This window comes from Rosa rugosa, chromosome 1, assembly GCF_958449725.1.
Source record: "Rosa rugosa chromosome 1, drRosRugo1.1, whole genome shotgun sequence".
Taxonomy (NCBI): domain Eukaryota; kingdom Viridiplantae; phylum Streptophyta; class Magnoliopsida; order Rosales; family Rosaceae; genus Rosa; species Rosa rugosa.
In genome coordinates, this window is record NC_084820.1 from 55661922 (window position 1) to 55728611 (window position 66690).

Genomic DNA, 66690 nt, shown 5'->3' on the forward strand with positions numbered 1-66690 from the left:
TAGTTACAATCAATCACTATGACAACTAAAGTCAGAATTGTGCAGGTGACTAAAGCCTTTGTAGTATCTAATTTTAAAGGCTACAATGAGGTAGCGAATTATTTCTTTATTGTGTCCAACTCTCCGATGTGCTGCAACGAATTGATTTATACAGAACATGCATGTAGTCCAAAGGATAAGTCGATCGTTGTAGAATTAATGAAATTAGTCAACGTTGAGAAATGGTATACAATAACATTACCAGTCAAATTACATTGGAATCGTAATCCGACAAACCCTTTCATCTGGCTTTTTTTTTGGCAACCCATATCACTGTAATCACATAATTAGGTTTTCAAAAAAGATAAATGGATTCCAACTTTTTAAATATTTCAGAAGTTAACAACCTCATAAAGCGAAAAATACCAATTTCAATCATTCTTTTTTAATTTTGCATTACTTCTGTTTGAGCCCAAAAGTAATTTTGGCAAGATCCCTTTAGGGGATTTAGCATAGCGGGCCGATACCTGCGGCCCAAAATTAAGTCTACTTGGATTTGGGTCATAGCTTCATCCATTCTGAGATCCATAAGGAAAACGAGCCTTTATTGGAATCAAGTAGCAGAGATTGAATAGGAAACTTCAATCAATAATCATTCTATGGCAAGGAACAGTCGAACCCTAGGGTATAAATACCAGGTTTCAAGGACGAAACACACACAACTCTTCAATCAATCAATCGCACAGATTATCAAAGCCTCTTCGAAGCAAACCTACCTGCAACCCAGCGAAGCAAGGGTAACGCCCTCGCAACCCAGCGAAGCTAAAGATACGCTTTAGCAAACCCGTGCTTTCTCCAAACTTCCCGGTGATTGCTCTGCTCAACCTACAACGTTGAGTATCGATTCGGTGACGCGAAGAGATCACAACACAAGTCCTTACCCATAAGGCAAGAAGTCCTTTTCCGAAAGGCAGAGAAAAAAACCTGGTGACGAGGTTGGTGCTCTCCTCGTCCACAACGTTTGAGAAGAAGTCAGGTCAAGGACTCCCCGACGACTGCACCCCACGGTGCTGGCACACTCAAAAGAGACTGTTTGCAACCAGACTGGTTTTGGAGCCAAACAACTTCTTTACTCTTTTTTTCTTCCTTCTCTGGCCAACTTGACCCTAGCCTCATCTAACTCGGACAATTAATAAAGCTCAATGAGGCTTCCAACTTATTGAATATGTATATTTCATGATCAAATCAGCAACTAATATTCAAGAGGACTGGATATCCATCATCTTCAACTGAGGAGAATATTTAAGAGGTTGAAAATTTCAATATTGAACTGATAAAGCTAACTGAAGATTCCATGCAACACGAATTCAATATCATGCATAAGAGAGATTAAGATGAGGAGACGATTAAGGGTAAGCTAGCTAGCTTACGAGTTATGAAAAGTTGACCCATTTATTTCTTTATTATCATCTTTTATGTGTGTAATGAAGTTCTATATATACAAACATTTATGATTTCAAAATTTATATGCAGTATAAATATTTTACTTTTGAAATATATAGGCTAGTATAAATTAAGAATATTCTTTTCTGTGTAAACCTTAATAGTGAATGAATAGATGTCATGGTTTTGTTTCAAATCGATCCATTTCATTGTCCAGACTCCAGAGTTGTTGCAGTATATAGACGAATAAATGTATTTTCGGTAAAAATCTAGAGATTAGCCGTGTATTGTGGACATACCTATACATGAGATACACATAATTAGCAGTAAAACGATACCAGCTAGCAGTACAATACTGTAGGTTCCACACATGGATGGAATTGGTGTGCCTGCAGTATAATGGTGGAAAATGTACGTAGCATAATTGTAGATGACCATGAATCCTCAACGCCACCATTAATCATCTCTTCATCTGTCTCTAACCTAAATTTTCCTTTTAAAAAATAAAAACTGAAGGAAAAGTTTGAAATTCATTATTCATGTAGACTTGTAGGGCAATGTCCGGCTCTAACCTAGCTAGGTTACCATAATCAAAAATGATATTTATGCAACAATCTAGGGTAAAGACTTTAAAACATTATCATGAAAGTTGCAATCTATATACTTGTAGTTTAATAATATCGACTTTATTAGACGAAATGACAAAAGAACACCATGTTAAACCTAGTTAATTAAACCAGATGAACACCTAAATTAAAGGTAGCTCAGGACCTAAAGTGATATGCACACATCCACCGAAGTAGGTGTGACCCAAAAAAAGATAGTACTAGTTCATCAAAGTCTTTGATATATAGAACGAGCTTCATTAATGATTGTTTATATGGACATGTCTGTGGTGTTCATATATATATAGCTAGGCAACATTCTAAAATGCACCAATGAATATTGGCATAACAAATTCAAACCAATGAACCTTTCTGTCTTCGGCATGGAAGTAACTCTATCGCCTCTTGGCTTTTTGTAAACCTTCTCTTATTATGGATTTTTGAGTCAGTGGAGCAGGGCCACCTTAACATTTAGGGTTCGGGTGCACAAAAGTAAATTTATGCAATTATGCCTTAAAGACAGTTGTTGAACCAAATTGTTTTATACAGGTCTAGATCGGATTTCACAGTCTGCATTGTGGGTGTACGAAGCTCTTTCTACTACTTGTAACTCATCTTCTGAATATCTTGAACGGTGAGACCTAATAGTCTAACACTGCAAAGTAAGGTTCTTCTCGACTGGCAATTCTGGTTCCCACTATCACAAAAATAAATAGATAAAAATTAAGCTATATATATTAGCAATATCATTCTCTGTAAGTAACGAGAGGTCAATTCGTTGGCGACTCATTGAGTCATTGACGTCACATCTTGGTCATCATAAGATGCATGGTCGTGTAGCTTGTAAGACTTCCCTACGCCCACTTTTAAACTTGTTTAACAGGGGGAAGGTGCCTTAAAGGGGTTTTATTTGGAGTTTTGTGTTTTCTTCTCTCATGAGGAAAAGAAATAATAATGGTAATTCAATTTTACATCTTTGTTAATTATTTGGAAAGAGCAATACCACGTCCTAATTCTGCTACCAGTTTAAATTTTGATTTTGCGCAATGTGTAATTGTTCAAATGCAAATATATGTATTGAGAAATGATATAGTTCGTACATTATTGTCAGGATATGCCTAATTCTTTAGGAAATTCCTAAACAAAAATTCTCAATTTAAAAACCCAGATTTTATTTGAAAATTGACAATGAAACAGATCAAAGTTTCGAAAAAGCAAAACTAATTAGAGATGGGAAGTGGGAGTTAGCAATGACAAAGGTTTTCCAAAATAGACCGATAATAATAAGAGAGAAAAATTCAGGTACCGTCCCCAAACTATGCTGCCAAAGCCAATTTGATACCCGAACTCTCAAAAGTATCAATGTGATACCCAAAGACCTATATTGGCATCAACGTGATACTTCCGTCAAAAAAATCCAACAGCTCCGTTTGTTTGCTAACTTGGTAAGCATGTGGGCAAAAAAAAAAGGGCAAAATGGACTTTTTACCCTCTCTTTTTTTCTTTTCATTTCTTTTTCTTCTTCTTTCAACCTGACTCTTCTTCTTCTCTCTCCACCTCCTCTCTCTCCTCTCCTTCTCCACCAGACCACCACCCAAAGTCCCAAACCATCACTAACCCCGCCGATATCCTCTCCAATTAGGCTCTGCCATCGTCCGCAAGCTCCAGTCCTTAGGTTTCACCAACCTCGTCCTCCGCACCCACACCGACCTCGACCTCACGCGCTAAAACGACGTCGAGTCCTTCTTCGCCGCCGAAAAGCCCCAATTCGTAATCCTCGCCGCCGCTAAATCGGCGGCATCCGCGCCACCAACAGCACCCGGCTGACTTCATCGCCCTCAACCTCCAAATCCAGACCAACGTCATCGACGCCTCGCACCGATTCGGAGTCAACAAGCTCCTCTTCCGGGGATTGGTGTAAATGCAAGAGGAGCTGATAACCTTGTCGGAATTGCAGTAAACGCCGGCGAAATTACTGGGGTCAGAAGTGAAATCCCAGGAGGCACCCTACTGAGCATCGATCTCTTTTCACTGGGATTGGTCGATCTAGATTTCTTGCTCTGTTTTCTGGGGAAGCACAACTAAGGTTTTGCTCTGACTTGCGTCACTTTTGATTTTAGTTGAATCAATTTGATCAAATTAGTGGAGACCCAGTTCGATTCACTCATTTTTCTTATCTGGGTCTGTCTTAGATATTCAAAATAGTTGCACAAAATGTTGGATCCGTGCGATAAGCTGAGTGATCAGTTACAGAGCTTTCTTTTTGTGATCTCAATCTTTGGTTTTGATATGCTAGTGTAGATATTAGATGATAAGCAAAGAAGAAAAAGATAAAGTGTTAAAGGTCATAATCTGGGTTGGTGGGTGGTGGGTCTTCCTTATTGGTTTTAGCCTACTGCTTGCTTGCTTTCTGATGATGGAGTAATTGATTAGAACAGCAATAGCAAGTAATAGTACCAGTATAAGGGACAGAGAGAGATAATGAGGCGTCAAATTCGGGTCACCAACAAGGCAACAACTACAAATCGAATTTCATGGCCTTCTTTATTTAAATTCACAAATCTGATTATATTGAGTGATGATGATGGAGATAGAACAACATGTTTTATCTGGGTTTATGACATACTGAATTTATCTGGGTTTGATTTTGAGTTTGTGAGGATGATGGAAAAGACAAGAGAAGCTGGCGTAGTAGTAAAGTAGGCTTAAGCATCATCGACTCCTCATGATGATGATGTCAAGTTTTCTGGGAAAGTTCCCAGACCATCAGAGAAGAAGAAGATGAAGAAGAATGAAAAAGAAAAAGAAAAAAAAAGAATTAACAAAAGAAAAGGGTAAATTGGTCTTTTTCTTTGTTTTTGGTCTTCATGTGCTTGCCACGTCATTTTTCTAACGGAACCGTCACGAATTCTGGACGGAGGTATCACATCGATGTCAATATAAACCTTTGGGTATCACATTGATACGTTTGAGAGCTCGGGTATCAAATTGGCCTTGGCACAATAGTTTGGGGAGGTTACCTGAATTTTTCTCTAATAATACCTAGCAATGTGTAATGACCCTTCTTAAGCACATATGCTAATAGAGGAAAATTAAAGGTCAAAGTCTTTGACGAGAGTTGATAGGGCACTGATAGCTGATAAGCTTAAGCAATAACAATGTTCTCATGTCCTCGTGAATCACGCTCGTTAGACGTTAAATCTGCAGGGGATATAGATTGCTCTCTGTAATCTACATTTGTAACTCAACCGGCCATATGGCACCCAACTACCGCATATCCATGCATACATTAACCCAAAACCCCTAAAAGTTGACTTTGGTAAAGAAACAAAACGGATCATAATCCATGCAACATTATGACTGTAACAGCCAAATTCACAATTAAAACATACTTCGAGAGTTTTAGCAAGCGGTTGACTCCATGATAATGCAACTTCTGGGAGGGAAGGTGGGAAGTTCCACGATCTTACACGTACCGTGGTAATCCCCGGAACATAGTTCCCCAACAGCTTTGAGTTGATGGCATGAGGTGTCCCAACGCGCGCAAGACTAGGTTATCAATTAGGTTTTGTGGGAGTCACAAATAATCCGGAGTCTGAACACAAGTCCAGAAGTCCTTATATTTTTTTTTTTTAATTAAAAAAAAAAAACTGAGTTGAACACCTCTTTGCCGCCAAATATGTTAGTCTTCGATCTATCTTTATGTATTCCACAGTTCCCTATTGATAAAATGATTAAAATTCTATTCTAAAAAAAAATGATTAAAATTCAAAACCCTACACATTGTTTTGCCAAAACCCCGAGACACCAAAAGAAAACTTGGTAAATGTCAACATAGCATATGCCAGAAAACTTAGCATATATATAGAGGGTACTGTGCTCTGCTTGATATTGTTTTCACGTCAAGTCATCCCATGATTTAAATGGCTGCTCACTCGTTTGTTATTCATTAGCCATTCGGTTCCGTTTATTGCTCTGGTCCATTACTTCTCGGAGAAGTTAAGATATTCTTCCACTTTTTCATTCGAGTATCAGTATCTATTTGCCTCGCCTAATTGTGTTACGGGTATAGCGTCTATATCATCAGGCATGTATTAGAAATGTGTTTTTGTTTTGCGACTCATATTTAAGTTATAGTTGAGTGAAAATATATAGCTCTTTAAGAAGCAACATATATACTGTTGTGCGGAAGCGTAACAAACACAATATTGATATGGAACTAGATGAGTGACCAAACAACGAAAAAGAAAGCAAACACAAAGAACACAAGAATTTATAGTGGTTCACTCAATCAATGTGATTGAGCTACGTCCACTTCGGAGCCGGCGAGAAATTCCACTATAATCAATTGGAGAGAATACAATTAGAGCTTGAGAATAAACTCTACCCAAACCCCAATACAACCAATTCCCTAGTAAAACTGAGAATAGGCTATTAATCTAGGTTAATTATTTCTCTCCCAAAAAACAATCCCTGCGGCAGCAATACCTTGCTATATATATTCCCTAATTAACTTAGGGATGCATATATAACCTAATTAACCTAGGCAGCCCATGGGCTCTTCACATTTGACTTTGTCCACCAATCAAATTAAAGCCAATATTCAATAATCTCCACCTTGGCTTTACTTGATGTAAATTCTCCAAAGTAGAACTTCAAAACCAATCGCCGCTCCGACATCCCCGTAGGGAATTTCAAATTCTACAAACACCAATCAAGTTCAAGCAATGCTTGAACTTGCTCAATGGAACCGACTTTGTCAACATATCAGCAGGATTATCTGCAGTTCCAATTTTGAGGAGTTGAACATCACCATCTGACGAATCTTGTGAAATTTGACATTGATATGTTTAGTACGAGCATGAGTAACTTGGTTCTCTGCTAAATGAATAGCACTTTGACTGTCACAAAAAATATCCACATATTCTTGAATAATTCTCAAGTCCTCAAGCAAACCACGAAGCCAAACTGCATCTTTTGCACCCTCTGTTACCGCCATATATTCAGCTTCTGTAGTCGACAAAGCAATTGCAGATTGCAAATTCGACTTCCAACTCACCGGTCCACTAGCAAGAGTAAACACATAAGCTGTAGTAGATCGGCACTTATCCAAATCACCTGCAAAATCAGAGTCCACATATCCAACAACACACTGACTCGTCTTATTCTGCTCAAAAACCAATCCAACATCCATAGTACCAAGAATATACCGTAGAATCCACTTTACTGCTTGCCAATGACCTTTACCTGGGTTATGCATATATCTGCTCACCACACTTAAGGCCTGTGAAATATCCGGTCTAGTACACACCATACAATACTTCAAGCTACCAACAGCACTAGCATAAGGAACTTTGGCCATATATTTCATATCATCATCTGTGCTAGGAGACATAGTAGATTTAAGCTTAAAGTGAGAGGCAAGAGGTGTACTTACAAGTTTAGATTTATCATTCATGCCAAACCGATGCAGTACCTTCTTCAAATATTGCTTCTGTGACAAACAAACTTTGCCTCTTGATTTATCTCTTTAGATTTCCATGCCCAAAATCTTTTTTGCTTCTCCCAAGTCCTTCATCTCAAATTCACCACTCAATTGTGATTTCAATTGTAATAACCTAGTTTTTTTTAATCAAACAATTTGGTGGCAAACACCGGTTCCGTGATTTAAGGTTAGTGGACAATTGCATAATTTGAAGGCCGGTGCTTTAACATGATTATGCATGAGTGGAAGAACGAATCAATTAAGCTAAGAAACGAATTCTCTCTCTCTCACGTCCGAAACCACCCAAAACAGAGCAAAACTTCTCCAAACTCTCTCTCACTCCACCGGCCACCAATCAAGACCAGAACACTTCCTATAGCTTCGCCTCGACCTTGCGCAGCTGCAGGTGGCAGCCTTGAACCACGACACGGCCACCAGCGGCGGCGGGAAGCTCCGCCCGGTTTGAGCTCGTTTTGGTTCCAAGCTTGATATCTCAAGCTACCGGCCAACAATCCTCACCAAACTTCACCCACGAGCTCGCCTCAACGTCCTGAAGCTCCCAGAAGTGGCCTTGCACGGCGGCGCTACTCGTGGTGGCGGCTGGAAGCCAGACCCGATCAAATCGAAAACCGAAGCTTCGATCGGTATATCTCGAGCTGTAGTGCATCGTTTTGATTGATTCTTTTTCCAGTGGGTTCCCCTTGATGTTGTTAACAACTCTCTAGAAGGCATCGAGGCCTGAAATTGAAGTTTTTACGTCGATCGGAGCCCTCGCCGGATTCTGCAAAATTCTGCAAATTTTCCGACCACCGAAGCTTTCGATCGGTATATCTCGAGCTACAGACCATATTTTTCTGTGATTCTTGAACCAATGCGTTCGTCTTGAGTTTCTTAACAACTCTCTAGAAGGAATCGAAGCCTGAAATTGAAGTTTTGACGTCGAAATCAAGCCTTGCCGGATTCTGCAAATTTCGCCGGATTCTGGAAATTTTCCGGCCACCTCGACTGTTCTAGGTAATTTCCGACCACTTCCTTTCGTTTTCAGACTTCATGCTAGTTATGAAAGTGGATCAACTCGTCATTTTGAACAAGTTTGTAGTTGACGACTTTTGCATCGGAGGTGGTTGACCGCCGCGTTGACCGCCGTTGACCGCCCACTGACCGCCGCTTGTGGCGGCGTATTCGACCATATTTTGAGTTTTTATTATCTAGGTGATGATCTACGCATCCTTACGAGCGTTTTGATATATAACATGGTCATGTTAGAAAAAGTTGATAAATAGTGGATTTACGTTTTTACGTTACTATTTACGGTTTTTTTTACGTTTTATCTTCGGTTTACGATCTGTGAAGATCAGACCATCGGTTTTACTTCAAATTTTAGTATGTTGATCGTATGACTGTCCCGATGACTTTGTGAGGTCACGGGCGAAGATCCGACCGTTGGATCCTCGTATAATTGAGAAATAGTTATTCGGAAGGCGATTCGTGAGAATCCGACCGTCGGATTTTCATATAATTTTGTGGAGATGTTAGTAAGGGCGATTCAGGAAGATCTGACCGTTGGATCTTCGTGATAATTTTGGAGGATGATCCTAAGGGCGATCCGTGAGGATCCGACCGTTGGATCATCATTATATTCAGATCTGACCGTTGGATCGTCGTTTAATTACATTTATGAGTTGTTGGCTAAGTTAAGATCATTATTGGATTAGGTTATCGACGGATTGATTTGGTGGACGATTCGGATTGATGTATTTGGCTTTTTAGAAGACGCAGCTGGATTAGAGGTGAGTAAACCTCACGTGGTTCATATTACGAACCGAATAAATTTAATTACCTTATTTTGTCGTAATTGCGTGAAAATATTTATGGAATAAATATTTGTTTTAAAATCATATGGACTTGATCAACTACGGTCCATGGGTAAGTAAAATGATTTTTACTATACAAATGAATTTCTCAGTTTTATTGCATGTGAACTATAGTTGGTATTAGTGATTATCCCTGAGCGGATAATTACGTATATATATATTTACGTGATTATATGTGAATGGTGTGACATTGAAGAGTGTGGAATTGGGATGATTAAATTATTATGAATTGACATGTGACTTACCATATTTTTATGTGATGAACATGATTGATGAGTTCTTGTTAATATTCAAGATTTACATTGGAGTATAGAGTTGGAGAAAGTAGGATTCTGAGGACGAGGTGTCCGAAGTTCGACGGTTAAGGATAACCGGAGTGTTTGTGTACTGAGGACGGGGATGTCCAAGGTGCGACGGTTTATTATTAACCGAAGTTGTGTACTGAGGACGGGGATGTCCAAGGTGCGACGGTTTATTATTAACCGAAGTTGTGTGCTGAGGACGGGGATGTCCAAAGCGCGACGGTTTATTATTAACCGAAGTATATGGTGCTGAGGACGGGGATGTCCAAAGCGCGACGGTTATAGTGTTAACCGAAGTATTTTTGCCGTTGCTTGACCCTAGGCCAAGGTGTCAGAGGTAACGAGGCAGTTAGAGCTCTAACGTGTTATGGGATGGGACCAAAGTGGTGATAGTGTTGTGAGATAGGACCAAAGTGGTGATATTGAATTGGTTTGACGTTTGCGTCGTGGATGTTGAGATTGTTGGTTGTGTTGTTGAGTTATAAGAATTGTAATTTAAAATCAACAGTTCTTTCTTGTTTACTCATACGAGCTTTAAAGATTTCTTTAAAGCTTACCGGGTTTTGTGTTGTTGCCAATTCCCGGTGCACTATTAAATTCAAATGGTGTAGCGGGAAATCCTACAGGTCAGGAAGATCAAGGCGGAGATCGTGCGGGTTAGAGTTTTTGTTTCAGTTTACAGCTTTGTAAATTGTGAGATGTATTATTAAGAGGTGTGAAGTGTGGTTGTTGTGAGAAAAAAATTCAGGACGTTTATTCTATTAAGTTGTATAATTCATGTTTCGGATTTTAATTGTATTTAAAATTCGGGGCGTGACAGTTTGGTATCAGAGCGTAAGGTACATATTTGGTGACATGTCAATACCTTCCGAGTGATGGCCCGTCTGCAGCGGATCCCCATCGTGCGCTCTTCGGTATTGGCTAAGTCATTGGGTATGTGTGAGTGTTGGAAGTTGTTTAGGCCGCTAAGTCGTTTTAGGAACGTTAACACCTTCCCTGTAGTATTGACTTGGTTAATATGGACTTGTATTTGACTTATACTGTGTTTTAAGTGTTATACGTGTATTAGCCAAGCATACTATATTTCTTAGGTGTTGAATATTCGAAGGAGTAGTACTTAGAACTACAGAGTTGTCTTGTAGGTTCGTATTTGAATAAGTTCAGTTACCGCGAGTTATAATCTTTAAGGGATGGAAACCTTCGGATTTAACTCTATTGAGTTAGGGTGATTGTTTTATGGAAGTGAGGTTCTTTTGGATGTTGAGGTGTTTGGTTGAAGGCATGATGTTGGCCTATGCACGTACCTAGTGTGGATACGAGTATGAATTGATGGAATTTTTGCCTTATTAGGTTGGATATACAGATGTTTTTGATTTGATTCTTGACTCATGTGGAGTGGTGGGTAGTATTGCGGTTTGGGAATGAATTATTGTGGTTAATTCTTCCATGTGTTTGTAAGTTGATGAGCAGGGTTTAAGTTGTGAGAAAGGAGTTTGATCTCGTGTTTGAGTGATTGAGACGAACGACTATATATTTGAGGTTGTTTTGTGTTTTAAGTTTATGTAGACGGGACACTTAAAGTTTTGAAATAGAGTTTGATTTTTAGTTGATAGATAATGGGGAGAATTAGAATCAACTCTTTGTTAATGATCTTGGACGAGAGTGTGTTTCTATGGTTATGGATTTTAGGTGAAATGGTTAAATACAATTTTGGGTATTGATGATAGTGACATGATTGGGTATCCATAGTGGTTCAAGTGAATTACTATGCGGTATGGAGTTGATTCGATGTATGAATCGTGAAATCTTAGGGTTGAATTATGGTAAGTTTGATGGAGCATGTTTTAGAGGGAATGGTTGAGATTTTATAAGACTAGCACGAGTAACTCTAAGGATGTGAGTTTTCCTAGTTAACTCAGGAAGTGTTTAGCTTTATTAATCCCTAATTCTAGCGACGAAATTATTGTGTTTGGTTTGACTCAGAGGATACTAGCTTGACCTCTGTGCAACTTAATTGATTGTTTGTGATAAATCATTATGATTGATGTGTGCAGCAGAGTTGTCAATGGTTTTGAAAATAGTATTGGGTGACCAAGGTTGATCCTTGGTGTTGTTGTTGGTTTAACAAAAAGAAGAAACGACATACATGCAATCTTATTGATTTAATATTACAAAAAGGAAATTGGAACTACGCTATACTAAGCCTAATTGGTAGCTCCGGATGGGTTGAGGCTGAGCTCAAGAGAAACGTTAGAGCCACTGTTGTAACCGCCTGAGCCACCAGAATAGTAACCAAATGCGCTACCTTCCTCAGAAGTAGTCTTCGGGTTACCAAAGACGTCCTCGCCGTGCACGGGGAACAGAGGAAGAGTTTCAACCTCCTGGTGATCTCCTCCTCGTTGTTGCAGGGATGTTTGTCCTCCTGTTGTGCCAAAAGAGTTGTACTGGTATTAGTGTTGAAGTGTGAGGAAGAATATGAAACAAAATTTAAATCAAGAAATCCTTCATTACCAGTAGAATAGGTGGAACCAAAGTTGAGATCAATGGATCTACCATCATCAGTAGAACTAGTGGACCCAAAATTGATGTCAATGGATCCACCAGCTGGCCCAAAATTGATGTCGATGGATCCACCAGCACCAGTAGAACCAGTGGACCCAAAATTGAGATCAATGGATCCACCAGTACCAGGAGAACTAGATCCCATGGGCACTTGAGCAGCCTGATTGCACCTCTTCATCTGCTTCTCTCGAGCCCTGACATTCTGGAACCAAAAATAAATGTTCTTGCCCTCAACCTGTCCATACTGTTGCAGCTGGAGACAGATCTCGTGAATCTGCTCTGTAGTTGGGGTCTTAACTCCCTTGTCGTAGTAAAGATCCCTGAGGATCCTTATTTGATCTGGAGTAGGAACCCACCTGGCACGGCTTCGCCAGAAATCTGTGTTGGCACTACTCCCGGCTGCTTGGTTGTTTCCTCCATCCTCGATTTGTTGCTGGGTTTGTAGCTCCATTAGTTGCAGAGTTCGTGGTTCCATGGTGATGAGTTGAGAGGAAGTGTAAATTGAAGAACGAAGTTGTTGAGTGTTTGTGGGAGATTGACCTTAGAAGGATTAAGGTCGATGAAGGGGTATTGGAGATCTGAAAGTTCAGAGGAAAGAAGAGATCGAATCTTCAAATGGAAGAAAAGATCTGAGAGAGAAGGATTGAAGATTTGAGAGTGAAAAAAACCTGGGGATTTGAGAAGAGAAAGGCTGAAGAGTTGAGAGAGAAAGGCTTGAGCTCGGAAGAAAATTTCTTTTCCTTTGGAGTGAACAGTCGCGTCTCCAGAATGCACCTATTTATAGAACAAGGTGAGCAGATCTCCACCGTTGGATGAACGATCTCAGAATTTGAATCCACGCGTTGGATTAAAGTCGCCCCGAAACCCGGAAAAGCTGTTGGCGCGTGTTGAGCGTGTAAGGGGACCGAGGGAATCTCGAGGCGCTGTGGCAGACAGCTGTAGCCGAAAGCAGATTTGACTGCCGTAAATCACGGAAGGGATAAGCCGTGACACAAGTGGGCCGTACTTGGGCCTGTCTCGGATCAAGGCATCACTGTAGCTGTGGGTGGAGGCCTGATGGGCCGAGTTTCAGAAACAGTTTTGGATGAGTTGGGCCGGAATTCTGAAACAGTTTTGGATGAGTTGGGCCGGATTTCTGTAACAGTTTTGGATACGTTGGGCTGGGTTTCTGCAACAGTCTTGGATGTTTTGGGCCGAATTGTTGAAACAGTTGAAACAGTTGGTTTAAATAAAAGGATTGGTATGAATAATAACGTGAGCAGCCGTGCTCGAGTGGTTGAGTGTAAAGTTCGTGTACAAGAGGTCTGAGGTTCGAACCTCGCCTCTCGTTTATTTTTATTATGTTCGTTTATGACATAATAAGTATAAAATTTGTACACATTTTATTAAGCACAACTTGTGCTCCAGTGGTTGGGAGCGAGGCATTGGTTTAAAGGGTCGGGAGTTCGAGACTTGCCTCCTGATATATTTTATTTATGTTCGCTTAGGACATAATAAATATAACGCGTGTGCTTCTATTAATGAAAGCAGCTCTTGCTTCAGTGGTTGGGAGAGAAGCATTGGTTTAGGGGGTCTGGAGTTCGAACCTTACCTCTTACAAATATTTTTGGATCTCGTATATGCTTGATATACGGACGTATATACGGTATGTACGGTATACATACGTATATACGGTCTGTACGGTATGTATACTTATATACAGTTGTACAGTATGCATACGTATATACGGTCTGTACGGTATGCATACGTATATACGGTCTGTACGGTATGCATACGTATATACGGTCTGTACGGTATGCATACGTATATACGGTATGTACAATTTCATACCGTAGCCGAGCTGGAAGTTGGTAGGCCCAAATAGTAAGCCCAATTGTTCGGCCCGATTGGTAGGCCCAATTGTTCGGCCCAAATGGTAGGCCCAAATGTTAAACCCAAATTGGTTCGAGCCGGTTCTAAATGTGGATGGTTCGGTTTCTTCGGCCCAATTGGCCAGCCCTAATGCTTAGCCCAAGGATTGAGCAAGCCCAAGTCATCATCACTGGGTGACATGTTTTATTGGCGTGCTTTTGAGAATGATTTGTTTTGAGTGATGCTAATTGAGAAGCGAAACGCTTTGTGGGAGTGTTTACTGTGCTTGTATGCCAGTACAGGATGACGATCTGTGTGAAAACAGCTATATGTGCAATGCCACGTGGTGATTTGAGTGTGGGTTGCTTGAGGCAATTGTTGTGTTGTAATTTTGAGAAATGATGCGGTGAAGGAATGTCATGTTGATGACTTAAGTGGGGATGAGGATTTCATTTGTGAATTCTCGTTGTGTGAGTTTACGTTTGTGATGAAAGGATTTAGTGGCCATAGGAATGTATTTTTATACAAAGGGCTGTGGTTTTGTAGATTACTACAGTTTTGGGAAAGATGGAGATTCGATGGTTAGGTTAACTGTAATCGAGAGTAATTAACTTGCGCTTAAATTTCGGGACGAAATTTCTTTAAGGAGGGTAGATTGTAATAACCTAGTTTTTTTTAATCAAACAATTTGGTGGCAAACACCGGTTCCGTGATTTAAGGTTAGTGGACAATTGCATAATTTGAAGGCCGGTGCTTTAACATGATTATGCATGAGTGGAAGAACGAATCAATTAAGCTAAGAAACGAATTCTCTCTCTCTCACGTCCGAAACCACCCAAAACAGAGCAAAACTTCTCCAAACTCTCTCTCACTCCACCGGCCACCAATCAAGACCAGAACACTTCCTATAGCTTCGCCTCGACCTTGCGCAGCTGCAGGTGGCAGCCTTGAACCACGACACGGCCACCAGCGGCGGCGGGAAGCTCCGCCCGGTTTGAGCTCGTTTTGGTTCCAAGCTTGATATCTCAAGCTACCGGCCAACAATCCTCACCAAACTTCACCCACGAGCTCGCCTCAACGTCCTGAAGCTCCCAGAAGTGGCCTTGCACGGCGGCGCTACTCGTGGTGGCGGCTGGAAGCCAGACCCGATCAAATCGAAAACCGAAGCTTCGATCGGTATATCTCGAGCTGTAGTGCATCGTTTTGATTGATTCTTTTTCCAGTGGGTTCCCCTTGATGTTGTTAACAACTCTCTAGAAGGCATCGAGGCCTGAAATTGAAGTTTTTACGTCGATCGGAGCCCTCGCCGGATTCTGCAAAATTCTGCAAATTTTCCGACCACCGAAGCTTTCGATCGGTATATCTCGAGCTACAGACCATATTTTTCTGTGATTCTTGAACCAATGCGTTCGTCTTGAGTTTCTTAACAACTCTCTAGAAGGAATCGAAGCCTGAAATTGAAGTTTTGACGTCGAAATCAAGCCTTGCCGGATTCTGCAAATTTCGCCGGATTCTGGAAATTTTCCGGCCACCTCGACTGTTCTAGGTAATTTCCGACCACTTCCTTTCGTTTTCAGACTTCATGCTAGTTATGAAAGTGGATCAACTCGTCATTTTGAACAAGTTTGTAGTTGACGACTTTTGCATCGGAGGTGGTTGACCGCCGCGTTGACCGCCGTTGACCGCCCACTGACCGCCGCTTGTGGCGGCGTATTCGACCATATTTTGAGTTTTTATTATCTAGGTGATGATCTACGCATCCTTACGAGCGTTTTGATATATAACATGGTCATGTTAGAAAAAGTTGATAAATAGTGGATTTACGTTTTTACGTTACTATTTACGGTTTTTTTTACGTTTTATCTTCGGTTTACGATCTGTGAAGATCAGACCATCGGTTTTACTTCAAATTTTAGTATGTTGATCGTATGACTGTCCCGATGACTTTGTGAGGTCACGGGCGAAGATCCGACCGTTGGATCCTCGTATAATTGAGAAATAGTTATTCGGAAGGCGATTCGTGAGAATCCGACCGTCGGATTTTCATATAATTTTGTGGAGATGTTAGTAAGGGCGATTCAGGAAGATCTGACCGTTGGATCTTCGTGATAATTTTGGAGGATGATCCTAAGGGCGATCCGTGAGGATCCGACCGTTGGATCATCATTAAATTCAGATCCGACCGTTGGATCATCGTTTAATTTGAATCCGACCGTTGGATCATCATTATATTCAGATCTGACCGTTGGATCGTCGTTTAATTACATTTATGAGTTGTTGGCTAAGTTAAGATCATTATTGGATTAGGTTATCGACGGATTGATTTGGTGGACGATTCGGATTGATGTATTTGGCTTTTTAGAAGACGCAGCTGGATTAGAGGTGAGTAAACCTCACGTGGTTCATATTACGAACCGAATAAATTTAATTACCTTATTTTGTCGTAATTGCGTGAAAATATTTATGGAATAAATATTTGTTTTAAAATCATATGGACTTGATCAACTACGGTCCATGGGTAAGTAAAATGATTTTTACTATACAAATGAATTTCTCAGTTTTATTGCATGTGAACTATAGTTGGTATTAGTGATTATCCCTGAGCGGATAATTACGTATATATATATTTACGTGATTATATGTGAATGGTGTGACATTGAAGAGTGTGGAATTGGGATGATTAAATTATTATGAATTGACATGTGACTTACCATATTTTTATGTGATGAACATGATTGATGAGTTCTTGTTAATATTCAAGATTTACATTGGAGTATAGAGTTGGAGAAAGTAGGATTCTGAGGACGAGGTGTCCGAAGTTCGACGGTTAAGGATAACCGGAGTGTTTGTGTACTGAGGACGGGGATGTCCAAGGTGCGACGGTTTATTATTAACCGAAGTTGTGTACTGAGGACGGGGATGTCCAAGGTGCGACGGTTTATTATTAACCGAAGTTGTGTGCTGAGGACGGGGATGTCCAAAGCGCGACGGTTTATTATTAACCGAAGTATATGGTGCTGAGGACGGGGATGTCCAAAGCGCGACGGTTATAGTGTTAACCGAAGTATTTTTGCCGTTGCTTGACCCTAGGCCAAGGTGTCAGAGGTAACGAGGCAGTTAGAGCTCTAACGTGTTATGGGATGGGACCAAAGTGGTGATAGTGTTGTGAGATAGGACCAAAGTGGTGATATTGAATTGGTTTGACGTTTGCGTCGTGGATGTTGAGATTGTTGGTTGTGTTGTTGAGTTATAAGAATTGTAATTTAAAATCAACAGTTCTTTCTTGTTTACTCATACGAGCTTTAAAGATTTCTTTAAAGCTTACCGGGTTTTGTGTTGTTGCCAATTCCCGGTGCACTATTAAATTCAAATGGTGTAGCGGGAAATCCTACAGGTCAGGAAGATCAAGGCGGAGATCGTGCGGGTTAGAGTTTTTGTTTCAGTTTACAGCTTTGTAAATTGTGAGATGTATTATTAAGAGGTGTGAAGTGTGGTTGTTGTGAGAAAAAAATTCAGGACGTTTATTCTATTAAGTTGTATAATTCATGTTTCGGATTTTAATTGTATTTAAAATTCGGGGCGTGACATCAATTTATTTATCTCCACCTTGCTCTTAGATGCAATTAACATATCATCAACATATAAGAGCAAATAAATGAAAGTCCCATCCTGTGGCTTGCGAAAATAAACACATGGATCATAAAGGATCCGAGTGTACTTCTGACCGAACATAAATTTATCAAACCGCTTGTACCACTGCCTTGGAGATTGTTTCAAACCATACAATGATTTATGCAGTTTGCAGACCCAATTTTTTGTACCAGCAATTTTAAATCCTTCTGGCTGAGTCATATATATCTCTTCTTTTAATTCACCATGTAAGAAAGCAGTTTTTTCATCAAGTTGTGCTAACTCTAGATCAAACTGTGCAACTAAGGCCAATAAAATACGAATAGAAGAATGCTTAACAACAGGAGAAAATACCTCATTGTACTCAATTCCTTCTTTTTGTGCGTAGCCTTTAGCTACCAATCTAGCCTTATACCGTGATCCTTCCTTTTTAGCAAACACCCACTTGCAACCAATTGCTCTCTTCCCATGCGGTAACTGAACCAACTCCCATGTTTTATTCTTGTGAAGAGACTTCATCTCCTCACCCATAGCTTTTTCCCATTCTACACAATCTGCATGTATGACAGCTTCTTCATAAGTAGTATATAGGAATTTCTTCTTCAGTAACTGGAAGTGCATAAGTCACCATATCATTAAGCCAAGCTGGCTTTTGAGCATTCCTTTTTCCCTTTGTAGTTGCAATTGGTCCATCTTGCTGTGCAGGCTCTTGGGTTGGAGCCTCTACTTCAATACTCATGTCCTCAATATTTGAATCATCTGAATCAACAAAAGGACTCACTGGATCAATTGGAGTTTCAACAATTTTTTTCTTTAACTCCACCTGCTGCAAACTCTCTACGGTCATTCTCTGCTCTTCAGAATTTTTCTGCTTGTTCTGATCAACCATAATAGCCTCATCAAAAGTCACATCTCTGCTTACAACAACTTTCTTCACATCTGGACACCAAAGCCTAAATCCCTTAACACCCTCATTAAATCCCAAGAATATAGCTTTCTTGGCCCTTGGATCTAGCTTGCTTTCCTTGACATGAAAATAAGCAGGACAACCAAAAATATGTAAATAATGATAATCAGTAGCAGGTTTACTAGATCATACCTCCATGGGAGTTTTTCCATCAAGTGCAGCAGTAGGTAACCTATTAATGAGATGGCTTGCATACACAACTGCCTCAGCCCAAAATTCTTTGCCTAATCCAGCATTAGACAACATACACCGAATTTTCTCCAATAAAGTCTGATTCATGCGCTCTGCCACCCCATTCTGTTGTGGTCTCTCTCTAACTGTGAAGTGTCTCACAATGCCCTCATCTTGACATAGTTTCAAGAACGGATCAGATTTGTATTCACCACCATTATCTGACCTGAGCCTCTTAATTTTTCGACCGGTCTGAGTCTCAATCATCTTCTTCCACTTCACAAATATATCTAAGACTTCATCTTTATGCTTCATGGTGTACACCCATACTCTTCTAGAGAAGTCATCAACAAAAGAGACATAATAATGCTTACCTCCCAAAGATGTAATTTTGGTAGGTCCCCATACATCAGTGTGAACATAATCTAGAGTACTTTTAGTCTGATGAACTGCGGTGCCAAATTTAACTCTAGTCTGTTTTCCTAAGACACAATGTTCACAAAATTCTAATTTTCCGGTCTTTGCACCTTTCAATAGACCTTGCTTCACTAATCCCTGCATTGCTTTCTCACCAGCATGTCCAAGACGCATATGCCATAATTTTGTATTGTCTGCATCATCATCATCTGTAGTCTCAGATAGTGCTGTTTCACCTGTCACTGTGCTCCCTTGTAGAAAATACAAATTTCTGAATCTTTCACCTCTCATCATCACAAGTGAACCAGAGACAACTTTAGCAACTCCACTTTTCAATGTAATTATGTGCCCTTTTGATTCTAAAGTTCCCAAAGAGATAAGATTTTTCTTCAAATTTGGAACATACCTAACATTAGTTAACTCTCTGACTACTCCATCATGCATCTTGAGACGAATTGTACTAATCTCTCTTGTTCTGCAAGGACTGTTGTCTCCCATCAAAACTACTCCACCATTCAACTCCTTGAAAGTAGAGAACCATTCCCTATTAGGACACATATGATGTGAACAACCTGAATCCATAATCCACTTGTCAGAATAACCAACTGCAGATGAATTAGCCAAAGCAAACTCAATCTCATCTTCTTCAAAATCTTCAAAAGCTGATGAACAACTCAAAGCAAAATCAAAGTCGTCATCTTCATCATCTCTTACAACATTCACTTCAGAACCCTTCTTGTCTCTGTTCTTCAACTTAGGACAATCTTTCTTCCAATGACCTTTGTTGCGACAAAAAGCACACTCATCTTTTGCAGGAAATTTACTTCTTGACTTGGAACGAGATTTACCTCTTTTTCTAGTAGGTTTTCTCTCATCAGATCTGCCCCTTACTACAAGTGCTTCACCTGACACATTCTGAAGTTGCTTCTCTTTCTTTCGGCACTCATTATTTATCAATGAATTACACACATCATCAAATTTCACATCATTCTTTCCATGCAACAAAGTTGTAATTAAATGCACATACTCGTTAGGAAGAGTATTTAGCAAACACAAAGCTTTATCCTCATCACTAATTTGCACATCCAAATTAGCCAAATCTGCAAGTATCTTATTGAAATCACTGATGTGTTCAGAAACAGAAACATCCGGTCTATAATTAAATCGGAAAAGCCGCCTCTTCAGGTGAAATCTATTTTCAGCACTCTTGATCATATATTGGTCTTCTAATTTCACTATGTCAATAAACTCATCAGACGACAGAGCTCAGACGACAGAATGGTTGTTTTCTGTTGTCTGAATAATTTTAACGACAGAATGAAAAAATTATGTTGTCTGAATATAGTGATATACCATGGTAAATCAGTTTTCTGATAAAGGTTATATTTCAGACAACAGATTTCTGTTGTGCATTAAACTGAGATTGATTTAGTTTTGGTTGTTTGAGTTTTTTTTTTTTGGAGAGAAACTGTTTGAAAAATGCTGTGTTTCAGACGACAGTTTTCTGTTGTGCAATAGATGGAGATTGTTGACGTTTTGATTGTGCCTCTCTCTCTCTCTCTCTCTTTTGGCACAACTAAAACGGAAAGGGTCGAGTGTTTTCCTCTTAGCATTTTCTATCAGACCAAAAAAAAAAAACCTCCCTCTTTTCAAAAAAAAAAAAAAAAAAAATCCCTTTCTCAAACAAACAACAACTATGCCTTTAAATAAAAAAAAACAAACAGCAACTATGAAGAAGAAAACTCTCGCCTTCTCCCTCGAGCACCAGAACAAAACTCTCGAGCAAATTTCTTGCCGGATCTCCCATCTCTCTAATCAAAAGCCAATCTCCATCTCTCATCTCTCATCTCTCTTCGACAAACGCAGAACCACCTATCCCCATCTCTATCTCTTCAATAAATACAGCCAAACCATCCAAACTAGCCAAACCATCTCAGTCTCTCCAAACCAGTCAAACGTATTGGTTCCCTATTGTTGGTAAGTTTTTTGATTCACTGTTTTTCGATTTAGGGTTTCTATTGGGTTTTGTTTTGAGTTTTGAGGTTTTATCTGGAATTCAATTTGGGGTTTTGGAAATTTTCCTTTGAAACTCGATTTGGGTTTGCTAGGTTTTGTTTGAATTGGGGATGCGTATGTGTAATTACAAGTGCAAGGATCTGACTCAATTCCTTGTTTTTATTTGTAGACTCATCTCGGAGCCCCTTTTACTTGATCGACTCGAGTTCTCTCTGGTCCTTCTAGATGAAGAACACACCCAAAATACCAAATCCCCAAATCCATCTGTGATTAGCGAATCTGGAATTCAGGAACATCGCACTCAAACTCAACCCCAAAAGTCAACAACGCAAGGTTATCCATCTCTCCTCTCGCCATCGCCACCCATTTCTCTTTTGTCGCTCGCACACGCTTAATTAGTTTGGGTCTACTTCTTGCTCGCAATCGCTCTCAAGGTTCTCCATCTCTGCTTTACATTCTGCTTCATTTATAGATCTGGTTTGTTTTCCCTTGATTTCTGGATATAGTTTGGTTTGTTTTCAATTCAGTTTGCCTAGGGTTTATATGATTGCATTTGGGTTACAAGATTGGGCTTTTTATTTAGTCATTTCCCTCTCTCTCGACCCCTCAAGCTTGTTAAAGCTTCAATTTTTGTGGATTGTATGTTTCATTGCTATCATATCTATTTGGATTTTTCTCTCTCTTCTTTTTTGCCTGGTTGTAGGTTGAATTGTTCTGGTGATGCTGATTGAAATTACTCGTGAATATGTATTTGAGGTATTGTAACATTTCTACATTCCCCCATGTTATTAGTTATCAGATTAGGTAGTTCTGATGTTGACTGATCGAGCATCGCCGTAGCCATTTGTCATTCAGAATACAAACAAGTAGTAACTCCGATCCAGCAGGTGTGCTCATTTTTATCTACCACCCTATTTTTATTTTGACATAGCAAAGTCTTTTACTCTTCTTATGGTGGTTTAAGGCTGCAGATTGTTTTTGCATATTAGTAAGTTTGCATCCTATAGATGCAGACTGTTTTTGCAAGGCGGATTGATATCTAGTGATGTCAAGTGAAGGTCCTCTTGGTGCTTATGTGAACCCCAGTGGTTATTAACACGAGATAGTGGCTCTCTACGCAACTGGCTTAGCACTCATAGGTTCAGCAGTGAAAGAATACAGCTGATTTCCTGGGTAGGACCTTACCTTTGAAACCATATAGTGTGATTCCAAGTTATTCAGGTAATTACCAAACTTTGGGGAGTTTGTAATACTAGGATGGAACAAATGCAAAAATGCAGTTTATGATTATTGGAAATTGGAACTTATGTCTTAATCATAATGTTACGTGGAATGACTGAAGGATTCAGGTATAATAGAAAATGGTATCTTGCTGCAAGGATTATGAATCTAAGGCAATTGATTATGTTATTCCTTTTCAAATCCCTAGGAATTCTGTCACTTTATAGTACTTCATGGTTTTTTGTTACCTAATAATCAATGTTTTTATGCTGCTAGTTTCTATATACTTAATTCACTGAACTCTTAGTTCAAACACGCAATGAGCTTGTCACCTTATTATCAACTTTAAATATCTTCTCTTCCTGCTTGTTCATTTTCAGGGCTCAGACCTTTGCATGATGGATGTGTTGGACTATATCGTTTGATGCATTTAGGTGAACAATCAAACTTAAATCATTTGTATATTTATGTGCATTTCTTTGTGAAGCACCGGATATGGGGTTTCCTTGACATTGCATATGCATTTTTCTATTACTTGCTTTTAGTTGAATTCATGGCTGCCAAGCCGTTGCTTTCAAAGAATGAACACGTACCAGTCAAGCAAATACATAGTGTAAAGTGTTGGATTAATATTTTGGAAGTAATCAACACACTTTCAGCAAATTGTCTACAGAGTAATTTGCTGGATTTTGATATTTGGAGCAATGATTGAAGATTAAGTTTATTTTATGGGGTTTGAGTTAGTTTTTGGTTCATGACACATACCAAACATGTGGTAGAAATTTTGGGTTGCAAATCGATCTCAATCTGAGATTGACTCTTAAACATCTGATTCTTGCTATCCTACTTTGCCTCGTTTTGGAAATGTATCATCTTTTTTAGGATTTAGTTTGTTTTTGACACTAAATTTGGTTCTTAATCTATTTTGAATTGTGTCTTTGTTAAATATTTTAATGAGTTGCAGGTACATAGAAAACTTCCAGGTTGCAGGGGTTTTGGTTTGGAGTACATTTGGTTGATTGGTATCTGATATTCTTTTCTTCCTTTTTTGCAGGTTGCTGGTGTTTCTGTTTTGTGTTGGGACTGGGTATATTTGTTTCTTCTTTTGCTTAAGATTACATCATAAAAACATACACAATATTTTGCATCTTATATTAGTAGATTACTCTTAGTCCAGGCTTTGCTCATGGATTGCTACTTTTCCTATACCATGTTTGCTTAAAGCATGTTCAATTTATGTGTCTGCTGTGTGTCTCTTGTATTAATTAACATAACATTTTGTGTACATTGGGATTTCTCCATTTTGTTATTGCATGCTCATTGGATAATTATCTGCAGGTAGCTCAAGACTACATAATGAAGGTTCGATGTTGGATAAGGAGTCCAGAAGTTCAAAGCGGGCGACAAAGTTGTAGCATTTCACCATGTGAGAAGAGCCTCTGCTTCAGAATTGGAATGAACAGAAGTAGTAGAAGAAAATGCTAATTAACAACTGAAGCTGCTCAAGGGACAAGGTTGTGTTAACTACTTGTTTCTATGTACTTATTATGTTAAGATAATGTATTGATGACTTGTACATTTGGAGTTGTTAATATGAAAAGATCAATATATATATATATACATATGAAACTGTTTCTTTGCCAATGGCACTTGTGTCTCTATCTTATTATGTCAAGATTGGAGTGTTAGTTGATAGGCATAAGAACAAAAACAAGCTGAAATCCGAGTCAACATCAAACAACAAAATTCAAGCAAATGTCTGTTGTCTGAAGTCACCATAAACCACATATGAAGCAGGCTAACTGTAGTCCTTATGCTAATCAGACAACAGAAAGACCCAAGAAAGTTCACGCCTCTACATATTCAAATGACATATTTCTGTCATTTTAGTCAACAAGAAACAACAGAACTTTATAAATATATGTTGTTCATAATTGACTCACACAACAGAAAGACCCAAGAAAGTTCACACCTCTACATATTCAAACGACATATTTATGTCATTTTAGTAAAAAAGAAACAACAGACCATAACAAATATATGTTGTCTACAATTGATTCACACAACAGAAAAAATCCAAGATAGTTCAAATATCTATATATTCACACAACAGATTTCTGTCGTCTTAATGAAATACATACGATAGAGTTTTATGAAAAGATGTTGTGCAGAAACCTTTATAACAACATATAACTGTCGTCTTGTTACATCTGCAACCACAGAAATTCATAATTCGGCATATCTCGACATAATCAGACAACAGATTATTGGCCGGCCTATGTTGTTTGAGTGAAATATAGATCACGGGTAATATCTGTCATCTGAAGGCCTAAGAGATATCAGGCTACTAGACAACAGAAATTTTCTGAATCAGACAACAGCTCGGCTGTTGTCTGATGGGTTGATTGACATAGTGTTTCTTCCACAACTCTTTTGCAGATGTTTCTTTCATGACAAAGAATTTCTGATCTTTAGCAAGGCACATTCTGATAGAACCACAAGCCCACTTGTTAATTCTCGCCCACTCCACATCATCTATATCTGCAGGTTTATCTTCCAGAGCTATATCCAATTCTTGTTGACACAAGACATCCATCATCTCACACTGCCACATGCCAAAATTGTTAGTGCCATTAAACTTTTCAACTTCAAATTTGGCATTACCAATTGATGGCCTGGAAGTCGACCAATGCGAAGAACCTGAAGACTCAGCCCCTTTCTTTTTCTCATCAACCATGATTTCCAATCAATGAATTCCCAATTCAGAACCAGAGATCTGATGCCAGTTTGTTGTGCGGAAGCGTAACAAACACAATATTGATATGGAACTAGATGAGCGACCAAACAACGAAAAAGAAAGCAAACACAAAGAACACAATAATTTATAGTGGTTCACTCAATTAATGTGATTGAGCTACGTCCACTTCGGAGCCGGCCAGAAATTCCACTATAATCAATTGGAGAGAATACAATTAGAGCTTGAGAATAAACTCTACCCAAACCCCAATACAACCAATTCCCTAGTAAAAATGAGAATAGGCTATTACTCTAGGTTAATTATTTTTCTCTCCAAAAAAACAATCCCTGCGGCAGCAATACCTTGCTATATATATTCCCTAATTAACTTAGGGATGCATATATAACCTAATTAACCTAGGCAGCCCATGGGGTCTTCACATTTGACTTTGTCCACCAATCAAATTAAAGCCAATATTCAATATATACATAATACATGTATATATTTGATCAAAACTGTCGAAAATGATTAAATTGTGTACATAATGGATGATTTCAATATTAGAATCAAATTGTATTGTTGTAGAGAAAGTTTTTAAATTTTTACTTTGAAATCGAGTTATTAATTTAAGGATTAATTCATGTTTATCTATCTGAATTTTTGGTCATTCTTCATGTTAGTCCATAAACTCCTAATTTCATCAACAACACTTCAGAACTCTCATTTTTCATTAGCTGTGTCCAATTCTTCTAACTCCATCCAAAATGTCCGTTAATTAATGACGTGGTATGAATCAAAGTTCAAATTCTTTAGGCGTCGGGTCCACAGGGAGGGGTAAAATGGACAATTCATATTTCATCTGCCATTCTGCCCCACGCCTCACTATTTCTTCCTCCTCCATCTTTGTTTGATCACATTGACCCCCAAATCTCAAATCCCTCAGAGCCTCGATCATCTGGGGGAACGGCTTCAAATCTCTCACAGATGAATGAGCACCACCATGCCGCCAATTGGAAACTCCTCTTACTACTCTTTCTCATCCTCGGCTCCGCAACCCCAAATGCCACCGTTTCAACCTCCGCACTCCAACCATCGTAGCAGAGCCACGTCAATGGCGGATTTGCCTCCTATGTTCTCGGTCAATCGGAGCTCCGCCGACGACACCGACACCGACACCACTATCATGCTCACCGGCCTGCGACAAGTCAAGGCCAGCCACCACGTCTTCCGAAGACGCTTGGAATCGCGCTCATGCACCATCGCCGCCATCGGCTAATCAGCACTCTTTTGGGTTTAGGTTCACGATTCTCCTAATTATCATTTCGCTGAACCACTACTACGATTGAGACCGGGAGACTTCGAGCTACCTTCCCTCGAAATAGGGCATATCAGCTCCACCAAAGTGACTTTCACGCGCCCACGCGCTGTCGCTGCTGTTGTTTGATTACCTGTTCATGTTATCATTTGCTGCAGACCTGCCGATCGGGTTGAACCAAAGCTTTAATCCTATCGCCGAGAAATTGTGAAAATTGTAGATAGATTGATTGATTGTTTTTAGTTGTAGCCCGGAAGAAGATCTTTGTGCTGGAGGTGAGTGATTCAAGTTTGTGCTGAATTTTGGGTTTTTTTTTCTTCTATGTTGTGATGCAATTTGGGTTTGAATTGTTGGGAATTTCGCGTCTTTTCGATCAATGATGGATGGGTTTTAGTTTGTTTTTGATATTTTTTGCAGTTTTGAGTAATTGGATTTTGGATACCTGCATGCAAGTTTGGAATTGTGATTGAGATCAAATCTGATTGTAGAATTTTGGCCATGTTTTGGTTTTGCTGAATTTGGGTTTGATTGCGACTTTTGTGAATGATCAGAATTTGGTTTCGTTTTTGCATGGAGTACATTTCTTTGTTGATTTGAGGTTTATGAGATTTTAGTTGTTAGCTTTGAATTCATCGCAATGTAAAAAGCCATATTGTACAAGGAATGATTGAAATTGGCAGTGAATTGTAACAAGGAACGCATGTGGTTTTTGGGATGGGTGTTAAGTTGAGGGAAAACGTTCACAAAGGGTAATATTGGATTTTAGCATTCTATTTCGTGCCACTTCATCAATTGACTGACATTTTGGATGGAGTGAGAAGAATTAGACACGGCTAATGAAAATTAAAAGTTCAGGGACATTGTTAATGATATTGGAAGTTTAGGGACTAACATGAGGAATGACCGAAAGTTCAGATAGGTAAACATGAATTAATCCTTAATTTAAAATGAACAACCTATCTACGTCTAAATTTTTTTTTTTTTTTTTTTATCAAGAAGAACTTCATTAATAATGAACTGCTTACAATGAGTTTTAGACAACATCTCTTACACAAAAATGGCCAAGCGCCGGAGCATTAACATCTCACCTCTCATCTAGCCAAGAAGAACACTGAAACTAGACAACTCACTTGTGTCGACACTAACTCGCCACCCAGAGTCCACCTGACCAGCTTTGATCGACCAAGCCAACACTCATTGTGACCTAAACCCGACCAAAAGGATTGCCAGACATTCAGACCTGGGACTAAAGTAAACCCAACATCGTCACCACCCTATTGTCAACACCGTCAACCCATAACTGCTCCAAACCGCCATCGCCTCCGACCCAAAACCAGACAGGAACGACCCACTAGAAGGCCAATAATGCTCATCTGTGCACAACCAGACATTTTCGCTGACCCAAAACCAGATAGGAACGTCCCACTAGAAGGTGGAAGAGAAGATTGTGTCTGCCACAACCTGTAGTGTCTTATTACCAACAAAATAAAAACATTAAAATAAAACCAAACCCTAAAGCACTAGTAACAGCCAAGCTCGCCACCATGGCAAACCCGATCCAGTCGCACCGCCACCATCCCACCGCCGCCCTTGACGGACAATCTCTGTCGCCGCACCAGCGACGCCCCACCCACCACGATCTCCACCTATCAACCCCTCTGTTGCCATCCAAGTAAAACCTGAATCCCGTGCTCAACCATCCACCAAACGAAAGGAACCAGGAACACGACCCTTTCGTCGCTGCACCACCACCTCGCGCCTCCCAATCCAACCAGACCCAACCATCATCCATTACCACTCTGATCATTTCAGAATCAGCAACCCCAACGGGATCAACCCGACCCCTCCACCAAACGAACCACCGCCGCTTACCGCTAGTCGCTGTCAACACCCATGCCACTAGACTTCTAATAGCAAACATACTCGCACGACGAAGAGGGACGGCGAGACAAGACCACCCGTCCGACGACAACGCCGCAGAGACGTGCCGTCGGACGAGCACGAGACAAAATGGAGAAAACCCTAGCGCGTCTTTTTGGGGAGAGAGTAGAGCGATATCTACGTCTAAACTTAATTACTTCAAGAAATACGATTTTATCAAACAAGTGAAGAAAAATGGAAAGCGATGTACGATTAGGCAATATATGATTACACCATACCTTACCAAGCCCGGCCCAAATGAATTGGTAGGTAGCTCGACCTAGTAGCAGGAGGGTGCTCCAAAACAGTAGAAACGCCACTAGCCCCGTCAGCACTGCCGAGTAGCATAAATAGTCGTCTTGTTTGATATAATTTACACCTCAATCCATCAACATATATGGCCTCGACCCTCACCTCACTCTTCCTATTCATGATCATCTCTCCCACCACCTTTGGGCAACAATCTCTCAGGTTTCTGACGCGCCGCCTAGTACGTACTAAACATTTCAGTCTCAAAAGGCACTTCTACCGGTCTTATACACCCTGCAGCTGGAGGCCACCATGCAAACTGGTCCTGGTACAACAACTACGGAGGCTCAGGCTCAGGCTCCGGCACAACCAACTCAAGGTGATCTTCAAAACCTCCAGACTAGTTCCCATAATATTCTATCCACCATTTTGGTCATCATTCTTATTCTGTCAGCCTTGATCAGGTTGATTTGCTTGTTTCACACGGGGCCAGGAGATATCTTAGCCACAGGGACAGGGGCACCACTGCAACCAGATCCCATTGTTCTGCTGCAACCAGCTCCCAGTTTCGTCTTGCAGCATGCATGCAGGCTCCTTTGGCTCCTGCACATGGCCATGGGGGCGGAAATCTACTCTTCGATCTCAGTTTCAGAGAACAAGTAATAATGAATATTGATGATGATAGATTTTGGGATTAATATGTAGTAAGTAGTTGTGAAAATAAGTTCCTTCTTTCCTTCTTTTCATTTGAACTAGTTGTTACACCCGCGCATTGCTGCGGGGTTGTTTTTTTTTTCGTCTCTTCCACTGCTTTTGCTTAGAACATTATTTACACTAAGTTTCAAAAAAAAAAAAAAAAAAAAAGGTAAGAAAAGTAAGTACTCCATTTTTTTGTATATAAAAGAAACAAACTACAGTTGAAGAGAGGGACACCCACCTTACTTCTTATGAAAGAAAAATTATAATTAACATGAAACTGAAAATGAAAGAGCACAAAACAAAGTGCAAATACAACCTAGAAAAATGCTCTGGACACCCAAGTAAAAATCCAAAAATGGAAGGAAGCAAATGAAACTGGGAAAAATAAGTAACAACCATAAGCACCTTAAATAACTAAACCAACAGAGGACAAATATACACATAGACAATTAAGAGAAACAATACAAAGTCTTTACATTAGTGAGAGAACTAAGAGATCCGGCTAGAGCGCGTGTGCAGTGCTTGCTTTGTGTATTGAAAGTTAATATCAATCTTTTGTTTATAAAGAAAATTAAAAATAAATCTTGGTCTTTGTTTCACAGCGAATATCCAATTGCTGCACTCGTAGAAAGAAATGACCAGCTGCTGCGCTACCCAAACACCAAGGCAAACAATGACAATCTGGTTCAAGCACATCATCAATAGAATGGTCCTCTAGAAACTTGTAATACCCAGCATTGAGACGTTAATAAAAGAATCTGTGAGCCCGGATATCGAGCTTAAGTGACCTAGTTCGATAATTTACTTATCGATCTCAATAAACGTTAAAGCACTGAGAATATTTTCAAAACTTTTCACAAAGTGAAATCTCTAGTTTAAGAGTTCGATAACTAAGTACACGACACGACGAGTTCGTGGAAATTTTCGGAGAATTTTCCGAGTACCCGAGCTATTTATGGTGATTGTTCGAAGTTGTGGAATTTAAGAAATGAAATCAAGAAACGGAAAGTTGATGGAGCGATGTGAGCCATTGATCCACTCACCGCTTGATCAGGACCGTCCATTGTTAAATGGACCAATCTATTTACAGGTGTTGATCAGATCAATCAAGGAGGTTCTAGAATGGGGAGGGGGAGATAAGATCGATGGGAGGGGGAAGCACGTGGACTCTCGAGAACTCTCTACATCCCTCTCTAAGTCTCTTGATAAAAGGAGAAACTTGGGGAGGACCGCCTCATATCTCTCTCAGGGAGGAAAAAGGGAGAAAGTTCGAGAGAGAGAGAGAGAGAGAGGGAATAGGAGAGCTCGGTGCTCTCAGACCGAAGCACTCGCCGACCGAGGAAACCAACCCACAACGCCGATCTCCGGCCACCGGTCGACGACGCTAGACCCCCTAGTCCCTCCGACTACTCGTCGCCGTCACGCCGATGGCTTGGATCAGATTTCGGAGAGAGATTCGAAGCTTTACCGCGATTTCTGACTTTTCCGGCGTCGCCCCTGTGCACACCGGTCGACTCGCCTCCATGCACACCGGTCGACTCGCCTCCATCTCCGGTCAGGTATGAGATTGATTAAGCTGGGTCGGGGTGTTACAAATGGTATCATAAGGGGGAAATGATTTCTAGGGTTTCAACTTTGGGCTGAAACGAATTTGTGGTATGAGTTTCATAATTTTGAAGGTATGCATAACTGATTGCCTTGAATCATTGTTCGTCAATGTTTTGGTTTGGAGGTTGTTTTACTTTTACTCAGTTTCGACTCAAATCTCCAGGAGAACTATTTGGGCTTAGTTTTGGAATCTCTCTGTGTTAGCTCGACTCAGTTTTTGCTCTCATTATATTGTTTTCCTGGTTTTGTATTTGTTGAAGCTTTATTGTGAGACATTTGGTTCTTGTTGCTTGGTTTGGTTTATGTGGGTGAAGAGAGATCAGGAAAGTTTGAATCTTTGCTTGATTTGGGTGTTGTTTGCATGCTGAACTGGGTTTTTACTTTCCCTTTTCTGTGAACTAAAGAAAGATTTACTTTTTGTGTGCCTAGTGTATTTCAGTTGAAATTGGTGAGCTTGTTCAAGTGTAATTCTGCTTTGTGAAGTTTTAGAGCAAGTTTGAAGAGTTGGAAGAGGCATCTCAGCTCGTTTGTGAAAGATTGCTCTGGGTTTAAATGTTGACACATTTGAGACTTCATTGTGGGTTTTAGAGGAGTTTTTGGGTTGCGTAGCTGCATTTGTTTGTGTAATCTGCTATGGTGATACACCCAAACTGGTATGGGGTTTTACTAAACTGATGAGTCATACACAGATCACTTTAATTTGAGCTATTTTTTTTTTTTTCACACTAGTGTGTTTCTCTGAACTGAAATTTGGATTGTGGGTAATCCAAATTTATGATTGATCTGCTGATCTTTGCTGCGAATAGTAAGAAGCTAAAAGTAGTAGTACTTACAGTGATAGCTCGGTTTGGTGTGCATTTATTTGCTCACATGATCTTCTGGTCATTCAATATGTGCTTAGAGTGAAACTTTCAGAAGATATCAGTTTTGGTTTGGGTCTTAATTGCCTTTAAATCAACTCCATTGATGCACAATTTTAACTTTTGGTCGTGTGTGTTTAGTTTGAAAAGATGTATAAGAATTTCCTACTTTACATGTTACTGCACGTATATCCCATACTTCTTACATTATTCTGTTTTAATCATTTTGATTGGCTTACAGGAAAGTTAAAGGTAAATTGGTAATTTCCGGCCACTAATATTATTATAGAGAAGTTGTGCAGAAGTAACAGCTCACAGGGAACTAAATGAGCCTTCATACGTGATTTTGAGGAGTGTAAATATTTGTCTATATTATTTGTACGAATGTATTCTTTTCGCTGTGCATTTGTGTATGTAATTATATACATATCCCGTCCCATCAACGAAGCCAGGGAAGGACCTATTAATCTCGGCCGCAAGTAACTTATCAGGTAAACTACTTTCACTTGGTCAATTTACTTTTACCATTGTGATATGCCTTGAGATTCTTAAAATGGGATTTACTTGCATAGTTACTTTGTTTGGATGGGGTTGCAACTGATGCACACTTTTCATATATATGCACATTTTGAATGAATGAACAGGATTGCATATTTGTATGTAATCATCAAATCATTATGAATAAAAAGCGATTCATTTTGTGGCACGAATGTAAAAGCAACAAGTAAATGGACTGAATCTGGTTAGGCCCGGGATATAATTAAGGAGGGATCGAGTTCCCTTGGGTGAAAGACCCGAAACCTGATTGGGGCTCGTGGGACGAGCGGATAATTAAGTAGGGATTGTGCTTCCCTAGGGTGAAAGACCCCAAACCCAATCGGGAATCCGCTTAGTACGGGGTGTGCTCGGAGGCCTTAATGCGAGCAATGGGCTCTAACCGGGAAAAAGAGAAAGAAAAGAAAAAAATTAACGATGAAAATAGATCTGTGACTTGAGGAATGGCAATGGTCAGTTTGCATTGAAAAACCAGACATGGTTAGAGGTTTTGCGGTTTATGGACAGCAAGACCGGATTTGGTCAAGTCTGATCTGAATTGCAATCTATGTGGTATTTATTAAATTTGGACTGAACAGAAGACAATACCAGACATGTCATGTAAAGTTGAGAAATATGGGCACGTGAATTTTGATATGATCAAGTGTCTGAAATTATAGACTTATCTCTACTAGTAAGTAGAATAAACCCAAAGTATGTTTAGTAATGGTCCAAAGGTGAAGTACGAGAGGGAATAATATTTCGACTCGGGAGAAGCGATTAGATATATAAACGTGATCGTCCTGACCAAAGTAGCCTAAACGGCAAGTTTGATTACCTTGAAAGAATTAAACATAGTATTTGGTCAGGAATTTAAATGTTTGTAGGGGACAACTTTTCTACCTCATTTAGAGTGAAAATGGATTTTGACTTGTACAAACAAATTTCATCACCTCTACATCTGATAGCGAGGTGATTATCAGTAAGCAGAATGTTAACAAAAGAATGTTAACAAAAGAATGTTATAAAGAATAACTAGATGATATGTTATGTACTTTCGTCGACCTACTTTAAATTTCGAGGACGAAATTTTTTAAGGAGGTGAGTTTGTAATACCCAGCATTGAGACGTTAATAAAAGAATCTGTAAGCCCGGATATCGAGCTTAAGTGACCTAGTTCGATAATTTACTTATCGATCTCAATAAACGTTAAAGCACTGGGAATATTTTCAAAACTTTTCACAAAGTGAAATCTCTAGTTTAAGAGTTGGATAACTAAGTACACGACACGACGAGTTCGTGGAAATTTTCGGAGAATTTTCCGAGTACCCGAGCTATTTATGGTGATTGTTCGAAGTTGTGGAATTTAAGAAATGAAATCAAGAAACGGAAAGTTGATGGAGCGATGTGAGCCATTGATCCACTCACCGCTTGATCAGGACCGTCCATTGTTAAATGGACCAATCTATTTACAGGTGTTGATCAGATCAATCAAGGAGGTTCTAGAATGGGGAGGGGGAGATAAGATCGATGGGAGGGGGAAGCACGTGGACTCTCGAGAACTCTCTACATCCCTCTCTAAGAGCATCTCCAACAGAATACTTATTTAAAAAAAAAATTGAAATTTAACTGATTTTAGGCTAAGTTTGATCTCCAGCAGACTAGCTAAACAAAAGCTAAATTTAGCTTTAGCTAAAAAATCTAGCTATATTTAGCTAGAGAAAAGAGAAATTTAACTAAAAGTTAAATTTAACTTGAGATTTAGGTATTCTGCTGGAGCATAACTCAATATTCAACTAGCTATATTCTAATTTTAGCTACTTTTAGCTATGAAGATAGCTATCACTGTTGGAGATGCTCTAAGTCTCTTGATAAAAGGAGAAACTTGGGGAGGACCGCCTCATATCTCTCTCAGGGAGGAAAAAGGGAGAAAGTTTGAGAGAGAGAGAGAGAGAGGGAATAGGAGAGCTCGGTGCTCTCAGACCGAAGCACTCGCCGACCGAGGAAACCAATCCACAACGCCGATCTCCGGCCACCGGTCGACGACGCTAGACCCCCTAGTCCCTCCGACTACTCGTCGCCGTCACGCCGATGGCTTGGATCAGATTTCGGAGAGAGATTCGAAGCTTTACCGCGATTTCTGACTTTTCCGGCGTCGCCCCTGTGCACACCGGTCGACTCGCCTCCATCTCCGGTCAGGTATGAGATTGATTAAGCTGGGTCGGGGTGTTACAAGAAACAACCAAGGCACTGTCTCATTTTCTAATTCTGCCAAAGACAGTAGAATGGATACCGGCAAGCAGACTAAGATTACATCATGGTCTGTCTGCTTGCTAATTGCAGTCTAGAAAAGCCAATGGTTCTTTCTGGGACTTCTTGTGGAAACATGCATCTGTAAATAGATTAGTAAAAGAATGAGTACTATATCCAGACTGTCGGGCAAAAAAAAAAAAAAAAAATTGTAAATAAGATATTTGAGTAATAGCAGTTTAGTTCATCACCTGCAGTAGCATATAGTGAGTTGTAATGCACTTCGCTCCAAAAGCTCAGCCAAAGCTCTGAAAAACAACACAAAAGGGTGGTCAAGTTTGAAGAAAAAACAAAAGAACCCTCACTGACTTTTACTTGGAAGTTCTACTATAGCAATATAACACAAAGGTTGAACAGAAACTGACATATGTTATGCGTTATGATTCTCTTTCAAGTTTCAATGCAGCTTGATGTTAAGATGCAGTAAGCAGATGAGATATACCTTGTGTAGGATTCCTGTCTTTAGGAAGGATCTCAATGTAGCAAGTATCCCGAAGAGAGGTGATTAAACAAATTTTGGCTCCAAACTACAGATAAAACCATAAGGCGTTAGAAGCCAATCATTCCGGAAATATCATTAGAGCGAGAAATAATAAAACCATCAATGAATAAACAAAAATAATCAACAGATACCAAGACATTATGTTTTATGAATCTGTACTTCATTCTAATTAGAACTACAGATTGACTATTAAATCATAACTATAAACAAATGAAACAAAGATCAACTTGGATCGTGATTTCTGCAGAATGATACTATATTACTCGATGGAAAGCAGACAACAAAGAAGTGCATTTCAGGCCTGTGTATGAGATCAAAACCTGAAACTAAGTGAGGTTTTGCAGTGCAGACCAAGTATTTATGATCAGTGATGCTAATTAATTAATTGTGGTCCACCATTTCCTCGCTTCTTATGATTACAACACAATTCACTTCTCATCTAGATGCAAGGGAGCAATTACATGGAACATGAGATCATCCAAATCATGCCTTCACAAATAAATGGTTCAAGTGACGAAGAAAGTAGGCATCTTCACAAAATGACCACAGAACATATAAAAAATGGAAATTGCTTCTTGGTAGTCCCACACAATACAAACCCTTCTGTCCCTTCGAATGGTTTGGAGAACTTGGTCTTGGAATCCTATCTTCTTTCAAAAGATAATCATCTGCCTAGGAAAAAAAATAAAAATAAATAAATCAATATGAATTGAGGCCAAAAAACAACAGCACTTTGTTTATTGTAATTGATTAGTATAATCACCTTGAGCCACAAACTTGTTGATGTCTTGAATCCGGTGCAGAAAACGATGGACTCAAACTGGTATGACTTCCCCTTTTGAGTTCCACATCGCTTCCTCTTATGCTGCCTATTTCTGCAGGTAAAACCTGCATGGATAAAAAAAAAGCATTGCAAGTTGTTGTTTTAGACTTCTATTTAGTTATCTTGTTAATACAAACTCAAAACAAAAACCAAAAAATGACAATAAAACCGAAAAATTGACATATGAGGCAGAGGATCATGTTTTGTTGACCTGAATCTCGTCGGACTTGATCTTACTACAGGCGCCGACATCAATGGCCGGATACTTGTCGTTCTTGATCTTCATAAAGAAAGGGCCCTCTTTTGGCCTGGGTATCCCGTACTTGGGTCAGGTCTCCATAAACCAGATTGCTAAGCAAAACCATCAAAGAATCCACTTTGCTAAATGAAAGATATCTTAACAAAACCAAGGCCAAGTAAACCATCCTTCTTGACAAAAAATGAACCTGCATATCACATCATTTCATATAATGTTAAGCTAAATCTTATATTTAACCACAAAATATCATACATAATAAATAAAGGTAAGTCAGATTTTGACTACCTTACCGGGCTTTGAACAATGATTGAAGTCTTTGCACTATCGTTTGCCAGATCCAAAGCAATTTCCATGCCGGAATTCCCAGAGCCAACCTCGATTTAATGCACCCTTCGATCCTCAGATAGATAAACCTAATTCAATCTCACAGATAGGAATCACAGAGTGTTCAGTTTACACTGATATTCAATTGCTGAAGCATAGAATCATCTAAATGTTCATAAGGAGTGTACTGAGTCCTAACATTAACAACACCAATGGCATTCACAAACCAAAATCAAGAACTCAATTATTTCAATACTGAATCAAAATTGAAACTGAAATCTCAATCATACTTGATTCTAGAAACTTCTTACCGACCGTTCACTGTTGTCGAAGTTGTAGCTTGTAGCTTCTGAGCTTTCTTCAAAAATTGATTGAAATTGGAAAGCTCCATACAGTTCAGAGCAAGGTCAGTAAGGAGAGCGACCGAGTGAGAGAAAGGAAAGAAAAAAATTTGGGCGCAAACCGAAGAAGGATTTTATAGCTACGGCGGATGGCAAGGCTGTAAATTATTACAAAATAAGGACAAAATTGTATACTCATCGTCAACATGGAGGTCTCAGAAGTGTTAAATTAAGCAAAAAGGAAAAGGAATTTTTAATCAAAAAAAAAATGAATTTTTTAAGTATAAAGGCTTTGTTTGGGATCCGTTCTTTAGACTTAGTTTGAGATTGATTCCTGAGGTGCTTTTGGGGCTGCTTCTGCTTTTGGGCCAAGAACATGGTGTTTGGTAAAAGCTCTAAAAGCTGCTTTTGGGTGAAATTGCTTCTCCGTAAAGCTGAATTTGGGAAGCTACAATTTGTAGCTTTTGAAGACTTGCTTTGGGAAAACACGGAGCATGAACAGTAGAGTTTAATGAAAATTTGGAGAACTGCCAATTCTGTCCTCCTCCTTTTCTGAAAATTACATCGAAACAGCAAACCCATCGCGGCAGACGTCTCATTCCACATCTCCTCCTTCCTCTTTGCCATCACTGCCATTCCACATCTCCTCCTTCCTCTTCTTCGGTGTCTGGTTCTCCCTAGTCTTCTCTCAGATCGCCTTCTTCTTCAGCTCGTCGCTAGTGACCTCTTTCAATTGGTGGATTGTCGCCGCCTTCCTCCGCGCTGTCTTCTTCAGCTCGTCGTGGATTCTCTCGGCCTTCCTCTGCGTCTTCTTCTTCAGCTCGTCGGTGGTGACCTTCAATTCGTGGATTCTCGTCACTGAAAGGTTCAATCTTTCTCTCTTTACCTTACTCTTTCAGATTCAATCTTTTTTTGATTCGTACTCATGTAATTGGTATTCTTTTGTGAGTTGGGTTTGTGCTTTTAAGCATTATTAAAGCTTGTTTGTTGCTTAATTTCGGATACGAAGCTGAAAGTTTTAATTTTTGAGTTAGTGCAATTGTCCTGCTTAAGATAGAGATTGGTTTAGCGATGAATTTGACTACCTGTGGTGCTTTGATTGTTGAAATTTGATGAAAGCCCCCTCGGCACTGGCCGTTCTTGATTGTTATTGTTTCATGTGTTAGTGATTATTTGAAGAGGTAGTATCATTGCCTTAGAGCATTCACTGTGAAATTTCTGAATTAGATTGACCTGAACCAGAGGCAAGCTTAGTGTGACAGTGAAGAACTGATTTATATATCTTTAAAGCTTGATAAGCGGAATATGGACTACCTTGTTCTGCTGGTTGAATCAGAGTGTATATGTTAAGAAGTTTTGATGGTTATTAACTTATTATGGTAAACCTTTGATTCTTAGCAGCTAAGAATGGTCTGAGCATTTTAAGCTCCAAGTGGGATGAACTTGCGTGTTTATTCGTTTATTTATATCTAGTTTTTGAAAGAAAAGTTTGATCCCAAGTTGATGGTATCATTTGCTTTTACAATGTGTTAAACCTGGAATGTTCATGATTTAATTATTGTAATTTCTCATTGATTATTGGTTATAGACCAATTAGTTTGAGTACGAGTCTTTATAAGGCTAGAATGCAGGTATTATTCTTGGATTGATGGAGGAGTTGGCCAATATTGGGTGCAGGTTCTAGGGGAATTTGTTAAGGCTTGACAATTTCTAGACATGATTTATATTACAAATCAACTGCAAACTTTGGAGTGGTGATCAAGTATTTTTTGAGTTTATGGTTGGTTTTCGTTGTTTTTGTTAGATTAGAATTAGCCTACAAACTTTACAGTAAATTGGAGGACTATGTAATTAGTAATTGGCTTTGTAAATCAGGTGTTGGCTTCATAAATTGGAGGTGTTTTTGGAAATTTATTAGTGGTCATTTAGTTCAGAAATTGGAGATGTTTTTGTAATTGGAAGATTGTATTTATAGTGATATACAATGATTGATTTTTGTTATGTTTGTTTTTTCATGAATTGATCATTGATCATTGATTTTTGAATTTTGCAGTTGTGTAGATACTTTTCACTAAGTGAAGAGCAAACGTGAAAGAAGAAAAGAAAACAAAGCTTGGACTATGGAATTGTTGGCTGTGGCATATTCGTCCCTTGCAGCCAAAATGGAGGAGATTATATATAGGTTGGGTTTGCTAGAATTTTCAGCCACACAGAAGTATTCTCTTGCATCTAATTCAACTTGCAATGTGGAAGAGGCTGGTGATCTGTAAGGCAGAAATGGAGGAATGTATAGATTTGATAATGGAAGAATTAGAGAGAGAAATATAACTAATGCATGCACCTTTATCAGGTACCCTTTGTTTTTTAGTTCAACTTTATTCTCATTTTAGTATCTTCTGATTTAGAACTATCAAGAAGTAGGGTCAGGATCCTCAAGTTTCAAACATTAGGAAACTGACCATGTTACGTATGTGGATATCAAGCTAATGATGTTAATACTAATGTCTTTTCCAGTTTCATTGATTGACGTGCTTCTCTGTCAAATTGCAGTGAAGTTGATCCCATAGTAGCATCCTTATCTGGAGGAGCAATTGGAGTGATCTTAGCACTAACGGTGGTTGAGAAGTGAGTTTATTATGTTTTGGTCAATTTGTTTTGACATTGACAAAGTATGATAAGGGAATTTCTGTTAAAAAGAAAAATGAGATTGTAGAGGGATAAATACATGGCCTAATGCAAGTCCTGTGCAGGTATGGAGTGAGTTGATATCCGATATTGAATTTCTTTTTTCCAAAGGGCAACAAGGATGGTGAAGAGTATGGTGGAGGCTGAGACTTAAAAGATTTTGTAAATTTCATCAATGAGAAATGTGGTCCTAGCAGAGATGCGAAAGGACAACTTACTTCCAAAGTTAGTACCATTTTAAACCAATGAACGTACCTCATCAGTTTCCTTACCAATTGTCTTCTCTTATGCATGTAGGCTGGAATAGTCTCAAGTTTGTAAGAGTTAGTGAAAAAGTTTGTGAGCCAGCTTTTATGATATGTAAAACGATAGCATATTCAGCAAACATTCTAAGATTGTGATTACTACTCTTATCGCCTAAACCCGTAGCATCGCGCGGGCGTACTTTCTAGTTTGTTTTAAAAAGATGGATTGATGGTACAGTAGAGTCTAGTTAGTTGGCACCAAGGAGATCCGGTTGAATGCCATAAACAAGGCCTACTCAAACCATATTGGTTGCAATAGTTGTTTAGTTTTATAGCTGCAAGATATTGACATGAATAGATCGGAATTTAACCTTTCTAATTCCGTCAAGAATATCCAAAATATAAAGTTTAAAATGTGCAACTTTAGTGTTTTTGCTTTGTGAGAATAAAACGCAAAAGAGTTCAGATGCTAACAGTTTATGCATATGCTCATGCAGTTTTTTATGTTGTTTTTTGTTTAAATAGGGGGTCGCGAGATGTGTTAATGAAGTAGGCATTGGTTTTATGATGGCACCAAAGTATCATCCAGCAATGAATGTCGTTCGTCCTGTAAGGAAAAAGCTAAAAGTAAAGACTGTATTCAACATTTTGGGACCTATGTTGAATCCAGCTAGAGTTCCTTTTGCTATTGTTGGTGTATACAAGGAAGAATTAGTAATATTCCATAAAACAAGTGAAGATAGTTATTGCTGCTATGATTCTTCATAACTACATAAGAAGATATGCTCAACGAGATATTGATTTTGATGAAAGTGGAAATTACACAAGTGAAGAGACTAGTGAAGATATGGAGGATAATGAACATGATGGAGATGGTCCAGAAGACAAGAAATGGAGGTGTTAAGAAATGCAATTGCACAAAGTCTAATGAATGCATCTACTAGTTCCATTTAGTTGAAAATTTCAAGTGACTTTAATTTATTTTGTGTAATGGTTCCTGTTGAACTATGGTCGGGAAATTAATCCAAATATTCTATACTTATTTTGTGTAATAGTAAAACATAATATGCATATTGAAGGGTTTAATTTATTCAGTCCAACCAAGGGTAGAAGAATAATACATGAGAAATTTTTTCATTTGGTATGGTTACATAATCAAAAAACAAAATTATGTATTTTAGTAGCATATCTTACTATGTATGCCCATTTTGGTAATTATACACAGCCAAAGCACTTTTGCCTTGCAACTTACCAAACACCTAGAAATTGCTTTTCGTTCTCACAACACTTTTCAAAACAGTTTACCAAACACCTCAGCTGCTTCTTCTCACAGCAAGTTCGAAAGTGCTTCCTCTCACAACAAGTTTGAAAGTGCTTCCTCTCACAGCAAGTTCGAAAGTGCTTTCTGTCACAGCACAGCAATCCCAAACTAAGCCTAAGATTGGTTTGGTTTTGTTACAAAAGCGCTTCCACTGGAATTGATACATTTTTTTTAAGGGGTTTGGAACCCAGCCTAGCTGGAAGGTTAGGCTGGGCAGCTAGGCTGGGTTCCAAACCCAGAGCATCGGGGGAGACATAAAACTTGAACCCTGAGCTACATATATAGAAACAGTTACATTGATTCTCGTTGAGAATATTCTGAATAATTGCAGGCATCTCATCTAACCACAAATCATCAATAGCACAACCATTAGCAAGGTGAGCAAGCCTATCCGCAACACCATTTGCTTCACGGTAAATATGTCGAACTCTAACTGATTGAAAAGCACACATATACTCTTTACAATCATTTAAAACTCGACTTACCTCAGATAAATTTTTCTCCTCACTTTTGAGAGCAGCAATCAGAATGGCAGAGTCACTTTCAAAATCAATGTCAGTCCAGCCTAGGTGAATACCAAGAAGTAAACCAGCTCTACACGCCTCCGTTTCCATAGTAAGGACCGAGTGTGCATGTAAAAAAGGCTTAGCCAACGCAGCAATACCCATACCAGTTACATTCCTAACTACTACTCCAATACCTCGACTCCCATCTTCAGCTCGAAGCTCCCATCCACATTTATTTTCAGACCACCACTAGGAGGATTAGACCAAGTGGAAAGAGGTCTCCTTTGCTTCCTCACCGTCTTCGGATATGGTACTTCTGGAAGTCTTCTCTTAGTAGTCCATTGAATCATGTTCATAGGTTGAAAATTTGCACCCTTCCAGATTATATTGTTGCGCTCCGGCCAAATTGCTCATAAACCCATGAAGAAAAGGTCACATTGATCAACATTTAAACTATCCATCATATCCAACACCCAATCACGTAAACATTTGGCCGGGTGGTCCTTTGCATGCAATCTGAGAGGACCAAGGAACCAAAACCCATGCAAAGCATAACATGACTTGAATAAATGCGTACCAGTTTCTACCTCTTCCATGCAAAACATGCAATGGTGATCCACCAAATTAACTCTAAGTTGCCAGAGAGCTTCTTTAGTAGGTACAATGCTCTTCAAGAGCCGCCAAACAAATAGTCTCACTTTGGGAGGAATTCTGGCACCCCAGAGTTTATTCCAATATTTACGACTTACGGCTCCAGACTCACCAAAAGAATTAGTAGACGCCCGGTTCTTGTGACTCAAATATTTCAGCATTGTACACATGATGCCCATTGCGCACCTGATACATGCCTTTCTTATCGTAATGCAAATCAAACGATCATCAGCTCCACGAATGCTAAGAGGAATAGAAGCCATCCTCTCCACTTCACCTTCCGTAAATAATTCTTTCATAAAATCTGTAGCCCAAGTCTTTGTATCAAAATCAATCAAATCAGACACCACTAAGTCCTCCATTCCCTCCATGATAGGTGAGTAAGGCCGGAAAGAATGTGGAATAGGTATCCAAGGGTCGTTCCACACAGATATATTGCAGCCGCTACCAACCTGGTATCTCAGGCCCAACTTAAGGACGTCACGGCCTGAAATAATGCTACGCCAGGAGTAGGATTCACCACCTTTCAATTCTGTCTCTAAAAAAGAACAATGTGGGAAATACTTGGCTTTAAGTAGCTTGGCAATGATAGAATCCGGCTGGTATAACCTAATTAGAGATTGAGAATATATGGAATATATGGAGAAAGTTTCGAAAAAGAGAGAGAGCTTAGAAAAAGGGAGAAAAAGATGGGATGTTTAGATATGAACTGGAGTGTTTCTTTTTTGTTCTTGTTCCTGTACTTAAAGTTGATGTTGTTAAGGCATATGCCTTTTGTAACATAAAGATCTTCTATATATACATTCAAGCACTACATTCAAGAAAATTTGAAATTTACATTCAAAAGCAGAGCTCACAACTTAACAAAATTGTAAAAGCATTACAAATTGTAGTACTTGTAACGTCTTCAGGGAGTATGAGAAGAATGACTGAATGAATGAGAAATTAAACTAGGTACTATCGAGATCCTGCTACTTTTCTTCTGCACTTCTCTTTGATCAGCCATCTTATGGAGGACTGTACCTGGCAAAGAAAACATGGCAATACAGGTCAATTATGGGAAACCTTCTAGTTGTGGAGAGCTATGAAACAGCTGGAATAGTAGTTTACTTGTTCTGTGTGGGATTCGAAGTACTAGGCGGGATCCTTCGGAAGCTCGAGCCAGCCAGCTTAAAAGGGCTCTTACTGTTTGCCTGCAAATCATCGAGGGATTCTGCAGACGATGAAGCTCGGTTTATAGGGGCAGATTTTAGCGGACGAGCCTGCACTGTTGCTCCATTCGGCCAGGTTTGTAGTACCATAGAAAATGCAAGAACAAGAGCAGCAAAAACTCTAGACCAGGCCTTCATATCGGATCTTTTCTGTAGCTCTATGAATTCTGCTAAGTAGTGAAGTGTGATTGTGTTGAGATAAGTTTGAAGTTTATGATTGGAGTGGTAGGGAAGATATTATGGTATAGTGGTTGATTTATACTTAGAAGTCCTGTTACAAAAGATAGTAAAGTCCAATTGGGATCTGATATCACTGGGATCATGCGCTCAACTTTGTCTGTTACATGCTGCAACTCTGACCTGCAGATTTTGGTGAAAATGATCGATGATATATTTCTGCTGAGTAGGGGTCATGTGATTAGGCACGTGATTTTGGTATTAATAGTAATAGTATTTTGGGAAGCTAAATGGGGAAGTATAATATTGCCATCAGTGATCAGGCAGTGGTACTGGGACTGGGGACAGTGTTGGATCTTGCAATATGGTAATGTGGAGTTTGAAACAGGTGCTGTGGATACAAGTGAACCAGTTCGCTGGATATAACCTTGAACTGTCTCAATCTGAAGCATTTTTGAGCTATGCATGACTGACACTATATAAAGGTCACTGAAAACCCAAGCAAAGCTGGCACTTTTCTTGTACTCTTTTGAAAAGCTCTTGATGATCTCTTGGATCTTGTGGTGCTGGCCTACTGTCTTGTTTCTCTTCCTTTTACAATTTTCTTCAGTTGGTAATGAGAATATGTATTTCCAATCAAAATTCTACTTGGCCAATCAAAACTGAACTAAAGAAAATAACCTTCAGTATTTTTTACTGATAGAGGGCATCTGCCAGTTATAGTTGTCCATCCAACTATAGGGGTAGAAAATTCTAATCAAGGCAAGAAAATGTAGGAATATAAACAAGATTGAAACAGAGGCACTGAGGACTGAAGCCCAGAGGCTAAAATAAGAGGAAGCCTAACTTAAGACTAAAGAGAATTAATAGACAAAATCGAGAATGATATAATCAGAGGATGAGCTTTGTGCTTTGGTTTGCTATTTGAGATCGTCTAGCTACCAAACTATGCTTCTTTCCTTATTCTGGTCCTCTTTGTTGAGAAATTTTTCAGTCCTCTTTGGTTTGCTATTTGACATCGTCTAACACCATGTCACCATGTTGACATGGTCTGACGACCCAATAAGATTTTGACACGTAAGTTTTATTTTCTAAAATAAAATATTTTCGTTTCAGTTGATATTTGGAAAGACGATATTGGGTCTTTGTCTCAACGTTTCTATCTGTCTTCATATTCCCCCATTCAATTATGCTTTCATTCATCATCAATTACACCGTAATCTGCAAATTCCATCTTATATCTCTTGAGCAACTTTCATGATTCAAGAGTTGAATTTATGAAACACCAGGTCATCAAGTATATAATTGGAATTGGAATCTCAAAAGCTAGATTCTACCATGATCATCACATTGAGAATAGAATCGATCTGACCATGATCTAAAGCTATCCATGGTCCCAATTCCAGATCCATGAGGACGGCGCGTGGAACATGCCTTCCGCTGCTGGCTTCGTTGTAGTAGACGATTACCCTCAAGTTGGAGCTCGGAGTCGCCGGTGTTGCGTCCAGTGGCAGAGATGGAGAGATGGAAACTTTAGAGAGAGAGGAGGGATAAGAGAGATTGAAACTTTTAGAGAGAGAGAGAGAGACCCAGACAGCTATCTCATGGCAAAGAGAAGACCCATAGAGGTCATTTCACAAAAGAATGAAAAACTGAGTTTATGTTTTAACTTTAGCAAATCCAAGTGTCAATATTTGATTGCAATGTCACACCATGTCAGATTGCCAGGTGGACTTACAGGAGCACTGAAAAATTTCTCCGGTTTGTGTTCTACATAGATATTAAGATCGTTTAGATATATTTTAGCAACTCAGCGAATTTATTTTTTAGGTTCCACTTTAGTGTCAATTTCATTTCAGTCAATTTTTTACCCTATCTTTTTTTTTTCTTCAAACGTAAGTATTGTACTCTTTGTATAAACTTGCTGACGGAGTGATTAACTTAATTTACATTCCGATGAGCTGGTACTTTTAGTTGAAACTAGTAAGTTTGGTATGTCACATTCTGGGTAGCAAGGACGTAGCTATGGGTGTTTGAATAAGGTAACTTGACTCAGCTAACCTTAGCTTTCATGTTCTACAAAGTTTATTCTCGAACACATACATTGTGACAAGCAATCCAGATTCTACTCATATGTATATATCCTACTACTATTGAAAGTCATAATTAATATTCGAATTTTCAAGAATAGTTAAACGTATGGCTACTTAAACATCCATTAACAAGTTAATGAAGGATGTAATATAACAGATGATAACGTTCGATTGTCTTGCTTTGGACTTTTTATTGATAATGGTTGTTTGACTTTTCAAAAGCTCATATTCTTGATCAGTTTCTGTTGCACACTTGCACCTGACAACAAATGCCCAAATAAATAGCAACTGATCGAAACTAAAATTGGTGAAGATCATTACATCTAAAATGGCAAACGCCAGCTTGATAATGGTTTTTTGACTTTCCAAGAGCTCATGTGCTTGATTTCTGATCTGTTTCAGTTGCACACTTGCACCTGCCCCCAAATGCATGCCTTTATAAATAGCAACTGAAACCACAATTGGTGAAGATCATTAATTGCATCTAATGTTGGAAAATTTAGTTGATGGATGCTACTTGAGTCACCATATTTTGATTCTCCTACAAAATCACACGAATACAATATATATTAATAATAAATAATTATAATAATATTATTGTCATACTAGATTAAATAACAAGGATTATAGAACTTATCTATTGGATTTATAGGTTTCCGAAAAACACATTACTCGAAAAGAGTTAAAGGTTGAGGTATGTAAACACTGTCTTTAAGAGTAGATTTCGCTCCTCGGAGACAATGTCTCGGTGTAGCAGGTTTGTTGCGCCCTACCCTCCAGGGTACAACAACCTCGATCATTGTAGGTGTACACTCACAATACTCGGATCGTATCGAACAGCTTGAAACTTTCTTTTAGTAGAATAAATAAATTAAAGGAAATACATGAATACTTTGAGCTCGGAAAGGTAATAAAGGAGATTGAATTTCTGTTGTTTTATTTTTTATCTGGAAAGCTAGGGATTATATATATGGCAGGAATGATCAATGCGATGACAATTTAACAATAGCAATTAAGCTATGTAACTTATGTAACCGAAAGGAATATTATGACATTGATTAGGAAGAATCAAAACGTCAAAATAGGAATGACATTTAAACTCTGTAACTTATGTAACAGAAAGACAATATATATCTTGACATTGATGAGTAAACCAAAACGGAAGAAAGTAAATAAAGAACCACTATAATTGCAGACTGTGGGGGTGGTCAATAAATTTGACCCTGCAATCAAGGCAATTAAAGAGAAGTAATGGCAACAGTAAATGCAACAGTTAATGTAGCTGTAAATGCGACGATAAATGTGACACTCAGTATGACAATCATGGCCGCCAATAAGTGACGGTTATTGCAGGAATGAATACGGCCTTAATGGTGGCGTGCCGCTCAAGTCACTACGGCTTGCTGTGCAAGTTTACTTGCAGCCCACGCTGAGGTACACCTATAAATAGGTTGCTCAACGTCAAGGTAATGCATCGAATTCCAATTCACTCTACTCCACTACTAAGAAACGTACTGACTTAGGCATCGGAGAGTTTTCTGCAGGTACCCCCCCTCCTCCTCGAGCCGACGGTCAAACTTCGAGTCAACGCTCGAGGGAAGCTTCTCGATTGTTCCCGGTCAGCTCCCGCTCCAGTCCGCATTCATTGGTGAGTCAAACTCCTCAACGGAATTTTTCGACACCAACAAGTGGCGCCGTCTGTGGGAAACACTTTTCCCTAAAAAGTGATGGCGGGAGCTGCCCCTGACGGGATTCCATTTCTGTCACTGAGGACTGGTAGTGACGAAATTCCCCCCCACCAGCCACCGAATGGGTCCATCCCGAGCCCCATTGGCGACCTGAACTTGCCTCCAGCTGACGAGACGCAGAGACTGAGGCAAGAACTCGAGCAATTTCGGAAGGAAAAGCGGGACCGCGAGGCTCGTCGTCGACGAAAACTTGAAAGGTTCCTACAACTTGACAGTGATTCATCAGACGATGACGCCATCGGTGATCCCCACCAAATCAACAACGTGGTAGCAAACGCAGGCGCCAGCGGCATTATAGGGGGAATCTCTGGCTGACCCCTCGTCGAAGGGGTGGGAGGCACGTCAAATGGGGGGCAGAACGGCGGAGCCGGATTAGGCCAATCCAAAAGGGCGCGCAACGAATCGTGGCTTGAGAAGATGGAAAAAATGATTGATGCATGCAAGCGAGCCGGCCCACGAGAGCTGGCGGCAGAAATCGCAAGGGACGTCAGTAAGTCTCCGTTTACCGACTACATTTTGAATGCGGCAAAACCTCGCCGGTTTACCACGCCGGTATTCCACAAATACGACAGAACAACTGACCCGGTGGACCATATCAAGGGGTACAAGCAACAGATGTCCATCGAGACAACCGACGAGAAATTAATGTGCAAGATCTTCCCTTCCAGTCTCACGGGGTCGGCATCGTCGTGGTTCCAAGATCTCAAGCCGCATTCCATACCAGATTTCGACACATTGAGCCGCGCTTTCATTTCACAATACTTCTGCAATCGCAAGCAAAAGAAGGATATGGCGACTCTGTTCAGTACCAAGCAGAAGCCGGGAGAAAAGGTAGGGAAATTTTTCGAAAAGTTTACAGTTGAAATGCGCCATGTTAATTGTGATCCCCAATTCGTCGCGATCGCCTTCCGAGAAGGATTGCTTTTGGGGACGCCATTATGCGAAAGTTTGCTGCGTGATCCGCCAAAGGACATGGACGACATCATTACAAGGGTTTAGGGGGAGATCAGAATTGAAAAAGCCAAAGAAGCACGCGAAGCCCAACTCACTGCCGTTGTCACCTCGAGAGAAGTTGAATGGAATAACACAAAGAATGACATTCAGAGTGATAAAGGAGGGAAGCCTCAAGATTATCCCCTTGAAGAATGGTTTACGATTCACCCCGTGACCATATACAAAAGACACGGTCATGAAGGAATATTTGAAAAGCCGCCCCCCCAACCGGAGGCTAGTGACGAGGTTGAAAGAAGTCGATATTGCCCGCTCCACGAGACAAGGGGGCACAGAATATATAAGTGTCAGGGAGTGCGACCAGCAATCGTTACAGCAATGAAGGCTGGTAAACTCCTTCAGTATAAAATGATATAAATTAAGGCAATCAGAGGGTTCATGGAAAAGTCCACGCGCCGAAATTCATCTCGAGTAATGGAGAAGGTACGATAATATGGTGACTTCATTTTGATCAAAAGATGGCACAACTCGTAAAACTCAGGTAAGAAACATAAAAGAGTTTAAGTGATTTTTGCGCGTGTTGATATCTCATTCGAGAGACTATTGAAATTATGTATTTTGTATTTCTCGCGTGAATAATATCACTGGGACTGGTTCCTCGAGTAGGACAGTCCTATTAATATGTATGACTGGTTCCTCGAGTAGGACAGTTGCATTCAATTTGTAGAAACTGGTTCCTCGAGTAGGACAGTTACGTTTGATTCGTAGGAGCTGGTTCCTCGAGTAGGACAGTTGCCTAAATGGTTCGGAACTGGTTCCTCGAGTGGGACAGTTGATTTGATTCGTAGGAGCTGGTTCCTCGAGTAGGACAGTTGCCTTAATGGTTCGAAACTGGTTCCTACTGAACTGGTTCCTCGAGTAGGACAGTTACGTTTGATTCATAGGAGCTGGTTCCTCGAGTAGAACAGTTGCCTTAATGGTTCGAAACTGGTTCCTCGAGTAGGACAATAACATTTGATTTTCAGGAGCTGGTTCCTCGAGTAGGACAGTAACATTTGATTTATAGGACCTGGTTCCTCGAGTAGAACAGTTACCTTAATGCTTCGGGGAGGATGGCGTGCCTCACCCCTCGCCGAGGGCGGGGGTGGGATGATGGACCACACCCTCGCTGTAGGCGGGGGTGGGATGGCGTGCCTCACCCCTCGCCGAGGGCGGGGGTGGGATGATGGACCACACCTTCGCTGCAGGCGGGGGTGGGATGGCGTGCCTCACCCCTCGCCGAGGGCGGGGGTGGGATGATGGATCACACCCTCGCTGCAGGCGAGGGTGGGATGGTGTGCCTCACCCCTCGTCGAGGGCGGGGGTGGGATGATGGACCACACCCTCGCTGCAGGCGGGGGTGGGATAGCGTGCCTCACCCCTCGCCGAGGGCGGGGGTGGGATGATGGACCACACCTTCGCTGCAGGCGGGGGTGGGATGGCGTGCCTCACCCCTCGCCGAGGGCGGGGGTGGGATGATGGACCACACCCTCGCTGCAGGCGGGGGTGGGATGGCGTGCCACACCCCTCGCTGCAGGCGGGGGTGGGATGACGTGCCTTACCCCTCGCCGAGGGAGGGGGTGGGATGATGGACCACACCCTCGCTGAAGGCGGGGGTGGGATGGCGTGACGGATTTTAATCATGTAGGATATGGGGTGTGTAACCGGTCCTGTCCAAGAATTGGGGGCAATCCTATCCCCAGATGTTGTTAACGCGATGCGTGGCGGATGGACCCGCCATCACGGTTGGTTTCCATTCTTCTATTGTTTTGCATAGCTCCATGCCTCGAATATTTTACTCTTGTTTTGTTTTTCTTTCTGAGCGTCTGCGAGCACAGCTAAGAAAAACAAGGGGGCACATAGGAGAGTCGATTTCGAGGCACCCTCGTACAGTAGACTTCAATTTCGAGACACCCTCGTCGAAATAGAGTCGATTTTGAGACACCCTCGTCGAAATAGAGTCGATTTCGAGGCACCCTCGTCGAAATAGACTTCGATTTCGAGGCACCCTCGTCGAAATAGAGTCGATTTCGAGACACCCTAGTGGAAATAGACTTCGATTTCGAGGCATCCTCGCCTAAATAGACTTCGATTTCGAGGCACCCTCGTCGAAATGGACGCCGACGTCAAGGCACCCTCGTCTAAATAGACGCCGATGTCGAAATGGACGTCGACGTCGAGGCGCCCTTGTCGAGAGGGACGCCGACGCCGGCGACGAGACGCTGACATGGAGGCACCCTCGTCGAAATGGACGACGACGTCGAGGCACCCTTGTCGAAGCCGACGTCGAGGAGCCCTCGTCGAAATGAACGCCGACGTCGAGGCGCCCTCATCGAAATGGACGACGACGTCGAGGCACCCTTGTCGAAGCCGACGTCGAGGCGCCCTCGTCGAAATAGGACGCCGACGTCGAGGCACCCTTGTCGAAGGCGACGTTGAGGCGCCCTCGTCGAAATGGATGCCGACGTCGAGGCACCCTCGTCGAAATGGACGACGACGTCGAGGCACCCTTGTCGAAGCCGACGTCGAGGCACCCTCGTCGAAATAGGACGCCGACGTCGAGGCACCCTTGTCGAAGGCGACGTTGAGGCGCCCTCGTTGAAATGGACGCCGACGTCGAGGCACCCTCGTCGAAATGGATGCCGACGTCGAGGCACCCTTGTCGAAGTGGACACCTACGCCGACGTCGAGACGCCCTTGCCTTCATTAAAATAGACACCTACGCCGATGTCAAGGTTGACACCAAGGGTCGACGACGAGACGCCAACATCGAGGTCGACACTAAGGTTATTGCGAAACACATCGCCGACGTCGAGGTTGGAGTCGACGTCGAGGTTAGCGCCGACGTCGAGGTCGACGCCAAGGATATTGAAAAAGACGTCACCGACGTCGAGGTTGACACCGAGGTCGAGGTTAGCACCGAGGTTATTGCGAAAGAAGTCATTGACATCGAGGTTGGCGCCAACGTCGAGGTTGATACCGAGGTCGAGGTTAGCACCGAGGTTATTGCGAAAGAAGTCATCGACGTCGAGGTTGGCGCCGACGTCGAGGTTGACACTGAGGTTATTGAGAAAAACGTCACCGACGTGGAGGTTGGCGCCGACGTCAAGGTTGATACCGATCTGGAGGTTAGCGCCGAGGTTATTGAGAGCGACATCATCGACGTCGAGGCTGGCATAGTAGTTATTGAGAAGGATGTCACTGACGTCGAGGCTGGTGTCGAGGTTATTGAGGAAAAATCACCACCGTCGAGGTTGACGCCACAGACATTAAAGAAGACGTCATCGACGCCTACGCCGATGTCGACGTCATGGTCATTGTGAAGGAGACGTCATGACGTCGAGGCCGACGTCGCAGAATGTTAGGTGACTAAGAAAGGAAAAGAGCAAGAGTTTCGCAGTAGGGTACCTCAGGCTCGGAGTCTGGTTTGAGCTGCGCTAGGGGCACGGCTTAGGAACAAGGTAGCTCAGCGGGGGCACCGAGCGCAGGTGAGACAAGAAACTAGGCTTCGGCGTTGTGGGCGAGGCACCGTAGACTCCACAAGCAGACGAGTCCGCGACGCGAAGACCCTATACTAGAATGGCTGCAAGACAAAGGCAGATTTGAGTCCTGATTTGGGCACGTCGGCATCGGCGTCGTCGACGAGATGAGATGCCGACTCTAAACAAGGAATGAGGATCTTCTTATACGGGCCTCTACATCTTCAACACGAGGAAGGCCTAGATGAAATTCAAAGAAGGATGCTCAAAGAGAAGTATAATCCCCCACTATTTCAAAATACCAAATTTCATGGAAAGTGAAAGATAAGGAATACCAAAAGAAAGTAAGAATCAATGCATCATAACTGGTGTCTTTTGGACTATGAACCAGCCATAGGACAAATTAGTCGTGACCCACGAAACCTTGGTGAAAATAAAATTTTCTATGAACCAAAATTTCTAATTGTAAATCAGACAACTAACCATCCACATTAACTCTCGGATCAAGCTGTTCGAAGCGGGGTGGCGCGAATAGGCCATGCGCCCTACCTGGATATTCATGAATGTTCTAGATAGTATGCCTTGCTCTCATAGGAAGCGGCCCTACTTCCAAATCCATATAGGTGAATCCATCAAGTGTGTACTGCAAACAAACACACCACCCAAATGTTTGGGCTATGAAACTCATTAAGAACATTTGTTCAACCTTACACATAGCAGTTCAATCACTATTTATTTACACCATACGGAGGGACCATCAATAGCTTTATTTGATAGTGCAACACTGACCAACAAGTGACTTGTTCTTACCCATATGAACCTACTTCATGGGATCTCCAATCACATAGGTTGGGTTACCATCACTCTTGATCTTTGTCTATAGGCATAAGCCCCATCCCCCTTGATGTATTAACCACTAGCTTTTGGCTTTTAGTCTAGAGATTTTGTCAGAGTATTGGCCAAAATCAACTATGACCTACAAAGCTTATTGATTAATCTCAACAGTAAGTAATCCTCAATGGATTTTTAGTTATCCAATCTCATATAAATATAAGAGCCTATTTTTTTTGTTTTTCCTTGACCCCCACATTTTTGAGTCTGTTTGGCTCATATATACAGGCAAGATAATATCAAGCCATATATATTTAGGCAACGAATCTTCGCATGTCAAGGACTTGGGAATTTAATAGGCAACAATATTTACCGATTTCGTGACTTCGGATACCTTAGTCACTCCCACATTTGGAGCCATCAAATGTCTATTTGATCAAAATTAAATTTGATCATGGAGGTACATCGAATGTCCATTTTCTCAAAACATAAACCGAAGGCAGCAATTAATGTGATAGTTTTTTCAGGGCATCAGCATAAGGGACAATATCGAGGCGTCGATGAATAAAAACTGCATATATTTATTTGTTTTGAAGCAACATTGACCGAAAGGCAACGAAAATTCAAAAGGCAACCCAAAACCTTTAAGGCAACATACTGAGCTAATCATCCGAGCAAATACCGTAGTAAGCAGCAATATATAATTGTGGTAATAATATTGACGCCTTCAATGGCTAGGCAACCATGTTTAGAGATTTGTTGTCTTTGCATTATATTCGGAAGCACTGATAATATATAATCAGGCAACTATTTTCTTGGTAACCAATTTCTCAAGGCAACGTACCATGTTCATTACCATTAAAGTATCGAGGCAACCGTTATATCTAATCCATAGGATAGGGTCCGATTCATCATTGAAGATGTAAATGAGGCAACCTTTATTACTTGTAACCAAACTTTAAGGCAACATTATTATTTTTATCTTTTCGAAGGCATCAACCGTAGGGACATTTAGATTCCAAGGCATCAAATTACCAAAGGCAACCGTCAATGTAAAATTGACAACATAATTTCTCAATGCGTTATTCACGATAACACATTTTTTTAGGCAACCGAGGCATCATCTTAATCAAGAGGCAATAGAAATATTGAGAGGCAACAACTTTATTATTTCCGAAGAAACAATAATCCGAAGACAACATCTCAAATTTTTTTTTTTTCCTTCCTTGAAGAAAAGATACTTTGAAGGGACGTATTTCGAAGGCAACAACAAAGGAACAACTTTTCGAGTTATAACGGTAAAAATATTTTAATGCATAGAAAATAATTATGGTTCAAATCATATAACAAAGATAATTAAAAACTCTTGCTAAACCATAAGGTTAATAGCAATGATGCAAAATAAATAGTACGAAAATGGTAAAACGATATTATACACAGAAATTAATATAGAAAAGTAAATGTGCGAAACGGTTAGTTTTAAGTTACAAACATAATTCCATTGAACAATGAAGCGAATGCAAATAAAACTAAAATTAATGGTAGCACACAACTCAAAACATCATTACACCAGGCATTACTAGCCGAAAAATGCACATTATAGGATCAACATTCAAATGTAGAGCTGTTTAGTTTTTCAAGTTATAAACTAACGCCAATAACAAAAATGAATGCAATTGAGTAATTTAAATCTTATAGGCAGAAACTTAAACGATCATAAGCCATAAGCAAATAAAATATAACCGAAACTTAATGCATGATTAAAATGCAACATACATTTTGCAATCTGCAGGAAGCTAACTGCCATACTAATAATTCTAAATCTAGAAGAACAAACTCATTCATAGATATATCTCAAGATATAGTATTGACTCCATTCTCAAAACAACTCACAGTATATTCTTTTCAAATTTTGGAGTAGAAAGGCAATATGTTTAATGAGAAAGAGTTATACTTGCAACAACTAAATGAATACCACAAATCCTATCCAGAGTGAGGCCTCGCTCAGAAATTAAAGTGCGAGGTTGGAGTTTAGGGTCACTTTTCAGTCGCATATCTACATCTCGACCGTTCAGTTTTTAGGTACTAATATATAGATCATCTCTGCAAAATTTCAGCCAAATTGATGATCTTTAAGGTATCTAACTCGCTTAAACCAATGGACGAACTGAATCTGTCAAACCTGAACCGTACTAGCTTTAAGGCAGTTATCAATGCCTTAACGACTATCAATTTAGCTGAAATTTTGCAGAGATGATCTATACATTAGTACCTAAAAATTGAACGGTCGAGATGTGGATATGCGACCGAAAAGTGATCCTAAACTCCAACCTCGCACTTTAATTTCAGAGCGAGGCCTCGCTCTGGATATGATCTAATGAATACCAGACTTATCTTTATGTCCAAGCTTTTCACAAGGAAACATCCACCAACGATGTCTACTCTTAAGATTGTTGGAAAATTTGGTTAATGGATGCTACTTGAGTCACCATATTTTGATTCTCCTACAAAATCAAAATCATATATTAATAATAAATAATTATAATAATATTATTGTCATACTAGATTAAATAATAAGGATTATAAAACTTATCTATTGGATTTATAGGCTTCCGAAAAACACATTACTTGAAAAGAATTTAAGGTTGAGGCATGTAACCACTGCCCTTAAGAGTAGATTTCTCCCCTCGGAGACAATGTCTCGGTGTAGCAGGTTTGTGGCGCCCTACCCTCCAGGGTACAACAACCTTGATCCTTGTAGGTGTACACTCACAATACTCGGATCATATCGAACAGCTTGAAACTTTCTTTTAGTGGAATAGATAAATTAAAGGAAATACATGAATACTTTGAGCTCGGAAAGGTAATAAAGGAGATTGAATTTCTGTTGTTTTATTTTTTATCTGGAAAACTAGGGATTATATATATGGCAGGAATGACAATTTAACAATAGCAATTAAGCTATGTAACTTATGTAACCAAAATGAATATTATGACATTGATTAGAAAGAATCAAAACGTCAAAATAGGAATGACATTTAAACTCTGTAACTTATGTAACAGAAAGGCAATATATATCTTGACATTGATAAGTAAACCAAAACGGAAGAAAGCTGTTAAAGATAATCAATCTTCCCCATTCAATAGCTCATCTACAGCTTGATATGGCTGTAATGTTGTGGCTATGATCATGCGTCAGTTTTGATATTATGCATCAGTTTTGATATTGTTATAATTGTAGTTTTATTGCTTCATGTAACTGTCAAACACATACTGTTATATATTGTACAGAATGTAAAAGTACAAATCAATGAGAATCAATTTCTACAAAAGAAAATAAAGAACCACCATAATTGCAGACTTTGAACAAATGAATGATATATGAGTGAACTGATGAAATCTTTGTGTCAATCACAATCAAAGAGAGTTAATGACTATTGCCATATGCAATTAAAGGTCCAATGGAGGTTTCAAATATAGCTGGTATTTTGAAATATTCTAACTAAATTCCAACATCTAAAATGACAAACACCAGCTTTCAGAACTTCATCTTTGGTTTCTGTACAAGCCTTCTCATCATCACAACCCTAAGCCATAGCGTGCGTGCATCCCTTTTCATCTTCGGGGATTCAATATATGATGCTGGAAACAATAACTATATAAACACTAGTTATCGGGCAAATTTTCGGCCATATGGTGAAACCTTTTTTAAGAACCCAACGGGAAGATTTTCGGACGGTCGTCTAATTTCAGATTTTATAGGTAACATACATATACTTTACAATTATATATAGGAGTGCAGAAATACAACTGTAGAGTGAAAATAGCTTTGCCCTAATATCTTACTGTTACAGCTGAGTACGCAAAACTACCTATTATTCCACCGTATCTACAACCCGGCAATCAGCAATTTACATATGGTGCAAATTTTGCATCTGCAGGAGCTGGTGCTCTGGTTGAAACTTTCCACGGTTTGGTATGTACATGACTTGTGATTTTACACCTATTTATGTCGTTCTCCAATTAACTGGTTCTATGATCATGTAAATGACCTTAATTAATTGCCATTCAGAAAGCCATGCGTGTATAAAGCTATATAAAAATCTTAAAGACTTGTCTATGCTTGAATTAAAAAATGTTTATTTGGTCTCTGGACCTTGTTTCAGGTGATAGACCTTAATTCTCAACTTTCAAATTTTGAGCGAGTTCATGAGTCATTGAGGAAGAATTTAGGGGATGAAGAAGCCAACACTTTGATATCAAGAGCTGTTTACTTATTTAGTGTCGGAGGCAACGATTACTCATACATATTCGGGACAAACTCCAGCATCCAGCATCCTCACAGGGAATTTGTAGGAACTGTTCTAGGCAACATAACTGCAGCGATCAAAGTAAGCTTTTAGTACTCCAACAAAAAAAAAACTCAATTTCTCATTTTATACATATGGTACATACTTGCTATTGATCGATAATTGATAATAAATTAATAATAGAGTGAATAATTTCAATGTACCAGGAAGTATACAACAAAGGAGGAAGAAAATTTGGGTTTCTTAACCTTGATCCTCTTGGTTGTATACCATACTCAAGAGCACTTGAGAAGAAACAAAAAGATGGATGCTTTGAAGAGATTACACCGTATGTAGAACTCCACAATGAAGAACTTCCCAAACTCCTTCAAAAGCTGGAGACTGAACTCAAGGGATTTAAATACTCGCTTTCCAACTATAATGAGTTTCTGAGTGAAAGGATAAATAACCCTTCTAAATATGGTAAATTTTCATTTTCTTGGTTGTGTGTGTGTTTCAAATTGTTATATGCATATTATTTTCCTTTTACAGTTAATGGGGTCTAGTGCTATCTAATTGCCATCATATTATAGCTCTTGTTTGAGGAGGTTAACTCATTTATTTGTTTGTTTGTTTTTTTTTTTTTTTTCCGGCAAATTAAGGTTTTAAGGAGGGGAAGGTGGCATGTTGTGGAAGTGGTCCGTATAGAGGAACTTTCAGCTGCGGAGGCCAAAGATCGAGGTACTAAAGAGTATGATTTATGCCCGAATGCAAGTGAATATGTCTTCTTTGACTCTGGTCATCCAACAGAAGGGGTCAATCAGCAATTTGCTACGCTATTTTGGAGTGGAACTCCCAATCTCAAAGCACTATTTGAAAATTAGATGCGCTTGTGCATCCTGTTATGTTTTGTTGCTTTCTTTCGATGCGTTTGCATCACTCCATGTACTCCTCAGTTTCACTTAATAAAGCTTGTCGTCTTTCCCTTAAAAAAAAAAAAAACACTATTTGAAAGAAATTAACATATATATATATACGGACGCGTTCCAAAGAGGACGTCCGCACTTTCGCTAAAGTGCGGATGACGGTGCTGCAGCCCAACTCAGGTCACGACGGCGCGGCGCGGCTTGCCGGAGGGAGCCCAGGGGTCGTGCGGAGGGGTCTGCGGTCGAGTGGAGTCGCCGGTGACGGGTTTTCCGATGCTGCACAGAACCTGCAGTTGCAGGTGAGGTGGCTGCCCAGAAACCGGCAACCCCGACCTCCTCCGACCTCGAACGGTGCCCAGAAGCAGTCTGGGATGCTTCCGGCCTCCTTCCGGCCCGATTCGCGCTGCCGTCGACGCCTGAGCTGGGCTGCAGTGTCGGCGTCCGCACTTTAGTGACGTGCGGACGTCCGCTTCAGAACCCGCCTGTATATATATATATATATATAGCTTAATATGCAGTTACTAGATAGAGTTTATATGTGTGTGTGTGTATATATATCTTAATAAGTTAATATGGGAACTGTATTGGCAATGTAAACTCTCTGTTACGGTATATTATTTTTGAAGAATATCATGTCGATATATTAATATTACTCAGGCCAGAAAGGACTATTACATATCCTCCCTCTACCATCTCTGAGTATATAAAGAGTTTGTGGTTAAAAACCACAACGATACATAGATTAGGTCCGATCATTTGACGGTACCCATGCTCACTTATTCAAAGAAAGCCTATAACTATGTTACCAATGACAAGTAAATAGGCAAAGTTCAACTGGAAATAAAATTAAATTTTCTCCTTGCCCTTAACACTAGGGCTTGGAGGTTTGCTAGGGCAGATGACATTCAGCACATCTTCAGCAGAAACTTTCTTATTCTTGGAGGGGTGTTTGTTCTTCGACCCCAGAGGCCTTCCTTTCTTCTTCTTGATAGGCTGCATGTCTTCTTTTTTGATAACTCCTTCCTTAGGAATCATGATTCCCCCTGGAGCCTCAATCAGTCCAAGAGACTTGGCAGAGAATTTTGTAACGTCTCATATCTCAATTTACCCGTTTACTAGTCATTTGGACGGTAAACGATATTTACTTTCACTTTTACTGTCGTTTCAGTACTTTTAGTGGCCCTAAAAAGTTGACTTTTCGTTCGGGTCAAAATTTGAGGAAACTTTCTTCATGGAAATCGTAGAGGACATTAAACTGAGCGCGTGCATACTTGGTTCGTAAAAATCGGAGTTCCTATGCGAAAGTTATAAGTGAAATATGAAAATTACTGTTTATGGTGGATTTGTATAAATTTGAAAAGTTACTGTAGCCGGGTAACTTTCCTTTCTTTTCTCTCTTCTTCCCCTCGTGCTCTCTCTGTCTCTCTTCTGCAACTCTCTCTGTCTCTCTGCTGCAACTCTCTTTCTCCACCTCTAGGCCATCAAATGGCGAGCTGCGAGCATCGATAGACTCGTCTCCTCCTCATTAACACGCATGTGGGAGTTGTTTACGGCGATTTGGCCGGAAATGTGGAGATCGAAGCCAACATTTTAAATTTTTTACTGTAGCAAATTGGTCAACGCCGATTTCCGTCCACCTCCGGTCATAAACCCAGGTCCATTAGAAGCGCCTTGAGTCACTCTTCACGCTCGCCAAGTTTCATAACCCAGATCGAAGCATGGAGGAAGAAAGCATAATTGGAAAATTTCACTGTACTTCGGAGTGCTTAATTGTTCGGCCACTTCAAGGTATGTTCTGACTTTGTCACAGTTGAGAAAGTTATTGGAAATGTTGAGATGATGCTGTGGATGAAATTTGGTGGCCGGAGGAGGAGTTGGCCGCTGCATGAATAGTGCGACGGTGAATAGTGCGGTGTGTGAACAGTGATTTAAATTCTGTTTTTTTTTTTAGTTAGTTAAATCACATAAATATTGTAGAGCTTATATGTGAAGTTTGGTGAATTTTGGAGGAGTTTGGAATTGTTTGTGATTTTCCGAAGTTCGGAGTTTTGTGATTGAATTGTGGGAAATCCGGCCGTCGGATTTCCCTCGTTTTAGTTGTGGAATATGTAAATCGAGGAATTGGTGTTATGGGTGTGATTTGGGTTGAATCCGAGAAGTATGGAGATAGGGATTTTCGGGTTTCGTTTAGGTTCGTAATTATTTATTCGAATTGTCGTTTATGGAAGTGTACTTGTGTACAGGACGATATATCGAGCTACCGCTTGACGAAGGAACTCGTTTGCGTGGTCGCCAACTAGTACTGTGAGTGGACTTTTGTTTTAAATAATGATGCATGCGTTTATTTTCTTGAATTAATGCTTTATTAATTAACATATTACTTTTCGAGCATATGAATTGATTTCGGAATTTGATTTCGGTTTATCTCGTGGATTTTCTTTCAATAATGATTTTCATGAAGTGATTATGATTTATTCCGGTTGTGAATTTCGGATATTAATTTTGTTATACTCGGAATCAAAACTTTGATTTATGTTGTTTTTCAACAAAGTATTTTCCATGGTATTTTTCCAAAATGGAATATTAGTTCATTATTGAACTTCCTTGCTTATTCATCATTGACTCGAGAATATTTTTGGCGTGTGGGACACGCCGTTGATTTATTGATCTTTCTTATTTATTTATTGACTTTCAGATTTGGCATTGGAAATGCCTTGATGATGATTTTGGAATTGGTTTTGTTTCGAATTATGGAGATTATGATTTATTATTATTTCTCGCATTTTTGCTATTGATTTGAGATACTCTTGGCGTGTGGGACACGTCGTTGGAAATTCATTTGCGAGAGTTGGGGAAGCTTTATGGATTTATGTGGTTTCCGGATTTTCTTTTGCCATACTTTGGGTGACTATTATCATTGCTAGCATTGATGTCCGCCTTTGTGGCGCTGGTTACTGTCTTTGTGACAGTAATGCTGAAGCCCAGTATCCTAATTGCTACACTTAGTGGCGTGTGGGTATATAACAGGAGTATATGGGAGTACTTTAGCCTGGGAGGCTATCACCCGAGCCTGGGTGGCTCATTCGTATGGCTATCTTCTTCCCCTACTTTTATATTATTACTTGACTAGCGGGGCCTAGTCCGATTTCTCTTAACCAGCGGGGCTGGTATGTTTCCACGAGATTTTAGAGTTTAAAGAATTAGGTTTTATAATTGTTGTATGCATCGGGTTTTTAATGAAATAAATGTGGGAAAGTATAAAATCCTTTTTCTTTTCAATTTATTTTTGTCCACTCACGCTAACGTTTTTATGTACTTTCCCCTGGGCCATTCGGTTTCAAATGCCAAGTTTGCAGGCGAAATTAGTTGAGGTCGGGCGTACATGGAGTCGAGGCATAGCCAACAGCATTGCTTCCGCGTACTCATTCTATTTCTATTTTCTTTGTTACCTAGTGGATTAGTATTGCTCTGATAACCTGTGGGATTAATATTGTTTTTTGGTTGAGACTGATATTTGTGAAATTGGAGTTGTGATTTGGGGAGCAGGTGGCTCCAGAAGAATAAGGATGAGTGATTTAGAAGTGTAAATTTCAATTCTCCAGGTTTTGGGTAGTTCATTTTAGGGGAAGTTCTGCCAAATTTTTGAAAGAATTTCTTCTCAGGTGGACCCCGCAGGGCCACTTCAAATTTCAGAGTGAAATCCAGGGGCGGGTCCTGTCAAATTTGGTGTGGAATATTACGGTATATTATATTACAACCCAATACCTATATAGTGTACTAGCGCTAGGCCTTTCCATCTTCACCGCATTGGCAATTTTGGAATGGATGATCGATCTCAATATCTACGAAGTGTTATAAGGATATTGAGAAGTTTTAATCGAAGTCCATGTCATTTTCATATATCAATAGTGGATCCGCCCACAATTGAATAACATTAATAGCTAAACTAGTTTTGATCAATCGATCATCACACTTTTTGATGTTAATTTTCTTCACATGCGAATTCGATGACAAATCCTTTATTACTCCCCACATATATGTTTTAGGATAATCTGACATAGTCGAAAATTTCAAAGAACTTTGAGATCAGTCGAGGTAAATGCTAAACCACCCTGAAAACTCACGGCGCGGTTGTCAGTAGTTGAGATTTAATTAAATGCTAAACCACTGGCTTTCTCCTCATCGATCTGATAATATTAAGTTTTTAGATACCACTGGAAAATTAAGTCTATTACAACTGATTTCTACAAGGTTATATCTAAACACTAGGGGGAAAGTTGCAATAAATTACGTACTAGCCAATTTGGAAAGGAAAATCCTACAGTACTGGGGGTATCCCATACTGTGTGTTTTGTGAATATTTGTGACCATTGGATCAGTAATATATCTAATGGTCATGGATATTCAACAAATAGTTGACCTATTCAGCAGGTAACCTGTTTAAAAAAAAAAAAACACGAACGTACGATTCAGTTCGCTCTCTGAATCTCAGTGTCACCCTTACAGCCTCACTTCACCGTCGGTCTCAGTTCATCACCGTGCCTCCGGCGTTGGGCCTTCGTGCGCGGGGCCCCTTCGCTTCACTGTGCCACCACGACTCTCTCTCTCTCTCTATCTCTGCGCGACTCTGCCTCAGTCTCCCTCTGCTCCACCGCACCCCTCCACTCCACTGCTCCTCCAGTCCTCCAGCCCACGGGTTCTCCACGTAAGTTCTTGTTTTTTACTTCTTCCAATGTTCTTGTTCTGATAAATTGAGAATCTGGGATTATGGGAATTATTGAACTGAGGTTGAATTGGAAAATCGAAATTTGAAATTTTGATTTGGTATTGTTCAATTTATTTCTGTCTTACTGATATCAACTGGGAATTTGGTAAAGGCGTAATGCTGCAAACTTGGAAATTTGGTGAAGCTGGAATTCTAGATATTTGGGCGTTTTTGTTTCTGTTGTTGGCTTGTTGCTATAATGTTGTGTGGAAATTTGTGATGTTCTGTTAGATTTTTCAATTGGTACTTTGTTAGATTGAGACTTTGAGGTGAGATTATTCTCGTAAGGACTTAAGGTCAGATTGTTCTAAAATGGAGTTAAGGTCAGATTGTTGACATTATTGATCATTTGATTGTATATATGACTATTTGACTATTTGTAAATGACGTTCCAATTACAACTACGATGTCTAGGGCAAACTTACAGTTATGATCCTTGCTTATCAGTTTTATTATAGCTTGGATCTAACTTGGATTCCTGGACTCTTGAGTTCACTCTAGTATCTGCATTTGCTCCATTTTGGGTTTACAACGATATGACTTCACGAAAATGGTTTGACAAAGGCTCTTGGCTTCTATTTTTGTCACTGGTGCTGCTTCTAGACCCTTTGAAAGCTTGATATAGCCAAGAAGACCAATAATTAGGATTTATACAAAAGCTGCATGTTGCAACGTACTCTTAAGCAGCAATGGTTACAGATGTGAACATCTATGCTTATTTGTTTTTGATAATGAATGTCATTATGCTTACTCTTAGGTAAGGCATCAACAATGTTTTTGTATCATTCATTCAGCTTTGGCTATTAGTTTTATGAGTTTAAGTGACGGTTGAATGAAAAATGAAATGAAGTTTTAAGAAAAAAAAATTATCATGAGTTGCCGGCACTGTGTTTTGGGGTATAAGAAGAAGTGGGTTTTGCTTTGGAAGTGTTGTAAAGAAAGTGAAGGTCGGACTTGGTCTACTCTTTACTTAGTGACAAAGGATTAGTTTTGAATGTGTCTAGAGGATTTGGGCTTGTCTTTAAGTACTTGGTGAAGAATTGGTGTTAATAGGTATGCTCATTTTGACAAAACCCTCCTTATCTGATTCCTTTATTTATCATCAGATATTTGCTTTTACTTTTAGAGAGAGAGAGATACACTCTATTTTTGTTCTAGAGAGAGAAGAGTTGATTTCTTCTGTTTCTTTTAGAACAAAGTTTTGGAGAAAAGTGAGATTCATCTCTGTTTATGCTTTATTTTTTACTTGGATTTGTATTTTTTTTCATTGATTTTGGAGTTTTATTTATTCATTTGAGATTTTGATTTAATTTGCTGATATTTTGTTTTTGGTATGAATTTCAATTTGCTAGTGGTTATATTCATTTTCATGTTATATGTTTCAGATGTCAAGTCAGGATGCATCAGATGAACCTCAACCTGAGATTTCAGACACTAATTTGCAAGAGTATAGTTTGGAACCGAAAGTGACATCAATCAGTTGGAATATAATGTTATTAGATATGATAAGTTGGCTCCAGAAGACATTATAGGCGTGAAGTTTGTAACTATTGAGGCAACAGAGACTTTTACTATGCTTATGCGAAAGCAATGGGTTTTGATGTTAGAAAGGATGACAAGAGAACAAGTACAAGGACTAGGAGAGTCACTATCCGCAAATGAGTTTGTTCTGCAGAGGGGGAAAGACGAGAGAAATATATGGACAACAATAACAATGTCCGTATGCCAAAGAAATTGACAAGGTGTCACTGCCCATGTTTGTTCAAGGTAAGGTACTTCAAGGAGAAGAACTCGTATGTCGTAGTTGATTTCAAAATATAGCATTCACATGATCTTGCACAGCCACACGAGTCTCATTTTCTCAGGCCACATCGGTCTGTTCTAGATTCTCATTTAGCTTTAGCCACATCTATGCGGAGAGTATCCATTAAGACTTGTCATGCATATCAATACATGGCTAACATATCTGGAGGGTTTGCGATTGTTGGTTTCAAAATGAAAGACTTGTACAATAAATTGGACTCGAGTCAACGTGAAATTCTACTTGAAGGGGATGCAAAAGGTACACTTGCCTATCTTGAAGGAAAAGAAGCTGAAGATAAGAAATTATTTTGCAAGTACAGCATAGATGAGAATAACAGGTTGGCCAACTTATTTTGGAGAGACTCAAATTCATTGCTAGATTTTTGTTGCTTTGGGGATGTTTTGGTATTTGATAGCACCTACAAGACTAATCACTATGGGAAGCCCTTGGTATTGTTTGTGGGATCAAACAACCATTTATTGACTACAATTTTTGGTTTTGTATTACTGGTGGATGAAACAGTTGAGACATACACATGGGTTTTGCATATGTTCATAGAGTCTATGGAGGGCAAAAAACCTCTGGGCATTTTGACCGACGGTGATGAAGCAATGAGAAGGCTATTGAACTAGTGGTTCCCGGTTGTCCACATCGTTTATGTACATGGCATACTCTGTGCCAATACTTAATTCTGTTGCAATATAAATACCTTGTACCAAACTATATTTCAATGAAAAGCAGGGATTGGCAAATGTACTCAGGGAATGCAATCTGAAGGTTTTAGTAAGATCAGCAGAGACTACGACATGTTCAGGTCTAGTACACTTTGTTTAGAGTCTTGCAAATCATCTGGAATTGCAGGGCAGCAGCATGAGCAAAGCAAAGTGCATAAATAAGATGCAAACTGATATCTCTTTGTAAATTGAAAATTCTCTTCCCTAGTCTCTACTGACTTTAAAGATGACACAAGTTAATCAAGGAGAATAACTGAGACTTTCATAGGCCTGTAAAAGCATATTCCATTAACATCAAACACACTATGAAGCTAACAACAAAGATCCTAGAGGACGTAATGAGAATGGAGCAAACAACTTCAGGTTAATTCCAACAGCGACCAATACCTACGTTTTCACTTTCCTAACTGCCTCTTCAAGTAAACAAGAGAGGATAAATGTCACAGAGAAATGATACCAGGAACAAACAAGAGAATCTTTATGAGATTGTCAAATGTTTTGTTTCTTTTCACAATCAACTTTAGGATAAAACCCAAATCGGAACAGTCAACCCTAAATCATGAGTGCAAATCTCTGTTTCATTTCGTCATTCCTCCTCACAACTTCATCTAAAATGTTTCTTCCTAAGTTGTGGGCTGCAAATTCAGCAACTTTTGCACCTCCATGCCCATCAAATACACAAAAAACGCCTGCAAACATGAATCTAGAGCATATCAAATTCCAATTCTCCAGCCACTCATTTCAGCTACAATAAGCAAGGCCTAATCTCAAACACTATTTATTCTATAATAATTTCACTATGTATGTATCTAAACTCCCTAATATGTTAGACCTTAACTCATTCATCAGGGAACTTTGAAATTCAAGCTTTCATTTTCCCAAATTACACCTCAATTTTACCACGAGTTTTCAAATTTCCATATTTAAGCTACTGAAAAACTTAATTACTAATAGAAACAGCAAGAAAAAAGGTAAATTTTTTACCTGTTTGGGATCACCTTGAAGATTAAGAGTGGCTGAATACTGATCCTCCGGCCAAAGCCTCTCTCCTCCCTTTCTTACAATATACGGAGAAGTAACCTTCTCAATCTTCCTCCACCAGCTCTCTCCACACTGCCGTAGACGGCGTCCCCGGAGCAGCCCCAAATCCCGTCGATACAATCGGAATGCAAAGCTTCGCCGACCGCTTCCTCTTCAATTGCGTCACTGGAGACAACGATCCTAGAACAGC

At 39.9% G+C, this 66690-nt stretch overlaps 3 protein-coding genes and 3 long non-coding RNA genes across 19 annotated transcripts; 4 read left to right on the forward strand and 2 right to left on the reverse strand.

Annotated features, from left to right (window-relative positions):
• Window positions 1-6786: 6786 nt before the first annotated feature.
• On the reverse strand, window positions 6787-7422 carry LOC133730858 (secreted RxLR effector protein 161-like). Its single transcript, XM_062158372.1, has one exon. The coding sequence runs from the start codon at window positions 7420-7422 to the stop codon at window positions 6787-6789; it is 636 nt and encodes a 211-aa protein (XP_062014356.1).
• Window positions 7423-7759: 337 nt separating this feature from the next.
• Window positions 7760-17684, forward strand: LOC133741970 (uncharacterized). 3 transcript variants are annotated; one of them, XR_009862284.1, is made up of 4 exons: window positions 7760-8526; window positions 9228-9302; window positions 16409-16483; window positions 17481-17684. It is a non-coding gene; the product is annotated as an uncharacterized LOC133741970 (long non-coding RNA). The 3 variants fall into 3 exon arrangements; XR_009862289.1 differs by lacking the exons at window positions 16409-16483; window positions 17481-17684 and adding an exon at window positions 10300-10517 and having other exon boundaries at window positions 7766-8526; XR_009862288.1 differs by lacking the exons at window positions 7760-8526; window positions 9228-9302 and adding an exon at window positions 14738-15647.
• A 3325-nt stretch (window positions 17685-21009) lies between these two features.
• LOC133725563 (uncharacterized) lies at window positions 21010-24167 on the forward strand. 5 transcript variants are annotated; one of them, XR_009854499.1, is made up of 5 exons: window positions 21010-21263; window positions 21472-22523; window positions 22904-22957; window positions 23578-23610; window positions 23862-24167. It is a non-coding gene; the product is annotated as an uncharacterized LOC133725563 (long non-coding RNA). The 5 variants fall into 5 exon arrangements; XR_009854500.1 differs by having other exon boundaries at window positions 21472-22189; window positions 22274-22957; XR_009854501.1 differs by having other exon boundaries at window positions 21472-22189; window positions 22316-22957.
• Window positions 24168-33781: 9614 nt separating this feature from the next.
• LOC133741979 (OVARIAN TUMOR DOMAIN-containing deubiquitinating enzyme 11-like) lies at window positions 33782-37131 on the reverse strand. 8 transcript variants are annotated; one of them, XR_009862316.1, is made up of 8 exons: window positions 36975-37119; window positions 36630-36752; window positions 36292-36431; window positions 36021-36145; window positions 35857-35929; window positions 35198-35282; window positions 34947-35003; window positions 33782-34837 (listed from the first exon to the last, which is right to left on the reverse strand). XR_009862316.1 is itself a non-coding variant. In XM_062169687.1 (5 exons), the coding sequence occupies exons 2-5, from the start codon at window positions 36690-36692 to the stop codon at window positions 34779-34781; spliced, it is 264 nt and encodes an 87-aa protein (XP_062025671.1). In that variant the 5' UTR covers window positions 36693-36762; window positions 36975-37131; the 3' UTR covers window positions 33782-34778. The 8 variants fall into 8 exon arrangements, 1 of the variants encoding a protein (XP_062025671.1); XR_009862317.1 differs by having other exon boundaries at window positions 35719-35925; window positions 36292-36526; XR_009862314.1 differs by having other exon boundaries at window positions 35857-35925; window positions 36292-36526; window positions 36975-37116.
• A 565-nt stretch (window positions 37132-37696) lies between these two features.
• Window positions 37697-40106, forward strand: LOC133742009 (uncharacterized). The gene is made up of 4 exons (XR_009862320.1): window positions 37697-37869; window positions 39058-39354; window positions 39555-39629; window positions 39755-40106. It is a non-coding gene; the product is annotated as an uncharacterized LOC133742009 (long non-coding RNA).
• A 16356-nt stretch (window positions 40107-56462) lies between these two features.
• On the forward strand, window positions 56463-58114 carry LOC133742017 (GDSL esterase/lipase 1-like). Its single transcript, XM_062169714.1, is given in 6 exon segments — window positions 56463-56703; window positions 56796-56917; window positions 57108-57332; window positions 57458-57713; window positions 57893-57963; window positions 57965-58114. Coding segments are annotated over 6 exon segments (1065 nt in total).
• Window positions 58115-66690: the final 8576 nt, after the last annotated feature.

Coding starts and splice junctions, on each gene's coding strand:
- LOC133741979 (XM_062169687.1), bottom strand. CDS start 36,692: ATGGAAATTGCTTTGGATCTGGCAAACGATAGTGCAAAGACTTCAATC. Junction 35,283..36,629: donor CAATCATTGTTCAAAGCCCG/GTAAGGTAGTCA, acceptor TTTTATCTGTAG/TTTGGAGCCAAAATTTGTTT. Junction 34,838..34,946: donor CTCACTATATGCTACTGCAG/GTGATGAACTAA, acceptor ATCTATTTACAG/ATGCATGTTTCCACAAGAAG.
- LOC133730858 (XM_062158372.1), bottom strand. CDS start 7,422: ATGTCTCCTAGCACAGATGATGATATGAAATATATGGCCAAAGTTCCT.